This window comes from Megalops cyprinoides, chromosome 1 (assembly GCF_013368585.1).
Source record: "Megalops cyprinoides isolate fMegCyp1 chromosome 1, fMegCyp1.pri, whole genome shotgun sequence".
In the NCBI taxonomy this organism is placed as follows: Eukaryota; Metazoa; Chordata; class Actinopteri; order Elopiformes; family Megalopidae; genus Megalops; species Megalops cyprinoides.
In genome coordinates, this window is record NC_050583.1 from 29,825,936 (window position 1) to 29,898,024 (window position 72,089).

The 72,089-nt window shown below is 41.7% G+C and overlaps 2 protein-coding genes across 3 annotated transcripts; one reads left to right on the top strand and one right to left on the bottom strand.

Moving 5' to 3' along the window:
- Positions 1 to 280: 280 nt before the first annotated feature.
- fscn1b (fascin actin-bundling protein 1b) lies at positions 281 to 12,203 on the top strand. Its single transcript, XM_036550519.1, has 5 exons — positions 281 to 1,228; positions 6,254 to 6,410; positions 8,453 to 8,574; positions 8,925 to 9,092; positions 9,597 to 12,203. The coding sequence occupies exons 1-5, from the start codon at positions 406 to 408 to the stop codon at positions 9,800 to 9,802; spliced, it is 1,476 nt and encodes a 491-aa protein (XP_036406412.1). The 5' UTR covers positions 281 to 405; the 3' UTR covers positions 9,803 to 12,203.
- Positions 12,204 to 22,127: 9,924 nt separating this feature from the next.
- rnf216 (ring finger protein 216) lies at positions 22,128 to 51,964 on the bottom strand. Of its 2 annotated transcripts, none has more exons than XM_036550750.1 (17): positions 51,888 to 51,964; positions 50,550 to 50,680; positions 50,325 to 50,464; positions 49,623 to 50,171; positions 46,206 to 46,282; positions 45,032 to 45,140; positions 44,765 to 44,926; positions 42,598 to 42,706; positions 42,113 to 42,252; positions 41,599 to 41,649; positions 40,364 to 40,501; positions 39,925 to 40,073; positions 39,601 to 39,679; positions 27,706 to 27,803; positions 26,438 to 26,660; positions 23,956 to 24,025; positions 22,128 to 23,836 (listed from the first exon to the last, which is right to left on the bottom strand). In XM_036550750.1, the coding sequence occupies exons 2-17, from the start codon at positions 50,614 to 50,616 to the stop codon at positions 23,484 to 23,486; spliced, it is 2,514 nt and encodes an 837-aa protein (XP_036406643.1). In that variant the 5' UTR covers positions 50,617 to 50,680; positions 51,888 to 51,964; the 3' UTR covers positions 22,128 to 23,483. The 2 variants fall into 2 exon arrangements, with proteins under 2 accessions (XP_036406643.1, XP_036406648.1); XM_036550755.1 differs by having other exon boundaries at positions 50,550 to 50,718; positions 51,888 to 51,945.
- Positions 51,965 to 72,089: the final 20,125 nt, after the last annotated feature.

Sequence of the window (72,089 nt, forward strand, 5' to 3'; positions counted from 1 at the left end):
TCGTGTTTTAGACTCATTAGCTTTTATACCTTGGCAGCACCACCTTTTCAAAATCACAGCTCATTAGCTGAAAAGTAGTATGGTATATTTACTCGTATACTACTCTTGATCTGCGTTTACCTGCCGTGGATATTGCCCGATTTGATAACGTTTCGGCTGCCGGCTTTTTTGCTGCAGTTTGCTCAAAACTCCTGTTTCAGTCGGAGGCGGGGCAGCCAGACTGACATCACTCATCTGTATAAAAGCCGCAGCTGTGCCCAAGGATTCAGGCTGTCTGAGGCTGCAGTTAGGGACGAGTCCTGCTCCACACAAAGAAACAACTGAAGCATCACACCCATATTGTAAAAAGACTATAAATCTCCAGCAAAACTAGCAGCATCTCCTGTGTCTGAATCTGCAGCAACCATGACGGCTAACGGGACCAGCGAAATGCTCCAGATCCAATTTGGACTCATCAATTGTGGGAATAAATACCTTACCGCTGAAACATTTGGGTTTAAGATCAATGCCTCTGCCACCAGCATGAAGAAAAAACAGATCTGGACCCTGGAGCAGGACGGGGATGACTCCAATGTAGTTTTCCTGAAAAGTCACCTGGGCAGGTATATTGCAACTGATAAGGATGGAAACATCACAGGTGACAGCGAGACCCCCGGCGTGGATTGCAGGTTCATTATCATAGCTCATGACGATGGGCGCTGGTCCCTTCAGTCTGAGCCTCACAAGCGCTATCTTGGCGGTACTGAAGACAGAATCACGTGTTTTGCCCAAACCATCTCGGTGGCAGAAAAATGGAGCGTCCACATTGCTATGCACCCGCAAGTCAACATCTTCAGCCTCACCAGGAAAAGATATGCCCACCTAAGCTCGAAGCAAGACGAGATTGCCATTGACAGGGATGTCCCTTGGGGTGTCGACTCCTTAATCACTTTGGTTTTTCAAGATCAGAGGTACCACCTTCAGACATCAGACAACCGGTTCCTCAAAAATGATGGCGCACTGGCCGCAAAGCCCGACAAAACCACCGGCTACACCTTGGAATTCAGGTCAGGAAAGGTGGCGTTCAGGGACTGTGCAGGAAAATACCTGGCTCCATCTGGTCCGAGTGGAACCATGAAGTCTGGCAAGAGTTCCAAGGTTGGAAAAGACGAGCTTTTTGTTTTGGAGCAGAGCCATCCTCAAGTGGTGCTTACGGCTGGAAACGACAGAAACGTGTCCACTAGACAAGGTAGGACAATCGTATATATCACAAGACAGGTGGAGGGGCCATTATATAGAAGGCTACAATAGAGCATAAAAGGGGTAAGAAAGAGAAGTAAACATTTTAGATGTGAACGGTCAAAGTGGCCCAGCACAGACCGTGTTTTTTTTCCGTAGCATTGTACTCGTGGTAATTAAAACATTAATTTGAAACGCAAACCAAAGAAGTTATGAATGAGAGTCATAACGAATCATTGGCATGCACAAACCCAACAGTCGGTTTAACTCGGTAAATGGATGTAAACTTGGAGGGATTTGATTGCTACCTCCGTTATCCAGATAGGAAACGAACTACGCAGAAATTTTCAGCAGTCTAGGCGGCATTTATATACATCGTGGATATAGCTGAATATATTTTAAAACAGCTGGAAACGAATGGAACTGCTTCACAAAAAATGATTCCTCCCACCCCCTTAGTAATGTGCTTCAAATTAGCATTGCACTGCTCTTTTCTCTACAGCTCAAAACTAGTGTCCTGTAGTTGACTGTACTGCTCTGTTTTCCATGGGATAGCGAAGCATAAATTACCTTAAAACAAATGTTGAAAATTAAAGTCATGTTGTGGTGTTTGGCAGACATTTTACTTGATTGCAGGCTAGAGAAATGTACTTGAACTGGAGCGCACACATGTATAGTTAAAATGGGGGGAATGAGTTAATGTTCAACGTGTAAGAACCAATTCATAGTGTCTGAGTTACAAGCACATTGCTGTAATAGTCATGGTGATGAAGCATGTAGATGATGTGCTAGTGTTTCTGCATGCTTGTCCATAACACATTCTGCTTTTGTCTGGGGCATATACAACAATCGTGTTTCAGCATTATGTAGCTACATGTTTTTGGAGCTTACTTAGCATAATCTCACGTCTTAACGTTAGTAACCGCCACAAGGAAAGACATTGCAGCAGTAAACATTTGACCATAACAGTAATTGTGTTCACCCAGAACTGGAGTGAAGGCGGGGGCCTTACTTAGTGAAGAGATGTACATTGGACCCCATTAGAAAATGCAACAGGAATGTTTTGCAATATTTACATTTGAATACTACCTAGTTTAAGGTTTTTAGATAGGATTGGATTGGATGAATGTTACCCAGTATGACAATAGAAATGTGGCTACTTGATTCATCAGATTTAAAAAATCCATTATCAACACTCATGTATTCACTGTGATACACATTACTGAAGCCTGGTCTCATTATCTCAAAGTATCAATATTGCTGTAAATGTGTGAGTCTGCATTTTGCTCCACTTCATCAGTGTTGCCAGGCCTCACACATTGACCATGACACTTCAGCTTTGTTGGAGCCACAAGGGTTGGCAACCCTAATAATTTGCTCTAGAATCTAATCATATCAATATAGATGAAATTTCGCATAGCCTGTGATTGCACAAACTCCTAATCGGGCCATTGTTGAAAGTAGTTGAAAATGCTTCTGTAAGCATTATTTCTGGGACAATAGGGATATTTTCAGTAGCACGTACTGAAACAGTCTCTAGCAGTTGTAAATAACATTTTGACATGCCACAAAATTTGTTTGAAAATTCGGGAAAGGAATCAATTTGGCCATTCGTAGGCTGCTTAACAGGAATTTTAAAAAATGTATATTCATTCAAATTAATTACCATTTTACCATGTCCCTCTAACACCCCACGAAGTGTTGCAAGAATGGAAACAAATTTAGATATTTAGTGGATAATACTGTATTTCGCTCTGAGTGACTTCATGACACGATGAAAGTCTCTTGTTTGGTTTTGCAAAGGCACATGTTCTTTTCAGTACAAATTGAGAACTGTTTCAGACAAGCTCAGTGTGCAGGATGTGGCTATTCATTCTAGGCTGTTGATTGGGTGCCAAGAGCAAGGTGGTCGCACGTGGTCTCTGTCGACCAGGCCAAGATGGGGACTCGCCCCCTACTTACAGCCTTTGTCGCTCAATGAGCTCTTTATTGGTGCATGTAAAAGGCTGCACTGTGGATGGTTTTGTGGATCTTGCTGGGATATCCTCAAGCAGTCATGTAAATTAGAGATGAGCTGTGTCATCTTCAGAGGAGCATCCATGTTGCATTATACTGTGGGTTTCATAGAATTGCTGGTTGCCTTTCGACCCATGTTTACCCTGGCTGCAAATGGTGTACTGTCACATTCAAGAGATTACATTTCCTGTGTTCATAATAAAAAAAGCAAATATGTCCTTGACTAGAAGAAAAATTGAACGCCAAATATTTCAACTCATTTTGTATGACCTGTGTTCAGTAGCTGCTGGTCTGGTTGGTAACTGTATGTGTCTGCTGGCACTTTAGAGGGTGAAGGGCAAGTCATTGTACCACAGTAGTGTGTGGCACAACCCTGTACAGGCTTTTGTAAAATGATCTGCAAATAATTATCCAATTTTGTGTGGAAAAGGAGCTGGAGTTGTGTGTGAGGGGGGCTTGGCATGATTTGAGGAAAAGAAAGGGGTGATCTCACTAGGGCTGTCCATGAGCTCCACGCCTCAGCTTGCTGAACAATGGAGCCTCTCTGGGGCAGTAACCCCAGCCTGCAGACGGCAGACAAAAACCGCTGCAAACTCCAAGGAGGTGTGCTTGACTGAGTAGCTGAGTATTGAGGATTGCCTTTTACACATGCTCCCAAACATAGATCCGGTGATGCTGTAGAAAATGTTGTAAATTCAAGACTGGTGTTCACTTTTCTGCAAAAGCAGCAAGAAGAATCCACTAATTTTAATCAATGTTTTAAAGGATTAAATGATGAATGAACTTCAAAATAGTTGAGTCATCCCATCTGCCAGCTGTCCCCTCTAAAGATGCATCCCTGATTGTGCTGTGTGGTTTTTAAATGACTCACTGTGTAGCTATGCCTCTTAACCTCTTAAATGCACTCCTCCTACCCTGTTTTGCTGGCTTTGCATTTGAAATTCTTAGCTTGAATTAAAATAACTTTTTTGTCAGACACCAACTCAGTCATACTCACTTTCCAATACCATGCTGTCACAGTGGCTGAAAAAGTAAATCTCCCTGAATCCCACTTTGCATGTGTGTATCCACTCATTTTGTTCAGGTGACATCAATTTGTTAGTGTAACTATACAACTAATCTGCAGCTGTTGAAACTGTACAACAGTCCTTTGTGTGAAGCTGATACACAAAAGTCAAATATCTACAGGGTCAGTCGTAATGATCTGTGCACATGTGCATGTCTGCTTGAAATTAGCCTGAGGTAACGGGTGACAGTGTTGCAAGTGGGGGAGGGGTGTATTTGCTGGTAAAGGGTGATGGTGATGTGAAAGGAGACATAGGGTGTCTTGTTTAGCATTCATGCCGAAACCTGCACCCTGAAATCCATTACATGATGATTCACTTCACATGAATTCATTTGATCAGGCTATTACACATGCACATTAATATTGGTCGCTAATGTGTATTTTGTTTTTTTGTTTTTTTTTGACTTGGCTAGAGGATTTGGATTTTATCAGCGCCACAGTGGTACTTGGTGCAGATGTACTAGTATCAGATTTGGACATGAGGAACTTTGCTCTGGCTCCAGATTGTTTTAAAGTGTGTCTGAACCCTTCTGTCTCATCCTCCCCCGCTGACCTCCTTCTCCACTAAACAACCATTTCAAGCCATGTGTTTCTCATCTCGGCTACCCCCCCCCCCCCCAACCCCCCAATTCATGCTTGCATATTTCTGTAGAAACTTAATCTTCCCGTTGAGGCCTGTCCAAGTTTCAAGTTGGTGTGGATAATTCTTCACTCTTGTATGATGGGGGACAGAATTAAGCATAGAAAGAGAGGGAATGAATAAATCTCAACGCTTTGTTTTTGTGGATAAATGTGAAGTTAATGTGAATAAAAGATCACCGAGTCTGCGTTGCTTCATAATAGTGCTGTTGTGTTTCTTTATGCTCTTTGTGTTTTTTCAGAGGGGCACCTGGCTGCTGTTCACCATAATTTGCAGCAGTGCACTGAGGGCTTGTGCAATGGTAGTTATGGTCACAGGGGAATCATGACTGGTCCAGAAATGTTTCCTACTTATTAATTAAAATGAGGATCTGTTAACTTGTAGGATGGAAGGGAAAACTGTGTGGCTCATTCATTTTAAATAAAGCTTTCCATTGCAATAAAGAAACAGTCCAAGTCATGTTCATGTTGGCAAGTTTAGTGTAGCAACGGAGAAGTACAAAATGTGGCTATTTGGTTTGTGTTTTCATCCCGCTAAACACCCGCTGAGAGACATGAATTCCATGTTAGGGTGGGTGATTCGCTAATCCAGCGTATCGTGTGAAGAATTCCATCACATTGATGGCCTATAAATTTACATGGGCAGTAAGTGGGCACAATCCACAGTACTGTTCTGGGAGCACTGTGTCCTCCCTCATTTAATTGAGGTGTGCCTCAGCCAAAGGGGTTGTCTGTGTGTCATACAGGATGCGCCCTGTGACACCCCCCACCACTCCTCTTATTGATGCTGGAAACAGGATGTTGCGTTGTGAAGTAAATATAGTCTAGGCATCCTGGTGTGTGTGTGTGTGTGTGTGTGTGTGTGTGTGTGTGTGTGTGTGTGTGTGTGTGTGTGAGCTCCCAGAATTCCCGTGGAGATCAGCTCAATGCAATGTTGCTGTTTGTGAAAACTGAATACAGGGGGGCTGGAGGGGTGCTCTAGGGTCACTTCACGGGTCAGCGGCTCCAGTGTGGGGTGCAGCACTGTGCCCTGTGCTCTTCTCGTGTCACACACAAATCTGTGGAAACGAAACGGGATGCGTGATGGAGGCTGAGCGTGAAGGGATCGCGTTTCTCGGACAAAATTACAAGGGCAGCCAAGTAAAACTGAAGGAAATCTCTCTTAAATCTCCTCCCTGCTCACATCTGTGCTTCCGCTGTTTACTTCAGTCAGTGTTGTCTCAATCATGTGTAGGTTGCTGCATGTGCATGAACCAGCTGGATTGTACACATTGACTCTCCCGGTGCTGACAATACATCCTCCCTGTGTTTCAGGCATGGACCTCTCTGCTAACCAGGATGAGGAGGGTGACCAGGAGACCTTTCAGATGGAGATCAGCAAGGACACAAAGAAGTGTGCTTTCAAGACCTGTGCTGGAAAATACTGGACCCTCACTGCCAATGGAGGACTGCAGTGTACTGCCTCCAGCAAGTGAGTTCTGAGCCCGCTGTGTCCCGCATTCTCAGCAGCAGACCTCCCAGCTCTCTAGAGCCCTGAGCCTCAGCTTCCTCCCATAGGCATTTGGGAAAGGTTACATTCCCTCTGACTGTATTGTTGATATATAGAGATCCAATCAATTCAATGCATCTCCTGGCACAGACACACTGGTCTGCCTTCCCACTGTGACAAATTCTGTTCTAATTGCAGTCCCATTTGTCTTTGAATTCTGAAGTCAATAGCAGGGTGTGAAGTCTCACCTCATACTGTTTAAAACAAGTGTGACATGTATGTCTCCTCCTGACACATGGTCATCATGTTAGAGTAAACTGGCCAATAACTATTTATGTGGCGATGCCAAATTGGTGCTAATAATTGCTATTAAGGGAAATTGCAGATTAAGATCTATATAATGTATGTGGAGACTGAGATTGTGCAAATCCCACTCTTAAACTGATGTCTGTTTTCAGAGCTAGGACATGCAATTAAGGGAGGGAGGACCTTAGGGGGTTGTTTGTGCTAGTGAATTAATTGAATAATACAATACAGGTTGTATTCAAAGTAATTAAGATGAGTCTCAGGTACGAATAAAATATTGTGTTCTTGGAAATGCCATCACATTTTCCAGTAAAAAAAAAAAAAAACATTAGAAAAAATGTCAAATATTCAAAAAGATAAATGTTGTGTGTATATATCATTGTATATTTAAACATACTTTCACATGGGAAGTACTGACACACACTGCGTGACAGTTGGGGAATGACAGGGCCTGGAGAATGGCGTGACTCAGATCACCGGAAAGGGTGAGATGGGAGCACACACAGCAAGGATAAACTAAACAAGCCTTCAGCTGTTCATTACAGGCGCACTGAATGAAAACAACAAGCTAAATAAGAAAGCCAACAGGGCTCACTGTCATTTTTCATTGATCCATACTTTATTCAATTAACAGTCAATCAGTTCACATCAGCTGACAATAAAACCAGGACACATAGTTGGTTGGTTATCTGAAATAATTGCTGTAGATAGTGCTGTGTTGCAGTAAGTGTCCAAGTGAGCACTGAATAAGCAGGATTTCCATTCACTCAGTACAGCTCTCAGTTGACAATTCCGTATTAGTTTTTAGTACTACCAGGTGTGTAATAGGGGTGTTATTGGGGTAAAACCAGATGAAATACCATACCATACCAAACCAACCATGAAATACCATAGACACATTTTCAAATGTCGTTTGTGAAACAAAATCTGTGCAAATTTTGGATTTATTTAAATAATCTGAAATGCAATTCTGAATTCTTTATATTCAGTAATTCAGTAGTAAGTGCACACCAATCATTTAGTACTTACATGTCAGAACTTGGGGAACGGTGATTTTGGTAAAATCAATCTCACATGTAAGTAGTGAGTCAAATCACTTGTGAGACTTAAACCCATCATAGAGATTAGGCTCTATGTTTAGATTTACGCAAATTGTCCTTCACCTCCTACACACCTCTCACTCCTACACGTGAACAGGTGGCAGTTGCCAGTGTGCATAGAGGCATGTCTAAAGAATGGCTGTGCAGGGCCAGGCATGGATCAGTGATGCTGTAAGTTCAAGCGAGGACTGTAGTGCATAAGCTCCTTTCCCTCACTGAGGAACTGAAACTGAGACGCCCCAGCACATTAAGCCAAATTCTGCTTCTCATTAACCTACTGAAGTGGAAAAAGGCTTGACTTCAAAGAGCAGGTTATCTGGCCTTGCATTGAACTTTCTCCAACTGAGCTAAGTTTCCAGCACCAGAGAGGAAATATAACCCTGCCACGTAGAATTAGAGTTATACCCTAAAGTTAATAAATCTGGATGAAATGACTTTCCTCCAGGTAGTGGGGATCAAGGGGCTGTGATCCCTCAATCATGTCTTTAGGTTGGAAACTTTACATTGCAGCAGAATCCTCCAAATTTCTTAATTGGCATTCAGCTGAAGTGTATCGAATGGATCATTCTGTTAAGATTTATTATGTTAAGATTTATTCCATCTTCCTTGTGTATCCAGGTCTGCCAACTGTTACTTTGACATTGAGTGGCGTGAGAAGAAAATCACCCTGAAAGCTGCCAATGGGAAGTATGTGGCAGCCAAAAAGAATGGGCAGCTGGCAGCCACTATTGAAACAGCGGGTGAGTATTGGGGCCCAGATGAGCCGCTGATCCTGCCATACAATAGAGTCCTGTACAAGGGGTTGTTGGTGATTTTTTTTTTTTTTTTTCATCTTAAGGTCAATGATTGAGATCATGTGGAAACGCCACTGTGTAATGACACTTAAAACCCTATGTTGTATTATGTATTCCCTTTGGAAATGTGACATGAAGATTGCACTCCACAATGAGAGTTATTGTTCCCTCTGGGGCTCTGAAATCCACTTATCAGTGCTAGGTGGCTGAAAACTAAAAAATGTGTCAATTTATAGGGCCTTCAGCTTTCTTGCAAACGTGTTGAAGGTCTGACGGTGCCTGGATTTCCCCTGTAGGTGAGAGCGAGGAGTTCCTGATGAAGCTCATCAACAGGCCCATCATCGTCCTACGCGGGGAGCACGGCTTCATCGGCTGCAGGAAGATGACGGGAACACTGGACTCCAACCGCTCATCCTATGACGTCTTTCAGCTGGACTTCCACGACGGAGCCTACAGCCTCAGAGGTCAGTTTCAGCAGGTGTGGGTCAGAGACAAGGAGCTTCTGAGCCAATTGTTTTTGCTTAATTATGATTTTGGCAATAAACAACTCAACAATGTTCATCAGTATCCATTGTGTTTATTCAAAATGGTCTCCTCCCTTCAACAAAACAATTGTTTGACTGAATATCCAAAATGTGTAACCCACCCTTGTAATGTCTTAATATTGATATGTCACAGACAAAAGCAAGCCATATTTATTAACAGGTAAACTAAATACTGGCTCTAAATACATTCTGTAGTGGATTTTAATTATTAACTTAAAGGGGTCAATATATATTAATTTTATTTCCATTATACACCCTCTATAGTATTACTCACCCAGAGAGGTACTGTAGTTTCAGGTCTAACCATGGCCAAACTGCATCTGCTTGTCTGATGACATGGAGACGTCACCAGTGTATTTACTTGGAGCTCTCAACATTTCTCTGTTTTCTTATGGCTTGTCCCGACTCCTCTTCCACTCTCAGATTCCACTGGGAAGTACTGGATGGTTGGAAGCGAGTCTGCAGTGGTCAGCAGCAGTGACACCCCGGTGGACTTCCTGCTGGAGTTTTGCGACTACAACAAGGTGGCCATCAAGTCCTCCGAGGGCAAGTACCTGAGGGGAGACCACGCCGGCGTCTTGAAGGCCAATGCAGATGCCATCGAAAGCTCCACTATGTGGGAGTACTAGAAGCACTTTAACTACCATTATGGCATTTAATTTTCTCCATTTTGTTTTTGTTTCATTTTTTTTCTCAATTTGCATGCACGTGGGGTTGAAATGGTTGAGAAGGTTGCCATGGATTGCTGACGCTGGCTTGGCTCTCAATACTCCTCTGTACCCAGTTGCTGGTATCAGAAGTATAATAATGAAAGGTATCCACCAAACCCTTGGGGAAAGGGGTCAGTGTTATGCCAGGGTTTTGAGGTTGCAGTCTCCCCTTACATTTTGTATTTGTCTTTGGCATTACATTACTTGCATTTTTTTGCCATTAAACTACTTCCATTCATTTTTCTGCTTTCTTGGCCAAAGGTCAATGCAAACAATTGTGCCATTTGTAATATATTTTTGTTTTTAATTGGCATTGTCCTCTAAAGCACATAATGTGGATCAGACTGTACTCTACACATATCTGTTGTTTGTAAAAACTTTGGCTGATTTGCATTAACTCCTGGTGAAAACAGTACACATATATTCCTAGAAGCGTTTGCAATGGAGAGTGAATATTTATTCCCTTTTCCGATGTACATCAGTCGTTTTGAGCCACTTCATGAAGCCTGACCACTAACGTTCCATTCTTGCTGAGCATTCTGTCTCAGCTCTGGGACATCCAGTCTCAGCCCCCTCCTAAAATCCATGCCCCTCTGTGTCTGTGTGTTCAGTTGGGTTGCCTTTTTGGCCTTAATCTAAAGCTACAGTAAATAGCATCTGATCACTCCAGCATGTCTAGTATAGTATGACTATTTGTTCTAATAAAAGAAATCATTAAAATGACTGTCAGCAGAATATTCTCTTAGACTGTCAGCCTAGCCTGTGCTCTGTATTTAAATTGTAAAAGCAGGTGTGCATTTACACTATTTAACAGCTCCAACGTGCTGTTGGGATGCTGGATTTTACTTTGCCGTGTTCAGAAAAAGTCGACCCTTACACAGCCTCAGTTGTCACTTTGCGCAAAGGTGCAGTGAAGCATTTTTAATGAGGAAGGGCCAACTTGTATAATAATGACTGGATCCTCTTTGTGTGCCATTAAGAGTTTCTTCCATCTTGTCAGATGGAGAAAATCAAAACTGGAAATTCATTTCGGTGTTCTGGGCTTTAAGTGGAATGTGTACAGTCACTCATCTCTATAGAGCTGGTAACAGCCTAAGAGCTAGGTCAAAGGCTTTGATATTACCAATGTGAAATACATTGCGGTCCGTCCCTGCAACTGACCAGTGATTTCAGTGCCCCAATATGTGCCGTGTAGCTGTAGGTTTATATAAATTGCAGATCTGAAGTGATGTTGCAGGTTCAACACGTTTGTGGACTTAAATGAATGACTCCCTCTGACCCTTATAGCTCTCTGGTGGAATTGTCTGTGCTCCACTGCAGCTATGATAAAAGACTTCAGTAATAAAGTAACAGAGATGCACAGGCCTTTAACTGAAATTACTGCAGAGCACTTCATTTTCTAGAGGCACAGGCATTATCATGAAATGGTTTGTGGGAGGGAGAGGGAGAGGGAGCTTGCCCCACCTATTTGCGAGGAGGCCTGGCCGACACTGCCACACACCGTCTTTCAGGAGAAAGCCTGTTATTAGTGAGTTGAATGCTGTCTGTTTTGAGACTGATGCCTCTGCTTCAGTCAGTATGATGTTTACAGGTAAAAAAGGTCAAATGAGTGGGGACAAAGAAGCTTGGGTCTTATTTACAGCTATTTTGTAATCATTAGCAAACAATTCAGTGCATAACTTTGCAGACTGGGAGATGGCTGCCGAATGGAGGGCAATTGTGGCTAAAAACCCTTGGAAAGGTGTTTGCATTTTGCTGCTGTATTCTGTACTTCAGACGGTAAAAATGGCATTAATCCATGGTGCTAAATAAACCACTCTTTGGCATACACAAGGAGCCATTTAAAAACAAACTGGAAACCGGTGCTAAACGTCTCTCCAAATGCACAAAATTGCTTACAACTGGAATTCAATAGTGATTTTTCTGTCCGAAAAGTAAGGAATGCAGAATGCGTAGCGGTGCACATCCGTTTTACAGTGCAATGATTTGAGTTGGAAATGCAGCTCTAGTCTGAAACCGCAGAGCCTACATTCATCAAGGGGAATCGTGCCGTAACAACAAGCTCTCCATGAAAGCAATCACTCCTTTGGAACTTGCACATGCCTTATTTGATGCTTTTCATTAGTGCAACTGCTCTGTAGATTGGAAAGTGATTATGGAAACACTTCAGAAAAGGGAATGATAATGGTTGTGCCTTGCTCAAAGTATATAGGCCTAAGTTGCAGTAGTTTTTTGTTTTGCTTTTTTTTTGCCCAAAACATTCCACTTGTGAAAGTGAAGCTTTTTCTTTTTATTTTGATAATCTTGGTTATTGTTTTTCTTATGTGCCATTTGTATAACTTAAACCCAATGTCAAATAAAGTTTGCATATGAAACTCTGTCCTAGTGTCACCTTGTGGATGATGAAAGGGGGGGATGTGTTTTCCAGAATGATCTTCAAGGCTGAGGCTCCGTTTCCAGCACTCTGTATTTAATGTGATATACTGGGTCCTTAAGCTGTAAAACCATCAAAAGCTGCCATGGGTTTATTTTAGGTGAAATCCTTTCTAGCATTTTAATAAAAGGCAGGCATTTGAAAGCTGCCCATACCATCCATTCTGTTTATATGACAGGCTTAAGGGATCAAGAAACACATAGTACTGAGATTTATACCCAGGCTGGTATAGTAAGATCTCTGTTTTTGGTTTAGCCCCAAACCCATCTGTTAATAAGCCTGGTGGAACAAAAGCCGCCAGAGTGACCTAGGTCGTGCTGGTGTGCGGAGTCTGGTAGTGTATGGCTGAGTGCACTAATGCACCTTTGGGCCACTGAAAGTTTATTTTGGAAACTAATCTGCTCACCACAGAGTGCAGGAATGGGTTTTTCTCTGATGAAATTGCTTGCAAGCTCTCATCTTTGGATGTCGAGTGCCCTTTCCATCAAGGACGCCTTTGTGTTACTCTTTTTTTTTTTTTTTTTTTTGGCTGGTGATCCTTTTCCAGGACAGGAAACGACTTTGTTCCTCCAAAGCGAATTTAAACATTTTTTCGTGATCATAGCGATGCACTGGGCACTATGCCTGCACACACTCAGAGCAGTGTTAGGTAGAGTCCCTTCAAAGAGCAGCAAGAAGGGGCATTGGACATGCTTATGAGCCGGATGAATGAAAGTCATACCTCCACATCAGCATAAGCAGGGGAAGTGAGCTCACTCCCCACACCCATTCTAGGCTTCAAGAATCAAAGCAAGGCGCCCATGATTTATGCCTAGGGAGATTTATCCTGACTAATGACTATTACCTTGCCACTAGCAGGATGTCAGAAAAACACAGGTCTGAATTCTTCACACTCAGCAGAGCTGATAGCGGCTGGTCTGTGGTGACACTCACACACTTCCCCTTCCTCTCTGTGTAAATGGATCCTTTGTGCTCCTTGTCGAGAGGTGCTACAATACAAGGCCACCAGACTAGCCCTCGCATCAATCTCACTTTATTTTCCCCTGAACAGACCAAGAATATGAATTGTCCCCGAGATCCACTGGTTAACGATACATTCTTCCATCTCACATCACATGTATCACAAATAAGCTGCAAACAGGTCAGAAAAACAATTGCTCTGGAAGTAGTCAGAAGAAAGCACAGCATGTCATAATGAAGAGCCCCGCTGAACATGCTTCTTGATTAGTGGTGCTAAAAATGTGTCAGTCTCAGTAATATAGATTAAGTGAACCAATTACAGGGAAACTATTTGGAGCTGAGGATTTTTGCCTTTAGAAACACTGTTCTTTAAAAAGCTCTGAAAAAGATGTGAATAATTGCTCCATTATATTGCATGCATTCCTCTCAACATAAGACAATCATGTGATCTGGCAAAAAGAAAAGAGTTTTTTAAAAGAGGTTGCACATTTTGGCCTTGAAAGAAACAAATGTAATTAGACACTTTAGAGTACATTTCTTTCAAAGCGTGTCTGGTTAGAAAAAATACAGCTCATTCAAGTTGTATCCAGACCCTGCTTCCAAAATGTTGACACACAGCCCGATAAATCAAAGCTGCTTCTATTCTGAAACTGTAACTGACATCATTCGATGGAAAAACAGTGGTTCGATTTTTTCAGAACGAAACAAAATGGCCTTTGCAGTGTCAGTGCATCAGTCTACCACTATGGATGCAGATAATGTGTGGCTATTTTTAGGAAACATAAAGGCAGACTTTCCAAACAGACCTCTATTCAGGCACAGTCGTCTTGCCAGGGGTTTCAGTAAATGAATGTGAGGTTGTAATACAACTCCTTGGACAAACTTACTCAGCACTTGAGACATCTGAGAGCACTGCTGCCATAGAAACCACAGCTCAATGATGAGTGGGTTGGGAGCTGGGGATTGGTAGGGGGGAGGGGGATCTGCAGCAGAAATTTTAAAAGTTGGAGGGCCATTGTCTGAGAAATGTAAAATCCCTCACTTTTTTGGCTTATGACAGACATGTCCAAGTTCTTGTGCAGCTCTTTTAAAGCTTTAGAATACTGTATTCATTTAGAATACTGCTCAGTTCACAAGATTAAAGAATGAAAACAAAAAAAGACTGACAAAGAAGTTCTGCAAATCTGGCAGGAAGACGTCGTAAGCTGTTTAATTGCACGCATGATGTGATCATCTGGATATGCAAGCAGGCCTGAGTAAATGAAAGCTTAGGGAAATGTTTTCACTCTTGAAGAAGGGGCAACATCACTGCTCTTTAAATGTATCACCAAAAGTATATCCATATCCATGCTGATTATTAATTTGAAAGATGATATTTCAAACAACCAAGGTTTCATATTATTGTGACATGACAATAGTCAGTGGTTAGGCTGCTATGATATACTGTCTTCAAAATTCAGTCACAAGTTCTTTCTGAGGTTTGACCACTTTAAAATTAAAGATTGATGCAAGAGATTATTTTCTGTCACAAAACAATAATACAATTCCAAGTTTTAAACCTGGAACTTTACAAACATTCTACCACATGTTTAAAAACAAAACAAACAAAAAAATTGCATATACTTATTAAAATACGAGCATGTTAACAAAACAATATGAACCACATTTATCTTCAGGTGCTACATTAATTGTGTTCAAAATGGAAAATGGGTTTATACAATCTTCACCTTTAAATTTAATTTCGATAGTGTTTGCATTAATAAGGGACAGCATATGTCTCAAGCCCTTATTGCCACCGAAGCAGTTCTGTGATGGTATGGGGTGCACTGCTGAGGTGTGGAATGAAGGAAAGTCGTGGAGTTAAAATAAAAAACCATTGCTTATTCATCTCAGAGGCCTCATCTTCCCTGCATTGCACGTAGCTGCTCCTCAGGCCAGCAAACATGTTTTGAATCTCTAACTACTTCTTGATGGAAAAGAGAGTGAGAAGTGTCAAGTGAGATATTGCCAAGACCTGCAAGGCTTTGGGGAAAAAGCCCCCATAGACAATGTACTCTTTGCAGCACCAGTGTACTCTTTAAACAATGAAAAAATGGATAAGGAGCAAAGAAATACAATAAACCAGTTGATAATCTACAATACTAAAACAACAACCTTTTATATGTTACACTTGTGACACAAGCAAGTGTGACTGCTTGTAATTTAGCAGATTAAAAGGTAAAAACTATAAGAGTTTTCAGTATTTATAGTGCTGCTCCTATACATGAGAAATGCAGATTAGCTTACTGTTTGATATGAATACATGGAGGTAAATTTGGGCCAGAAGTCTTTTAAAATCTAAACTGAAAGGTTGATTATCAGGTAACTCCCAATGTTTCCTGTAAGTTTCCAGACAGAAGTCATAACATAGCAGGTCCCCACTGCAAAAACAAAAGAACGTTGTTGCCACCTTGCAGAATCACAGGAAGCTTGACGTACATACGATAACATTGACATCTGTCCCTGAAAGTTTATTCATTTCCCTATCATACAATGGAGTGAGTATACTGCAGTGTATATGGTGACATGGATATGAGAGGAAAAACAAAGTTACAGAGAAGCATTTTTTAAAAAAGCAGAACAGAAACACAAAACCATAAACTGACTGGGGAATTAAATAAAATTTGTGTATGTGGATTTATTCTGAACACACATACATACACATACAGAGCCAGTAATAAGTCTGGATACACTTTTCTTTGTTTTCCACATCTTAGAATAATAGTAAAGACATCAAAAGTATGAAACAACACAAATGGAATTATGCAGTGACAAAAAAGTATTATAAACAAATCAGAACTATTGTATTTCAGATTTTTCAAAATAGAAAGAAATTCATACATAGACAAATATTAATAGTGAAGTAGATGCCTAAGAAACAAATTTCAACCACTTAAGTAAAAATCTGTTGATCAAAATGTCTTTAAATGCTTGTTTACCATTATCTTAACCTGGTGTGTCCAAAGTTTTGACTAGTACTGTACATATTTAATATTAATTACTCAAGAAACTGAATGTGCTTTAACTTGTAATTGCCTTGAGATAAGCTCCAACCTTCCACATAATCATTTCTGTTGTGCAATACATGCTGCATCTGTCACAAGTTGACCTCTGTGCCATGGGAATTTAAGGTATAGCTGAGGATGTGCGCTACGGTCGAGTGAGCACCGCTCCATTAACGGAGGACCTTGAAAAGGGGAGCCTCGTGATAAAAGGGCCTGACTGGGCCATGCGATCAGGGGCTGCTCATTTTAAAGTTTGCACCAGCACTGTCAACACCGGCGCTCACCAGGAACACCGCAATGTGAGGAGGTGGATTCCGGGATATTAAAAAGTAAGATAAACAAAAAGCTGATTGAAGAGGGAGCGCCGTGGAACTCACACAGTCCGCTGTGTAACTTGTGACTGGATATCCCACTGTGTAAAGTCAATCATGGGGCAACAGATGTGCTGGCAGAGCATTAAGTCCTCTACTCTGGCACACAAACAGAATCAGGAGGGAACAGAAAAATTAGATTCTCATTTTAGCCACTTTGCAACTAAATGGCCCAGAAGCTGCCTCTGTCCGGACATAGCAACTGAACTTAGGGAAACATTCAATATTGAGAGAAACAATCTAGCCTTAAAACAAAGTCAGAAAAGCAAACCAAGCAAACAATACAAGCCCAGTTCCCTAGTCTCACTCCCCCAGTAAGGAATTTTATTATTTTAGCCAGCAACCAATTTAGCAACCCAACAATAGCCTTTTAAAACCAGATACGGAAGCTCTTACAACATACCATCATCAGCCACCAGACTGAATTTATAACAGGACACCTCCTTCCTGTTTAGCGGCCAACTGCAGGAGTTTCCTGCCTCTTCCTGCTGTTGTGGATGTCTTTTGTTTGACAGAGGTGGTCATTGATATAATGAAGGCTTTAAACTCCTCTCTAATTGATGCTGACACTTGCTCCTTGGCTGTGGAGTTGTGACAAACGATGCATGCCCCCCTGACAAGACACACCTGGTCACACATTCCTGGAGACTGAGCTAGCAAGTAAATGAACCCCACAAGCCTTTACATCTATGGTTAGTGATCAAAGAGGACATTAGGCTGAGACAATAACGTACAATATTACTTTAGATGGGCCAGACTGGCCCACAATCATGCGTGTCCCATTTCAGTCCAAATTCCACATAAAAAGAAACAATACTTTACTTCAGTAGACAGAAACACTGATGTTTTGTCAAGGGGGTTTCCATGTACAGTGCTGACAGCCATCTCAAGGGGATTAGGCCAAAACTGGATTCAGACAAAACATGAATACAGACATTTACCCAAAACTGAACTAATGCATTAACAGCACATCTAGCCACATTCCTCTGGAAACTACCCATACCCATTGAAAGTTAGCTAAGAAGACAGATGGAACTTTTAGAAAATTCTCAAGCACATTTATGAGAAGACAATAGCAACTGGAAAATCCCTTTCTCAGGGTGTTTGCCATCAACCGAACCTCACTGCTCTTGGTCACGGTTGAGCCGAGGCCAGTCACATGGTCTCGTGCTTGGTTACAGGAAGGCCTCCAGTGAGAGCCAGACTGTGGGCATGCCACTGGGGTCAATGAACCAAATCAACAGGACAGACTCCTTCCATCTTGTGTTCATGGGTGGGCCATTCACCAACAGTAACCACTTCATTGCAGGATTTTTTTTTTATCTCAAAATGGCCCAAGTACCAAGCCTTGGTAGCACCACATGGAGGTGTGAGAGACAATCACAGCATATTTAATCATCTGTTTTTGGTCTGATTGTCATTTAACCCAAATTAATTATATTGTCAATCATCCAAACTAAATTTGGCATCACTCTATTAGTATTACTACTCGTAATAAAAAGAATGCTATGTTAGAATACTGTTCATTGACTACAGTTCAGCTTTTATCACTATAGTCCCCCTTTACTGGTCAGTAAGCTTCTGGACCTTGGACTGCATAGCTGTCTGTGCAAATGGATCCTAAACTTCCTGACTGGTAGACCACAGTTGTTTAGGGTGGGCAGCCTCACTTCCACCTTCTCACCCTCCACACCGGTGATCCTCAGGGTTGTCTCCTCAGTCCCCTGCTGTATTCTTTGTACACACATGACTGTGTGGCAAAGAGTAGCTCCAACACCATCATAAAGTTTGCGGACAATACTCTGGTGGTGGGCCTGATCACCAACAGCAACGAGAAGACCTACCTGGAGGAGATGGAGGACCTGACAAAATGGTGCCAGGTCAACTGCCTCTCCGTTAATGTCAGCAAAACAAAGGAGCTGGTAGTTGACTTCTGCAAGACGTGACAGAGGAGCTACACCCCACTCTCCATCAATGGTGCCCCGGTGGAGAGGGTGAGCAGCTTCCAATACCTTGGCGAACTCATCACCGAGGACCTGACATGGACTACTCACACTACCACCCTGGTGAAAAAGGCACAGCAGTGCCTCTATCACGTCAGACTGTTAAAAAAAAATTCCGACGGCAAAAACAGATTTTAAAAACCTTCTACTCTGGTGCCATCGAGAGCATTCTGGCAGGTGCATCTGGTGTGGGAACTGCTCTTCACAGAATCATAAGGCCCTGCAGAAGGTGGTGTGACTAGCTGAGCGCACCACAGGGACTGTTCTAACTCCCCTCCAGGACTTGTATACCAGGCGGTACAGCACCAGAGCCGGTAAGATAATGAAGGACCCCCTCTTTCAGTGGCTGTGGTCAGGCAGACGCCTCCGCAACCTCAAGGCTAATACTGAGAGGCTCTGTAGGAGCTTCATCCCGCAGGTCATCAGAACGCTAAATGCAGCCCATACTGGAGTCTAGCTTCAGTACTACTACTGCACCCCCATATATAGTATATACCCAAAGTTTTTTATATACATATATACATATATATAACTGGTGTCTCAGTCATTTATCCTGCGGTCTGGTATGATTCTGACCTAGCTGTCTATGTAGCTTTTACTCCTAGCTTCTTTCTACTCTTTATAGTATACCTTCCTGAGATATATTCTTTAATATATATTTTTTCTATTGTGAGTTATGCATTTTCCTATTGTGAGTTTTATATCTTCCTTAAGTTGTTTCTCTAAATTATATATTTTTTTCTATTGTGAGTTTTACAGTCTACCCTGCTGCCAACCATCATTTCACTGCTTACTGTACATGGTGCCTTGGTGTGTGACAAATAAAACTTTGGTAGTACTGCTAGCACTGAAAGTAATACTTAGCTTCTTGTTGCTGTTAAGCAAAGGGCATAATTTGCATGAATGACTAGTATTCAAATTCCTAGTAGTATTACTGCACATGACTAAGACTTCTTTTCCAAAGATCAAGGAATAGAAAGTCCTTTGCTAGTGAAGTCAAGCCAATGAGCCAAAGGTTGAAAAATTATTTTTCCCCCACAAATTATATAAACATATGAATATATAGAAAGTGGAAGAATACACATATTTTGTGTATATTCCTGAGCCTTTGATTTCAACCCAAATTGTTGGATATATTACTTCACAATGAGAAGGGATTTCAAGGTCAGAACAAACAATTTACTTTTAATAAGCTTTTTTTTTTTTTTCAGATAAAATCATTTCAGACTAATAAAGCACCAGTGGACTCCTTCCATCTTCATATGGATACAAACAGACAGGAGAAAGGAAGAGAGTGAGGAGAGAAAGACACCACCAAGGACAGTCTGCTTGGGACTCAATAACTGCAAATGACCTTTTACTAGTCTGTGCAAAAGCAGTCTTAGGGCACTGTGTAGGACAAGTCAGTGTCACACAATGGCCTAGACCATTACAATATGAAACTAAACACTACAGTCCTTTGCTGTGTCCTTTCCGCATGACTAGAAGTCATCCAACCCCCTATGCCAGGTATCCTCACACATCTAGGTGATTGCGTTGCTTCAGTGTTTCGCCTAACTAATTTTTGTGGCATTGTGCATGCACAGATCCAATGACAGGGTGCCACCTTTGGCTGAACCACAGCATTGAAGTGATTTACAGGGCACCAGGCATTTGTCTTAACAGCAGAATCAGTGAGACAACGGCCTGTGTGGTTTCCCCTGGTGCCATATACTCCCAATGGAAATTACAGAAACCTGGATCTGTGCCATGGCACCTCTGACAGGGGACCAGTGACAACACAGCCTGAAAGCAGCCTTGGTTGGTCCTGTGGAACTATTCACCTTTAAAAAGAAAACACACAGAGATTTGCAGGGTCACTGGGCAGCAGCGCTTCAGTCCAATTATCTCGGATGCCGTGGCCCCCGGTCTTGGTGCAGGCGGCGGTCCGGACTGCCTGGCCCAAAAAACAAAGGCTTGACTCAAGAGCGTGCTGATAGCAGGGAGGCTTGCCAGGGCTTGGGCTGCTGGTGCTGGCATGCGCTGCCCCTGTCAACAGGCAGCAGCCCTGGGCTTTTGTTCTGGGAGGCTGGACAGCTGAGTCTGCTCTCTGTGGGAACATGGGCACAGGCCGCACAGGGACACACAGAGGTGGGGAAAACGTGAGCGGCGCGCAACCCCCTTACAGAGCCGCGGGAGAGCACCAAGCACACGCAACGGCCGCACAAAAAAAGGACCTTCTGTTCACGTAGCGAGACGCTCCACAGACCGGCTCAGCAGCTACCACAGGGAGCCAAAACAGCAGCCATTAATGTCTGGCCCCAGACTAAACGTGGGAGCAGTGATTAAAGATCGCGCTGCTCGTGTTACTGCAGAGCATCCATTATTGAGCACACCCGCCGATCCTGCTTCTTAATGAATATTCAAGCATTCAGAAAGCTGAAGGCAGTGGCGCTAATCTGGTATCCTGTGTTCCAGGTGCTGCAGTGAGCGCTCAAACACCACCAGGGAGGACTGCAAAAGGTCCCCCTCGCCCCCTGTGTGTCAGCAGTGGCCTGACACACAGCACCTCCCCCCCACAGCCATCACAGCACAGCCTCAACTGTGACGTCATAAACAGAGACAGAGGGGGCCAGGAGAAGGCTGGATGAGTCAGCCGTTCCTCTCTGCAGCACCTTACACTGCAGACAGCGAGGCGCTCTTTAAACCAAGCACCAGGCAGCCTTTTACACACCAACAGACCTCACAGCCAAAGCTTTCCTGTGAAGCAGTTTGGTGTATTTATGGTCACAACACGCATGCTTTCAGTCTGATATTGTGTCAAACTAAAATGGACTTTTGGAGCAACAGGAAACGATAGTTTCACTCGATTCACCTGACGAGCCACCACACTTTCACCTTCCTGTGCTGGAAAGTGAAATTTAGAGCTTGTGGCTTCTCAGGATCAGTACATCCTCCATGTGCATTTGATTTATTACTTTTGTTTTTCAGGACTGAATGGATTACACAAGAACAGTTGAACAAAGGTGAGCTATACCAGCTTGATCTCTGCACAAGATGTCAATTTCCCACCCTTTGAGACCCACAAAATGGCCTACAGTCACTGGGTCTAGTTATATTATCTGGGCTGCTTATATAGGCCATGAACCCAGCATAGTCTTAAGACTAATTCAATTTGTATTCCAACAGAATACATCAGTTAAAATAAAAACAAACCTCTGCAAACTACATAACTCCCTAATTTCAGACATGTAGGTGCTGGACGTGGAACTAGGTGTAAATTTATTTCTCAAGAATACCAAAATTGAAAGTGGAAAATGCAGTACAACAATAAAATAAAGAATTCTCTGATAAAAAGAAGTGAATAAACTGAAACCGCTGGTTTTGTAGAGACATTTCTTTATTAGAACAACTATTAAACAATCATTCACTCCTTTTCAATCATGGGTTCTTTTTTCCCTCAAGTAAGATCCATCCCCCTACTGAACATATACGCTTGAATGGTTTGTGCTTTTTATCTCTTAGAGCAAAGAATGAGTAAGAGACCGCAGGCACTCAACTTGGACTTAGGTTTTCAAGGGTGAGTCTCTTGTTTTCAGTTCAAACTTGGAGGAAAAGGAGTATAAAAGAGGGGTGTAAAATGTAAGAAAGGTATAACATTTGAATGTCCATACACTTTCCAGTTCTGTGACATTTCCCTGTACTCAACAGTACTTACAACTCTACATAGGATTAAACAGAAAAAAACACCCTAAACCACTAAGGTGCTGACAATAACTGGAGTGGCCCTTAGACAAGAGGCAGTTGTACTCCTTGTGGCATTTAGTCACTGACAGTACAGGGCTGGAGAGGTACCTCACACACAGAAAGACTTGTGTGTAAAGTGTTACTATTCCCCTCCAATGTCAAAATATCCCATGGCACTACCCTCACCTCTACACACATTCCAGACATATCAGAGGACATGAGACACATCCTACAACAAGCAGTGGTCTGGACTCATCTAGGTCAGAGCTACTCAACGCCAGTCCTGGACAGACATGATCTAGCCGCATGTTCTAGCTTTCTTTAAACTGCTAATGCACTCTGGACTGGAGAAGAGATGCTAAACTGGCTCAATCGAGACTCCCACCTGATGAACCTAATCATTAGGGGCCAAACCTGAACACAAAAAAACCTGCAGACACGGAGGCCCTCCAGGGCCGGGACCAGGCTTGGGTAGCACGGGTTTAACGTGTCATTTGCTTTAACACAACATTAAGCAGCACAGTGCACTGAATACCTGAAACTAAATGAGGGATTTAAAACTGCACATTGTTGTTCTGCAAACTAAATAGCACTGCTGGCCTCTGCACCGGTTCTGGCATTACTTGTATGATGTCACCAAAATACACGTGAAGCACCCTTGATGCAGCAGAATTTTGCAAACCACCTGTAAGAATGTGGCTAATAAAAAATAAAAAATAATCAAATGGACCGTATTATACCGATCCCCACAGGTCAAGCTGAAGAGGTGAGTGGAGAACTCTCACAGTTCACTCTTCAGTCTTATAATGGTAGGCATACCCACAGTGGGCTGAAACAATGCGCTAAACAACAGAAGGTTTTGGCATATCACCATCTGTGGTGCAAGAGTAGGCACGCATCAGGAAGAGAGAGCATTCCTCCAGGGGCCAAGGGCCTCATCCTGAGCTTCCTACTAAGACAGCAAAGGGAGTACCTCCATACACGTGTTTATGCCCAATATAAAAGGTGCAACTTTATTTAGAAAAGGGGATCGTTCAGGGGAGTTCGGGGGTAGGGGTGTGTTCAGCGGGGCCTGTAGAAGTTGAGGGCTGGTCCAAAATGCATAGGTATGTTGAAGTCCTCGTTCATGTTGGGCGGGTTTAAGTTCATGAGAGGGTTCATGTTTAAGGGGGGGTTTAAGTTCATGGGGGCGTCCCGTGGCGGGGGGACGTAGGGGGCGGGGATGGGTCGAATGTGGAGCGGGTGGTGGTGGAGTTGGGGCAGCATCATCTGCGGGGGCACCAGCAGGAGCGGGTGTAGGCCGTGGGGCGGCACAGCCTGGTCTCCCTGCCCCCTGTCGACCAGTGGAGGGGCCTGGCAGGGCACCTTGGCGGCCACAGGCTCCGGGGGAGGGCCAACCTGCTTCCTCTTTTTCCCTGGGGGAGAGAGCAAGAGGAAGAGGAGGGTGAGAGTAGAGACAGAGCAGCAAAGTCTGCTGTGAGCACAGCCATTACCAATCTCCTCAAACATCCCAGCATTACACAAGCTGCCTCACCTGAGTTCTTCTTTAGCAGTTCTGCCTCTGCCTCTTTCTGGAGCTCACTGATGATTCGCTCGTCATCTTGCTGCACAACAAAGGGGCACAACGAACCCTCAGTAAGAGCTACCACATCAGGACTAACAAACATTTACAATACAACAAGTCTGAGGCCATCAGGACATGGAGTTCACACATTCAGCTCACTCTTCAAAAGTACTTCTTAAAAATCAGCAACTACTTCCAAAAATGTTTATGTTCACATCAGTGGCAAAAGACAAAATATGGCAAGAGGAAATGATGGCAGTGCAGTAAAAGGACGGTGCCAAAGTCAGCCATGTGCCTCCTCCAGTCAAACTCAACCGAGAAAGTTGCATTCAGAACCCATTATTCTGCCTTTATTGTTCAGTCTCAGACCGAAACACTAAAGCCTGCAAACACATTCTAATGGCTGCCAGATGACTTATGCGCGCTCTGGCTGCATTCAGTTGCTAATTGCCGCCTCGCCAAAAAGCTGGCTCGGCCCTCCTGGAGCAGATTACAGAACATATGGGAAGAGGGAACCAATGGGACCCCGGCCAGGACAAACATGGAATAAATCTGGGGGGGCTGGTGTGTCGCAGGAGGCTCAGTCGCGGAAGAAAACGGAGGCGCAGAGAGGGCGGGTGCCGGCCCACCTCTGGTCAAACAAACACTGAGCAGGGGCTCCAGTCCACTCTGCGGAGACTGACGCCATGAAAACTACATCAGCAAACTGCTTTTATGACTTAATCCTGGACTTCATGTATGTATTTGTTCATATGTATTCAAATAATGGTATTACTGACATTTTCTTCTGTATATTACACACATGCACACATTTTATAAATGAAAATTCCTTGAATGTGAAAAATTCCTTGATGTGGCCTTGTTTTCCCACATCAAGCCAATAAAAATCAAACCTCTCACTGAGATCAACACACAACTAAGACAGTTCCAGGGTAATTCATTTCTCTAAACGGGTCACTCTTTCATCAGAGCTGTAATAAAAAAAATGTTCAACAGAGCTTTATTTCAAGATCACACAGGAATATGGCAAATATATAATAATTCCAAACAATTCAATTTCAATTATTGTGTTCTAAACATTTCAAATTCGCACACAGAGTATTCACAGCTTTGTGCTACCAATTCAAAATTTGGACGAACTCAATCTAAATGTGAGATCGTCTAAGTGTATTCGAAACCAGAGAACAGAACAATTTGTAAGAAGAAAGAAGAGATCGCAGGTCCCCCCAATAGGGTCAAATATAATCACTTAATTACTGGACTTGAGTTTCACCCAACCACCACACAAAGGCATTACATTACCACAGTTACACAATCAATCAATCTAAAATCACTGTGAAAGTACTGAACGATATTGGCATTACAGTCACCACCCAGTAAAGCTGTGGTATTAAATGCCTTCTCCTGTGTGGCATGAAGACCCCCTCAGTAATTCGAGAGCAAGTTCTAAAGGTGATGGCACATCTGAGAAGTGGTGTCTGCGCTGTGTGGCCTTTGACTTCTCAGCTCAACAGAGCACAGACACTATATTAGTGGAAGCAGCTTTGAGGAGACAGGAATGTGACAGCGTGTCTGAAGGGGTCCAACACTACTGCCACTTCCATTATTCATGTCGTCATGCTAATCCCACACGCACTACATCATTGGAACAGAGGAAATACATGCGTATGAGAGGCAAGTGGAGAAGCAAGGTTCAATCCGACAATTGCGGTTAATCAGAATAGGAAACGAGGGAGCCTATGCCATCACAGCTGCAATGATTGGGCAGTAAGAGCGTATGTAGTTTCACGTCTTTATGCTTCCCGTCTTTTACACAAGAGGGGAAAGAAGGGAGATCTCCCAGGCTCATGAGGGGAGACAGCCCATGTGAGGGGTGATGTCATTTTTACATGAAAGCTTCCAACATGTGGGAACGGTAAAAGCAATTTCCTGGAGAAAAATTTGTATAAAAAATTCACACATTAATATACAGATCTGTCTCCACTGAATTAAATTAATATTCCAACAGGATGACACATTCCAGTAATAACACTGTTGTAACAAATTAAAACTGTCTGCTCACAAGTCCAATATGGCTGGTCTACCTGCTACTTCTTCCCTCATGCCCACACCCTTCAATTAGAGCATGACGCTTCTGGACATATTTGAACAGTTATCACAATGACCAAGGAAACTTTGTAAAATGCATGTCTTCTTTAGAATTATGGGAACTTCTAAGGCTGTGCCAAAAAAATATGCTACTGATATATTCTTAAACTACATATTTGCACAATAAAAGTTTATTTTCTTAAGAGGCAAAGGAAAAAAGAAAGCTGGTTCAAAACCAAAAAATGCAAATAGTGCTATGGGTGTACACACACACACACAACACACATTTTCATGAACATAGTAAACATGGATATGCAGGTATATGCTACTGGTGGTGACGAGGCTTTGGCGGGGTGCACCTTACCGTGGGGTCGGACCACAGGGAGCACTTCTTGCAGTGCCGGCACTCTGCCCCGGGTGTGCGGGCGTGCTGGCAGAAGTGGTCATACCCATTAATGGGCTGCCTGCAAAGGTAGCACATGAAGGCCCCGCAGCGGCACGACATTCTGTTGCAGCCCTCCGACTTCACCAGGCCCATGCCGCACCTGTGACACTTTCTCACCCGTGCCGCGGTCATCTTCTCCTCGCTGGGCCAAACACACGCACAGAGAGAGGGAGAGAGAGAGAGAGAGAGAGAGAGAGAGAGAGAGAGAGAGAGAGAGAGAGAGAGAGAGAGAGAGACTCAATTCAACGTTCCAGTGGAAGCACTGTGCCATCAGAGCTAGGTCACTCCTTAGTTGGTGCATTCTTCAGCTCAGATTAAGCCTTCAACAGGATGCATGTGTATAATACAGCACACATGCTCCTCGATGGGCTTCACAGGCCTGCATTATTTCTGCTCCACGGGCCTACGGAGGGCCCTTCCTGTCTGTGTATCACAGGAAGCAGAAAAGGTGCAGAGTGCCCAGAGAAAACAGGAAGCGTGGCCTCTGCCACAGCTGCGTCCTCCAGCAGGCTGTCCCAGATGCAGGAAGACGGGCCAGCTTCCCGTTCAGACTGGAAACTCACACCAACGCATGTCTGAAGTTCATTCACCACCATACATATAATCCAACAACAGCAACTCCCAAAGTTGTAAGATAACTGGTGGAAGAATGAGGACAATAACCCCTAAGGACTGTTGACCCTTTACCTCCCTCTGCTCTTACAACATGTCATGCTGGACATACCGTATAGAGCCTTGTCCAAAATTTGTCTCGGCATAGTGGGTCAGAATCAATCACGTTATAGTAGTAGCAGTACAGTGGTAAGGAGCAGGGCTCATCACCGAGAGGTTGCTGGTCTGACTCCTTACTGGGGCACTGCTGTTGTGCCCTTGGACAAGATAAACTGCATCAGTAAATATCCAGCGGGATAAATGGATAACATGAAAAAATTATAACCTATGTAATCTGCATCTGCTAAATGACAATAATGTAATGTAAAAGATTAAATGCTAGACTAAAACAGTCTGCTTGATCTCACAGTCCTGTAAATTTCAAGCTGATACAATATTGGAAAGTAAGCAAAATCATCCACAACTTAAATGTCTATGACCTCCAAGACTGAGAAAAATCTAAATAATGCATAGGTGTGGAACTGAAATGGCTCCCTAGACCAAGGCAAGCTCTTAAAAAGGTGGTGTGCACTTACAAGGCAACCCTGATGCGGATCTCGTCCTGCTCCATCACCTGCTCGCAGGTCTTGCCCACGTGGTCCTTCCACACAACATGGCACTTCCTGCAGGTCTCCTAGAGAGGAGGCAGAGAGGGCTGTCAAAAACACACATTCTCTCTCACACACATGCGCACAGCAATCCACTGTTTATCTCAGCTATGACCACGCCACTCGTCGTAACATGTTCCCTCACATCACCCAAATGATACTCTGGGCCTGAGTGTGCTTCTTGTACTTCAGCTGCCCTTGACTGGTGCTCTCAGAATGGCTAAAATGTGCTTTGATTCCCTGTACTATGTGCATTATGTCTGGCATTTGACAGCAGTCTGCAGAACCTCCCTCCCCACCTCTGTGAGACAAGCAGGCAGCGCTGGCTGGCTGGCTGGCTGGCTGGCTGAAGCCCTCGGGTGGGGGCAAAGCCATTAGCCCAGGCTCAGACTGCAGGGCCTTTACACACTAATCTGGGCTAATCCGCACAGACCCCGAAACTGAAAAGAAAAAGGGACGTGACCGGATGAGCACAGATAATTACCACAACACACACACACACACACACACACACACACACACACACACACACACACACACACACACACACACACACACACACACACACACACACACACACACACAGAGGCCTGAGGAAACCTGTCAGCTAAGGCCTGGAGAAACCCTTGGGAGGCCTATGGCCGAACTGCTGATGGGATTCATCTGCGGCCACAGGCCAGGAGAGCAGAGGTGTGCTGCAGTGCCGACCACATCGATTCTGATTTATGAGGGATTTTAGATAAAGCTGCCCCTAAACACTGAGGAGCACAGACACAGGCCCTTAAAGGCCCTTAAAGTGCTTCAGCAAGGACCTGGCGTCATTCTATTAGAGGCCAACTGCTTAGACCTTCAATTCCCAACACAAATTCAGTACGGCTTTTCAGGGGCGTGACAATTTGCGCTCCCGCGAAACAAAAGACTACACAAGAGATGCAGCATTTTGTGTCAGCTCGCCGCTGCTGTGAAAGCCTTTGAAATCCTCCAGCGAGAAACACAATTCAGCTCTCCTTCGGCAAGTCGGCAGCTGCCCGGTTGCCTAGAAACGCCGTTTTTCATTTGTGTTCCATTTCAGTCGTGTCAGCCTACGATTCTCTGTGTGCCTTTCATCTCGCTGTTGAGGACATCTGCGCCCATTACACCCTTGGAGAGCTCAGCCAGTGACAGGAGATCTGGGAGGGCAGCTGCCATTCCAAGCCACCCCGCACCCTACAGGACAAGCCCACCCCTCCCCTCCCTCCCTTCTCTCTAGCAGAGGACCTTGCTGCTGGGAGGGGCCAACCCATTCAGAGCTACATACAAATAACTGCTCCCTATGAAGACTGCCCGCTCTTTAAACCCAAAAACTGGAAGTCACCTTGCATAAAGTTTTTTTAAAAATTGAGTATGAATGTGAATGAAATGGATATATGAGTAGCAGCATGTTAAAGTATACAGATCAAAGCCACCTACTTATTGCTTCCCTGCAGTAAACAATAACATTCCAATAGATTTCTGCACAAAATAAACATACGTGTGACTGAATGTTTACATGTACAGACAACGGAGAAGTCTGTATGTATGAATTTTGTGTGTGTGCATGTGTGTGTGTGTGTGTGTGTGTGTGTGCGTGTCTGATGAAGTGTTTTATTCAAAAGGAAAGAAATTTGAATCCAACGACTAATTTTAAATACACAACTTTAAACGGGTCAATAGCACAACTGAGGTGCAATGAAACTGATTAGGCAAGATGTCAAGATTTGGGCCCAAAGGAAAGGAACCAAGGCAGAGAACTCAGAATTGCATATTCACTGAAAGTACTTCATGCGGAGGATTCAGGCCCAAAACAACAGCTCTGCATTCTAAAAAGAGGGTGCAGGAGTGTCTAGCGAAGCAGGAACAGAGAACAGCTGGGAAGGTTGTGAAAGAGCGCACCCTAGTGGTGACACAGGAACCCACCGGAGGGTAGACTTGAGCTACACGTCTCTGCACTAATGAACACTCTAAATCAAAAATGACACAGCATGAGAGACTCAGCGCTTTGGCAATTCAAATCTATAGCAATGAAAGCGGCCTTCTTCAGCTAAGCAACGGCGAGGGGCTCATTACGAATTCGGAGAAGCTGTCTGCTCTCCCAGAGCCAGGATGAGCACAGCAGCCACTCCTCGCTGCGGGTGACTCACATCCCCCTCCGCCTGCAGACGTCGCCAGCCACATCCCTAACGGCTCTGTGTGACATTCGCCGCACAAAGACAGCAACTGGATCCGGGCAGCATCTACACTTGCAGGGAAATCAGACCATTTTCTATGCAGGCTTATCCACGAGTCGACCTTGAGAGCATGTTTCCCTGAGGGCGAGGAATCAATATTTTACCATGTGAAGGGCCTCCCCCGCCCATGCGCAAGGGCTCAGCCCGGCTTGAGTATTCCGAACAGCAGCGACACACTACATTAAGTTCCAGCTGCCACTTCCTTCTCCATCTCCAACTGAACCGTTATTGTTCCAAAGGAAAAAAAACAAACCCTTCACACACACACACACACACACGCGGCAAACACTATGTCCCGCTACGTCTTCCTTCCCATTCTGAAGAAAAAGGAAGCCCCCTCTGTAACACAGGAAAGAGTCGTGTGGATGCAGGACAGAAAGGCACGTCGGAAAAGCTAACATTTCCCAGTCTGGTTCAGATTTGAAGAGCCGGCCGAGTCTCCCCTTTAGCGGCTGAAACGAAACATGGGCTGTCCATACCGAAGGCCACAGGGGAGCTTCTCCAAAAGTGGGTCAAGTTCACACTCAGACAGCGCAGCTCTGTGCACGCGTAGGGGAGGCCGTGATCCCTCTCCGCAGAGACACATATGAAGCCAATGCAGAAACAGTACCTATGAGGACTGCAGACAGTGACAGTTTTGTGCCGGAGCAGAAACTGCTGGCTCAGCTCAGGCACTGACTTTTTTTTTAAACTCACAAAGGTCTACAAAAGGGCAATGGTTTGCCTTGTGGGAAACAAAAAAACTCCATACTTTGCCCACACTTTACACACTGCTGAGTACATGTCACTACCTACTATGAACAAAAAATGAAACCTACAACAATTCAGCCCAACTTCTTCACATTCTAAAACCAAAATATAAACCACACAAAGAGGAAAAGTACAGAGGCGAAATGCTTGCCAAAACTTGGTGAGAAGAATCCTTAAAACAGGCCAACATGTTAAGCCGTGTGTGAAAGAGTTAATCTCACTGTGGAGTGGAAAAACACTGCTCTATTGTCGGAGAGGAAATTACCCTTTAACAGTGGCTTACTTCACAGGTGATGGCACTGACACTTCCAAAGGCAGAGACTGACCTGACCACAAAGGGAGCAACCTTAAGTAAATTTGCCCATCTAATAGCTGCCAGGTAAAGCCAGCCTTGTACAGAGCTGGAATAGGAGGGAACCTGAAAAAGCAGCTGAGTGTTGGTGGTCTGCTAAACCCGAAAGAGAGTAAAAGCACAATGCAGATTCAGCTGCACCTTTAAGAACAATGAACTTCTACACATGTGCCACTTCTAAAACTACATTTCTGTGCATTCACTAAAAAAAAAAAAACCCATCCACCCCCCCTCAAAAAACCCAATTTCCTGTTTAACTGACTGAAGGCAATTCAGAGCACTTTAGTCAGAATTAAAGAATGTGGTTTATTTGAAAGACCATATTCATAGCAGTTGGGCCACAGTTATATTAAAACACTTCATACAACTTATCAGAGGTGAGGCATGAGTGGAACGTCTTACCTGTGGCTTTGCTGCCTCTATAAATAACTGCAGAGCTGACAGTGGGTGCAGGGGGAGTGACAGTGAGTATTGATCGGTGTTTTTAAGTGGCCGTGCAAAGACTGTGAAACCAGCCGGCTGGAAAAAAGGCTGCATCCTGCAGATGGCTACAATTAAAGGAGCAGTCGCAGCATAGGTGCTTTTGATCACATTTCCTTCCCGAAAGCAGGGACACCATTGTTTAACGACATTTCTGTGAGCCATTTATAAATTGCTAAACATAAGAATTCACGCAATCTTTTTTGCGGACCTGCTCTGAAAAAGTCATTTGAACGGTCGTAAAACTGCTTCCCCGGCTCACCGAAGTGCTGCTGTTGTCTGTGGTGCAGAGAGAGAGCCCCTCTCCTCTCCTCCCGCCCCGGCGCCGGAGCTGCAGCTGGCCTTATAAGGCAGAAGAAGCCATATGCGGAGCGTCTGAGGGGCGGCGGCCAACGCCGGCAGAACGAGCTCCCTCTGCCGGTGGCTCCTCATGAGCTGTCTGCTCCCCCCAGGCTGGCAAAATGCACAAGGAGGGGGGGGGCGGTCCCACCTCCACACAAACCACAGGCTAAGCAAGCAACAGCGGGCTGCTGCTATAGTTTACGTTCGAAAACATCCATGCTCCAAATCTACCCTATGTCTACCTAACGGCAGGTGCAGTGTTGAGTCCAGTGGCAGGTTTATTCAGTAGAATAAATGGGCAGGAGAATACAAGGAACAGGGCACGAAATTACACACCGATACAAATGAAGAGGCTTCCTGAGGTATATAAGCTGGAGGACCCTTCCAGAAGGGGAAAATGAAGGGGAGAGCTAAACACAGAGGGTAGAAAATGCATTTTCCATTGGCATGTTGTGGCCTTTTTAAACAATTTTTGGTGCTATTTCTTACATAACACTATGTGCCTTTTCTCATGCATATGGGCATATTATGCCACAGAAATTTACAGAACACAATATACCAACAGTGGCTTTAGACAGCCCCCTGCGTGTGGACATGGGGGAGAGTAATCTGCAATATTTGATTACTGAATCTAATGGATGTGAACCTAATGAAGCACAGCGAGCCAGTTCACAAAAACAGATCCCAAAAAGTATGTCAATTACAGATCATTCTTTAACCTCCACAACACAGGAGAATGAGAGCCAGGGAAATCAGGTTCAACTGTAAAGCCTTACAGAAAGCAGGTCATTTCCTCGTGTTTGTTTTCAGGCTGAAGGCACTCTGGAGGACACCCCTCTAATGACAGGCCCTGTCAGAGAGAGAGCGAGACAGGAGGCCCCCGTCTGGAGAGGCACAGCTAAAGCGAAGGGGCAGATAGAGAGAGCAGGTCCCTGAGGAGAGAGCGACCACGTGGCCGCATCTCTCCGCCGCGCCGCGAATGGGAGGAGAACGCCCTCTCGCAGCGTGACCCATCCATTAGGCTGCACTCAGGACAGTGATTTCACCAAATTACTATTCCCTCCCCGGCCAGATGTTGGCTGTCTGAGCTAGCGCTGGGAGCAGTAAATCTGCTTAGCATCAGCGGCCGAGGCCCTGGGGAGGGGGTGGAACAGACATGAACAAGCGGATTCTGTAGTGCCGTTGTTTGTTCTGATCAGACGAGAATACGTGGATTTAAGCGCGAAGTGCTTCTTGCAGTAGCACAGATTGTTGGTCGCCAACACAGGGCAAGTACAGGAAGGCTCCATTTATTAACACGACTTCCCCAAGATCTGTGTCACTTCCACCTCCCCGCAACAACATACTTCACACTTCTGCCCTCGACTGACCACATCTCAGCCCAAGCCATTTAAAAGCAAACGGAGGTAAACCGGTCTGTGCAGTGGTACCGGAGAGTTTCCTCTGTAAATATCCACAGGCCATTTTCAGACTGTGAGGCACCATCTGAGGCAGCACTGTGCTGGAGGGGGGAAGCAACGGGCCTTGCTGAGCTTCCAAAGCTAAAACAGCCTTCCCTTCATTCCCAGGGCCAGGAGAGAGAGCTTTGTCAAAGCGAGGCCTGGTGCTCCGTCCCCAGATGTTAACCAGCCTGCAGACATGCACTGTGCAGGAGTGTGAGGAGCAGAGCCAAAGAAAAAGGGGGAAGAGGATGTGAAAGTAGGTCAGATTATGAAATCATGCCACACTGCTCTGGATTTCTCCTCCATCTGGGCTGGCCACACGAAACAGAAAAAAGGGGGGGGGGGATCCATTAGACGACACAACGAGAGCGCTGCTTTTTCTCATCCGCGCGATTTATTCAAATAAAAGCCAAAGAAAGGGCTCTTTGAGATTACTTCTCTCTCAAGATGCTAATTCTTCAGTCTTTCAGTGCCTGATGTGTAGTGGGAGGGGGAGTGTATAATCAATGGCAGCTGTGGAAAAGGCGATCTCGCACAACAGCAGGAGACATGGTAGATCACTACTGCCACCTTGAGGACATTCACTGGCATTGGCACAAAGGCAAGATGAGGCACAATTTTCAAATTGTATGACACATATGGTATGTTATGGTACTGACATTCTTCTCAACTATTCACCCATCAGAAAAACAAGTCACATGACAGTTGTAGGCTCCATATCTGTATTGTCCATGTTCAATTCTGAATGTCAGTCACTAACACTAAACCACACTCATACCTGCCTGAGCAAAGACGTCACATGCACGCTAATCCTGCATCAGCAAAGCCATGTTGAACATTCCGGCAATCTGCATGCCTAAGGCCTGTTCCCTGTGCTTTTCAGAGATTTTGGTTTGTTTGTGCATAAAGAATGTTATTTTCTCTGATTTTCGCAGACATCATCATTCAACAATGCACAAGCAACAGCAAAAACATCGCTTGCCACATTGTTAGGAAGTGTCATTAGTGATCACCTTCATTTTGTTCATCAGACATAGTAGACCAATGAGCAGAATGTTCAGCACTGGCTGCTTGTTTTTCCAGACCATAGGTAGTAATTTATTTTCACACATATGTCAGGATGTCCTTCTGGTTCAGCTAACTTGGTTATGGCTGCCACTGGAAGGACATGATTTCTGGAAAATCAAAACTTTCATTATGGATGACGACCGCAGTGCTTCACAAATGTACAATTTTGTTTCAACAGGGGACGCTCAACGCTCATACTTGCGGCAAGCAGACTTTCCATTTTCATATGCAGCCTACGCTTATATTAGTTTTCAAATTACACAGTGGTTCTTATATTATTGGTGCAGGGACCTCTTTATTTACAGTGTGTTGTGCTGAAATTGTTATTTCTTGAAGTAACAGTGAAGTCAAGCGCACTCAGCCACACCACTGGGTGGCGCTCAGCCACTGCTCCACTTCCACATGAGAGCTTTCTGTAACTGTTTTGTGTACCGAATGCACCCTTGGTGTTGCAGTGTGTGGGGGAGGTGTGGAATGGGGTGGTGGGAAAGGGCACACAGTCCGAGGGAATGAGATGACAAGGCCAAGGAGGGGACCACCAGACAGCTGCAAATGCCAACAGTAATGTCTGTGTGAAACACTGCAACCCTATCCTACTCCTCAAGAGGGAAACACTCTCTGTGGGCTGTTACAGAGATAAGACATGACAAACAGGAGGGACCACATGTAGATGTTTCTGCCCTGGTCTAAACACATTCTGGTGTTCCATCAAGCCTGTGCGGACACAAAACTAAATTCAACAAACACAATCATTCATCTAAATGCCAGTGCTGGCCACAAGTTATAACCTATATTGGATTTTACTTCACAAGTGACCAAACATAACGACACCCAGAAAAATGTTTATTCAAACAGCTAAAGTCCATTTGTGATATGTGTACCACATTTATATAAAAAACAAAACTGCTTCTTGACATAAGAACCATTGTATTTTTATCAAGGCGGAAGGCCGCCAATCACAAACTCTGTTCTATGCTCTAATCCCAGTCATAGTGGGTGGAGCTGTGAAGGTGGGGTCTAAAAGGACCCTTTGACCAGACCTTTAGCTGTTATGGTTTAAAGCCCATACATGCAATTCCTCCAGTTCCTATCCATTCAAACCGTGTTTCTGCCTGGGCCGAAAATGACCAGAACATCTGGTGCCAACTTCTGGAAAGCTGTCTCCTACCGACAGCAAGATACTGTACCATTGCAGGAGAGAAGGGGTGTGAGGGTGCACTCACTGCTTTTCAGATGTCTGTCAGGGCTGCTTTGTGCATCTCCCCTTTCAAAGCAAGGCTGCACAGTGACTCCCCAGCTGTCCTAGAACTCTGGGCAGCCAATGAGCCGAATGAAGGTCCTTTTAATGGGACAGGCATGCCAGAGGCAGGAAATACAAAACGCCCCAGTGTAAATCGTTCAGCTGTGCGTTAGTTGCTCACACGAGTCTGCGTCAGTTGTGTGTGAAGGGTGTGGAAAATTGGGTTGAGCATTGGGCCTCAAATCCCTGGTCAGATTCCATCATATTCTTTGGTAGCTGACTTCCACTGCTGCAGCAAAACACCAGCTGTTAACACAGGTTGAGCCTGGCATAAATACTATCCAATGGAAAATCCACACAGCAATGTCAACATTCTTCATACCCAGGACCAGCTTGCTACAGTCTTAATTCTTTGAGGACCACCCCAGCATACAATTTAAAAAGAGAGGAAAAAAATAACCCCACCTCTTACAAATGTAGTAATTTTCATCAGTTGTTCTGTAACTGTCTCTCTAGTCCAGTTTCTCTGTCTTCTCCTTCCTGGGGCTCTATCTGCCTAGTTTTGTGTTTCTGAGTCCTTAGTTCGCTGATTCTCTGTTCTTGTGTCTCTGATTCCCGGACTCTTGGTTCCTGGTGCTGTGGCTCTTTCTCCCTGGTCCAGCATGACTGAAGCTACCCCTGTGGATCCAGTCTGTTTCTTTGCACCAAATGGTAGGCACTCCATAGTACTCTTAACTCTTAATGTAAATGTAGGCATCTATTTTACCACACTTGCAAACCTAAAACCATGTATTTGTTCTACATCCATAAGCTGACAGTGTACATAAGCAAACATATAAGCAGTACTGATCAAGTTCAAGTTCCATATGGAAATGCTCTTCCAAGAAACAGTACCATTGTCACACAGTAATTCAAATGCTAAATTATTTTATTTCTCCAAACCCCATATGCCCCAATGGCAACTTCTAAATGTACCAAAAAACACACAAGAATTCTCTGCGGTCTACAAAAACGTGGATTTTCCCTCAAGTGTTCACTGATATAAAAAGAGTTTGCCTACTCACTGAAATCTCAATGCCTCCACTGCATCTGCTTCACAGACATAAGGGTTTTCATGCCAGAGTTGCCTGGACTGGAAATTCCTTCATTTCCAACCATTATGTACATCCCTAGAATAAGGTCTTCTGAGCTGCACCAGAGTTGTACATGCTAATCCTTAAAAAGATTTTGTATAGAGTAAACACTAGTTATCTTTACATTCACATATATTTTTGTGGTTGGCCTTTGTGAAATAAATTATCCATGTCTGGAGACACAGGAATGTGCATGCTCAGCTCCAAGAACTTCTTTGAAGGGCTTTGGGTCAGGGGACAACCCTGTACCCTTTAGTTATAAATTTCCACCTCATGAGATGGCCTGATTTTCCACAGTATAAAGACTTTTTGTCCTGTATCAATTCAATTAGGACAGAATTTTCAAGTTAGGCACTAGCTCAAGGGCCTTATTAAAATGGCTAAATACAATTCCCCTTTCCCTGGCACCCATCAATACCACTGAATTACCCTTCCACCGATACAGAGGCAGGCAGTGAAGTCCGCACGAATGAAACATTCACACTGATTCAAAATGACAATGCTGTATGCACCAATGAATTACTGTCAGAATTAACAGTGTTTCAAAGAATCGACCGCTCCCAAAAACCATGGCAATACCCACGTCAGTAGTTTTCAAATCTATTCAAGTCTGTGCTTCCAAATGTTTTCCAACCACCTGCAGCGAGCTCCAACTGTACTGTACCATTTGTGCCAAAGCCTAAATAAAACATAAAAAACAATGAACAAGTAATTAATTACCAAGAAAATATGCCATGCACAAATATGTGGGCATTCTTAGCTGTAGTGTACAGAGCAAAAGAGCCTCACATTGTGCATCCTTGGACTGAATTAAAGAGCATTCTCCAGCGTACTACTCTTGCTGATACAGGTATCGTCACTAACTCCTAAGGCTGCATGCATTTGGCTAAAGCTCACAACCTACACATCATAAAACACAGTTCTCTTGGAGGGCCGTGGGAAGAGGAGACAGCCTGCCATGAACGGAAGCATTTTACTTTAACGGGAGCATACATGCTCAATTGTATGAACTGCCACATCATGGAATGCAGTAGAAACATGTCATAACAGAGCACAAGGTTTCTGTCCAAACCAGATCAGCCATTTGAATAAGGCTGTGAATCACTGTGTAAGAAAGGCCTTCAAAGCCCTTGTACATACCTTACTTATTAAACATTCTTGGAAACATAGAGGTGAAACCTTGAATGATCTCAGACCACAGCATACCTGAACTGCATAACATGAATGAGTAAAACCATAAGAGATTTATCTTACTCACTTATATTTTATTTAAGTTTTAATCAATTCACCAAAACTAATAAACGCAAAGTCAAATTGAGAGGGAGAAAGTGATAAGAGCCTTCAGTTGCACACATAATCTACTCGTAGTAATTAAAGCAAATTATTTAGTTATTCATTACCAGCATAATCAATATTTAAAATGTGTATTTAGGGCATGGGAGGGAAAAAAATGAGCTTGCACTTCTCCTGATTAAGAAGTGCGAACGCATATTCATTAGCATTTCCCTTTCTGCTTCCCTCTCTCTGAGGCACAGACTAATTAAGGAGATCTCAGCATTCCGCAGTCTATTTCTGGATACTCCCATTCATTTAAACAAACAAACCAGAAATCTCCAATCCTAAAAAACACAGAACATTAAACAGAGCGGAAGCGCACTGCAAGGCATTTAGGGACGCCTCGGTAAAAACCGGCGAGGTTCAACCGGCGCTCGGAAACGAGCACTTCTCCATGCGAAGGCCACACACCAAGCTGAACTTGAAAGTCATATTTCATGTACAGGACACGGCGCTGAAACGGCAGCAACACCCAGATTTCAAGAGCTTGTCTCCTACTGTTACTATGGCAACAAGTCACGATCATTTCATGTGGACTGCAGGTTCCACAGAGGCCATCAAACGGGACAGTGGAGGCCATTTTGGAGTACACACAACACAAAATGTGCCTCATCTCAAGCAGTACAATCTACACAGTAAAAGAACAGTTCAGATTTCTTCCCATCCTCCCCAACTACAGAGCTAATTATAAAGTCAGAACTGACAGCACACTATACAATACTCTTTAAAAAGATGGCAGATGTGGGATCTCTTTTACACAAACTGCTGTAAGAAATGTCTATTCAATCCAGACTGATTTCTGATTATCAAACTGGACAGAAGCCCTGTACTCCACACATTTCAGTATACAAAACTATTTCATCCTGACATCTTACACTTTAATGGGGAATGTGTAAATATGAGACTGTGAGACAGTGACTGCGTTATTGGATTCAGGGCTATGCGGATAAATAGCTGGGCTGTTGTTCATTTTCCAAGGTCTCACAGCAGTGAGAGCATATGACTGCTTCCACAGTGCCACAGCTCCATCCTGTGGAAACTGGTTGCCTGGTTGCCCCCATTTCATTTTTCATTTTACGTAGTGTCATATGGTCTAAAATTTGGCCATTTGAAAATACATCCAGTGTAATAACTCTAGGAAAAACCAGAAACACAGAAAAGAAATGCACATGCACATAAATGGTCCTTTAAACTTATACTGACAGACCCACTCAAGTTCATCTTGTTGTTTTCGTCATGAGTTCAATTCAGGTCTCTTCCACTATTTCTTACTTCTGAGATATCTGTAAATGCACATCGCAAACTTCCTCTTTAAGTCTGACCATCATTAGCTACCATCAAAAAGGTTGGACAAACCACAGTATCCCCCCCCCCCCCATTATCAGATGACACTGGAGAATTGAAGATTCCGCTTTGAGCTGTTAAAACTGCTGACCTTTCTGCAGCGAGGGTTGGGGCAGCTGAACAGAGAAACATCTTTATCCAGCAGTGCAGGGAAGTTACACGAAGGACACCTAGGAGACACAGAGATACAGCCAAGAGATGAGGAATCATATGCCAAGTGGCAAGGCCAAGTAATGTTATGACAAGGGCTTCCAATGTACCATTATTGCACGTCCCATCTCCAAATTAATGTGGATGTTTCAATTTCTAAGAGAATTTTAATATGCTGGAAAACATACTTATATGCTGGAAAAGGTACAACCTCATCCTACACCCACTGCTGAAACACAAAGCCTCAATGGCAGTTGAAGCTGACCTGACGAGCTCGTCGGCACAGGTAGCTGCCACAGCCTCCTCGGCCTGCCTCTCGTAATACTTGCGCAGGATGTTCTCTGGAAGCACCTTCTCCAGCTCGCTGGTGGGGAACGCACACATGCAATTCCCATCCATGCAGCTCAGCTCCGACTGCAAGGCAGAAACACCGGTTTTTTCCCCACACACACCATGCAGAGAGGTCACCATACTGCTCTAAAATGAGCTCACAAGGATAAAAGAAGACATATTCTACGCGTGGCCTCCAAAGGGGGGTAACAGCAGGCAGAAAAGAGCATAAGAGGAGGCGTGCATACCAGCAGCATTTCAGCAGACAGTGGCTTCAGGGCACCAGGGAGGAGGGCACATGAATGGTGTCTCAAATGAATGAATTTCAAGACTATTTCAAGTCATTTCTTCAGAAAGCCTCTCCGGACACTTACCCTCCCCGCGCCGAACACAGCCTCCTGAGCGTACTTCACCAGGCACTCCTTGCAGAACAGATGGCCATCGGTGCACTGTGTCATTTCCTCAAAGGCGAACTCGCCATAGCAGCAGCAGCACTCGATCAGCTGGCCATCCTGCGATCAGACAGGCCGACATCAGTGACTCCCACAACACACTGGGGTGAAAAAAGGCACCATCTTTTTTTTTTTTTAGTTCACCAAAAATTATCCGTCATAAGATTGGATGGGAAAACGTATGCCATCTGTCATTTGGACAGATGAGAAAATGTGTTGCAGATTTAATTTATTTTGAAGAGAATGCTCTGAGCAGAAACCTCATTCGTACCACAGCCAGGTACCCTTCAGCCTCCAATGACCCCTTCAGCACTTCCCTTTCCCCATTCCACCTCCCTTTTCAGCCAGCCCTCTACCCACTCACTTTGACCCGCAGGTTAAAGACAGACAGTGAGCAAATTCACAACTTGTACAGACATACTCTGTTACAGTAGGAGATGTTGCATGAGCTACACTGAAACAAGCTGCTAATGCTATGCTAATTCAATGCTATTTTGTCTTGACAATTAAATACTGCCTTAATTAAAATAAATACTTGGTAACAAGAACAGCTATGCAAACTGGACAAATTTGACTTTGCATATGAACATATAATAAAACTGCAGCCAGGAGATTGTGGAGACAGTATTACCTATCAAGTTAAGAAAAGGTTGTAGCATTGATAAACATACATTTTCCCATATTCATTCTCATACATATTCATCTCACATTTCTTGTTTTGTATAAAGTTTATTTATTAAAGTGTCATACATTATTAGACTTTATTATTGTATATTAATGAGTAACAACGATCAAAATACTGTTTGCATTTGAAAAATGTTTTGAAAGCAAAATTGTCTTCTTAAGTGCAGAATGTTTTCTACATTATTTCATGATTCTTTATTGCTGTTTTTAGCCTACTTCAAAAGAGAAGAAGCGGCTTTTCTGGACTGAGATTAACTGCGCTGTCACTGTTTTGCAGAGCTCAATGCTCCTTTTTACTGAGAATTTCTAAGAACATTCAAAAACAAACTCAGCATTAATTTTCTTTATACAATGCAATAAGACTATACATGTCAGCTGCAAAAGTAATGCACCAAGTTTTTTTATAGGCTGAGCACAATTTTTATATATTTAGCAATCCATAAAGATGGGAAAAATGGAACTTCCAACTATACCTTCTGATATTGTTCCTCATTCATCTGTAGAGCTAATAAGAAATCTTCATGCTAAAGTGGGAAAAAAGGATACAATAAAGAAATTAATGACAAAATAACTGTCAAAGTTCTGCATCATCTTCGTTTACATAGAACAACTGTAAGCATAATTTCAAAGAGAAATGAGAGAGGAACGCACCAGACGAAAAAGTTAAGATGTAGGGTTCATTTCAACATCAAACCTTACAAAGCCGGTTCATGCCTTGGACACATTAATCATTATTGATTATTGAAATTAATTCTGAACACAGATGCAAAATCTATCAAATACACTGTCTTTACTATTGTGAAAGTCTACATTGTAAATTAAGGAAACATGAAAAAAAAACAAGAACAACAACACATCTACAATCAGTATCTTAGGTAAGCATTTGTTCTTTGGTTAAAACAATTACACTTAAAACAACACATTTAAAAAAATAATACATTTACTTTGTGTCCACAGGCTGAAGAGCACCAGCACTGGACGTCTTACCTCAGCCATCTCCTTCATTTTCTGTTCATAAAACCGAACCTCACGCTGCAAAGCTGGTGGAAGTGACTTCCAGTTGTAAGACCTCCAGTATCTTCTCTTGTTCTCCAGGAAGAACATGCGCTTCTCAAGCTTAGTTGAACCTGAGGACATTAAGAGTGACTTGTACATTCATGGATGCATCCTACCTGCATTCTGCAGTTTACTCATCACACTGATGGGATACAATCTTTAAGCATCCATCGGCTGTCTTGGGTCAAAGCATATGTTGAAACACACCGTTTATGCAACTTTAGTGCATCGGGGACATGAAATGTGAGGAAGTTCTTCCATCAACGTGAAGCTCACAGTACTGTTGGTATATCTTTCCAGTTTTGACTTCCGCTTTAAATGAACAGAAGCCAGTTACTGGTTCCTCTATAGACAACACTGGTAAGAAGTAAAGAAAGCCGTCAAACTGCATGGTGGGGAGAGACGCACATAGTCACCTTGTTCAAACTTGAAATCCATGTAGGAGAACTGGTTCATTGCTTTCCGCTTCTTCCCCGTTGATTCAGTAGAATGTTCTCCCCATGTCTTCAGGGCATCGGATAAGGCCTGAAAATAAGCAAAGTCCATTACAGTTTGTTGAAAATAACAGATTGTCACCACTCAAGGTCACAAACCTATTTTAAAGGGCACAATGTACCATTCTATGAAGCATGGCAGAGTATTTGACCTCACAACAACTAAATGACTAAATGGAAAATAAAAGTTTTCTGAAAAAGGATCCAGAAAAATCCTGGGATTTTTTTCCAGAATCCTGGGGAACCCAGGAACAGAGGAACCCTGTGCATAAAGGAAGATTTTTAAATGCCTGATATGACTGATCAAACATTGACCCCGAGTTCACCTGTGAGTGGTCATAATGTTTTGGTGTATTATATATATATATATTATATGTATTTATTTATATATATGTACACACACAAACACACACATACACTCACTGAGCACTTTATTAGGAACACTATATTAATACTGAGTAGGGCCTCCCTTTGCTCTCAAAACAGCCTCAATTCTTCGTGGCATGGATTCCACAAGGTGTTGGAAACATTCCTTTGAGATTTTGGTCCATGTTGACATGATTGCATCACGCAATTTCTGCAAATTTGTCAGCTGCACATTCAGGTTGTGAATCTCCTGTTCTTCCACATCCCAAAGGTGTTCTATTGGATTCAGATCTGGTGACTGGGAAGGCCACTGAAGAACACTGAACTCATTGTCATGTTCATGAAACCAGTTTGAAACGACTTTTGCTTTGTGACATGGTGCATTATCACTCTGGAAGTAGTCATTAGAACATGGGTAAATTGTGGCCTACTCAAATAGGCTGTGGCATTCAAGCGATGATTGATTGGTATTAATGGGCCAAAAGTGTGCCAAGAAAACATTACCCACACCATTACACCACTGCCACCAGCCTGGACTGTTGACACAAGGCAGGTTGGGTCCATGGATTCATGCTGCTGGAGCCAAATTCTGACCCTACCATCTGTGTGCCTCAGCAGACATCAAGATTCATCAGACCAGGCCATGTTTTTCCAGTCTTCAACTGTCCAGTTTTGGTGAGCCTGTGCCCACTGCAGCCTCAGCTTTCTGTTCTTGGCTGACAGAAGTGGAACTTGACTTGGTCTTCTGCTGTTGTAGCCCATCCGCCTCAAGGTTCGACGTGTTGTGCATTCTGAGATGCTTTTCTGCTCACCACAACAGTGCAGAGTGGTTATCTGAGTTACTGTAGCCTTTCTGTCAGCTCGAACCAGTCTGGCCATTCTCCGTTGACCTCTCTCATCAACAAGGCGTTTCCATCTGCAGAACTGCTGCTCACTGGATGTTTTTTGTTTTTGGCACCATTCTGAGTAAACTCTAAAGACTGTTTTGCGTAAAAATCCCAGGAGATCAGCAGTAACAGAAACACTCAAACCAACCCGTCTGGCACCAACAATCATGCCATAACAGAAACACTCAAACCAACCCGTCTGGCACCAACAATCATGCCATGGTCAAAATCAAATTTTTTCCCCATTCTGATGCTTGATGTGAACGTTAACTGAAGCTCCTGACCCGTATCTGCATGATTTTATGCATTGCACTGCTGCCACACGATTGGGTGATTAGATAATTGCACGAATATGTCGGTGTACAGGTGTTCCTAATAAAGTGCTCAGTGAGTGTATGCATACACACACACACACACACACATATTATATATATAAATGTATATATATATATATATATATATATATATATATACATATATATACATATACATACATATACACACACACACACACATACACAGTATACTTATATATATATATATATATAAAAGTATACTGTGTGTGTGTGTGTGTGTGTGTGTGTGTGTGTGTGTGTGTGTGTGTGTGTGTGTGTGTGTGTGTGTGTGTGTGTGTGTGTGTGTGTGTGTATATATATATATATATATATATATATATATATATATATATATATATATATATATATATATATATATATATATATATATATATATATATATATATATATACACAGGTATAAGTATAGTCAGCCGTATGTCACACACACACACACACACACACACAGCTGACTAAAGCAGTCCAAAAGAAAGAAACACACCTTGCGAGTGATTGCATAGTGTCCCTTCAGAGATCTAAGCGCCCATTTGATGTCCAGGCTGCTCAACATTTTGAAATCCCCCATGAGCAGGTCTGCAGCCTGAATGAATGTACGAGTATCAGCCATGCCGAGCTTGGAGAAATCAAAATAGTTTTCTTTCTCCTAAAAGACAGCAAAAGGAGAGACAAAACAATGTAAGAATATCAGTATCACCTTCATTCGCTGTACACTTACTATGTTACAAACAAACCATTTGCCATCACTCGCCTGTATTTCATTATTGTTTGCTTCCAGAAGAATACTGGTTTGCTGATTCAACACAAAGCTCTTTTCATTCTTTGGATACTCAGGGTTCTCCAGCAAAAAGTTGCAAATTCTGTGAAGAAAATACAAATAAATGAGCCGTCTGTAAACCTACAACACACGATATGATTGTAGCTACAATTTAGCCCAAAGAGCAGCTGTTCAAAATGATGTAATTATTGCTGAAATTCAATTCAAGCATGCTGAACTCACTGGCTACACAGCACTAACATCTTCAAATATTTAGCATGTCAGGTGCTTATGAGATATTATACTAGCTCTTACCCCAAACTACCAATTTCAGTTTAGTTCCCAGAAAGTTAAAGTACAGATTCAATACAATCACATTCAGTGCCAAGTTTCATTAGGCCAGCTACGAAGAACAGCTATTGACAAATGACCATTCAATCATGTAATCTACTAACAGCTTTCTCTATTGTCGGAATACTACTAGGTTTCCACAATAGAACCAGATCATGTAAGAGAGAGGTATAGAGCCATGGAAGAAGAAAAATGCACATTTGCAAGAAGTCATCACCACAAGGCGAGGAAGCACATTCAACAGAAGCGGAAGAGACCCTAAGACCTAAGACCCTAAGAAAGTAGAAACAGGGTGAATGGAAAATAAATGGTTTGGTAGAAACAGTAGGCGATTTTGTATATCCTGGAGTCACAGTCTGAACATCAAACCCTCTCAGCAAACTAGCAGGAAAACAGAGAGCTTGTGATGTGTGCAATAACAATAACTGTGGCCAAATGCTGAGGTACAACCTTATATCACAACTCCCACATTTCACGTTTTGCATGGTGTCAGCCCTGTCTCCACCAATTCCACAGAAAGGACCTTCTACAGTGATAGGAACACTAGTGGTACAGGTACTGAAATTCGTGCAGTCTGTTCTCTACCTGAGGACATTCTTAATGTGCAGGTCCAGCACATGCCCTTACAGTTATTGTTAAAACCTAACATGCTAGAATAAAAACACAAGGCACAAGAGCAACAGTTGCCTACATGGGACCTGATCCCGCAGTCCCCACTGCTAGTGCCCTCACCACTTCCACACATAGCAGCTGCTGTTGGTCCAGGTAAAGTGGGAATTGCAGGCATCAAACAATACAAGAGCTCACACATACTTACAAATTTAGATCCTTTGCATTGTGCCTCTTTATCCAATTCGTTATAAATTCTTCCTTCACGTCCGGAAAGAGGTCCATCTGCCCAAAATAAGAGTTAAATTACCAACTGAGAATATCTGTGGGAGGTCAATGGTTAGCTGAAGACATGAAACCACAGATACAGACATCAGAACACATTTAGAGGGCTTCCTCATATACCCACAGTATCCATACACACATACACTTAAGATGATAATGAAGCTACTGGGACTAATGCGAAACCTAAAGAAATCACAGACATTGGGCTGCTAGTGAGGAGGTGGATTTGCAATCATTTCTGTGGCAGTCATGTTCCACTACTCATTTTCTGCAAGAATTTGTTTCAATAAATTCCCCACATCAGTGTGTTACTATTATGTTTCTGGAAAAACAAACAATTCCCAGTCAGGAAAAATAGGTAATTTCCATTTTGCTTATATCCTTTGTATTTTTTACAGTATCTTACAACTAACAGAAAAGCTCAAGGACCTTGCGTCCGCGGGTTAAGATTTTGTCGATTGTGTCGTTCAAACACGTCAACTGTATTGTTTGAAAACCGTGTCAACTGTGTATCCCCATCGGTGTCGAGGGTATAAGGCTGGACCTTGGGTGGTTTCTGTAAATCCAAGGATGCTGCTTTTGCGTTGACGCAGGAGGGAGTACCAGGTGAGACCACGGTGACAGTGCCATGGTTCCCACATCATGTTAGTTGCTGGTTGTAGCAACAATTACCTAGCAATTTTGTGTTGGCCCCACAAGAGAATACAAAGAAAGTATTAAAGGAAAATTATGTGAAGAAGAAAGGTTGAAGTCTAAGCGTGGTCTGGATCCAGGCTAATCTACTGCTGTGTCACTAGGTTGGTAAAGGGGGAAGCAAGTGGTAGGTAGTCTTATTTTTGTAATAGCATTATTTGTTAATTGATATGAGAGACAAAATAGAGGCTATTATACATGTTGATCATACTAAATTAACAAATAATGAATGACATGAATAAGACATAAATGATCAAGGTGCACAATAAACTTGGTTTAGCAAAAAGTATAAACTCCAATCAGAGTGTCACACACAGGTGTATACCTGCTAGACTGAAATGTGCTAGTTTATCCCTGATTTGTCCTTACAGCTACTCCAATTACAGCTAACCTTGTGCAATTACAAATAACCATTTGCACATATTAATGTAAGTATTGTATCACATGTAGAACTGGAATGATTTATTGTGAGCATGGGTGATATGTAGTAAAATGTGTTATGTTTTTTTATTTAATTATTCTCCCATAATTTTGCAATTCAATTATTCTCCCATATTTTTGCAATTCAATCTGAACCTCAACAATGGGTCAGGGTAAAGACCCAACAATCAAAGACTCTCCACCCCAGACAGCAGGAACCACAAGCGCTGCTGAAGTCTGATTCTAGTTGCAGGCATTTCACTCTGGATCTACCAGTCTCGCACCAAGCCATGCCCACCAGTTGATGACAGTAACAAAGAGATGCTCTGAAATGGAGCCACAGTTGAGTGGGAAGCTCAGCCAGACAGCCTGACCCTTACAAGTCATCACCTGGTGACATCAAGAGCCCTGAGCTGAATGCAGGGTTGTATGAGTGATGTGCAAGCAAACTCTCCCTGTTTCAGTCATGCCTTGAAGACACTGGCAGCAGGAGAGACCCTCAACTGAAGTCAGGGTTTCCTGGGTGAGCATGTTCTGGGACACCTGGTTCACGCAAGGAGCATTTCTGCCTCTACTAGAAACACAGAGGCAAAACCTCTGCTATTCCACAGAGAGGGAATGTTAGTTCTGCAGAAACATCAGGCCACCGTATCATCACTCCCTTTGCTGTTATACATTTCAGTGTGAATACTGTTGTACTGCACTGTCTCGGTCTTTCAAATCTTCTCAAATCTGTGGGTCCTCTGTGGGTATCTAATCTTAATGACCTCTTCTACTCTATCATCGATAACCTAACAGCTTATTCGCTTTGGCAGAGTCTGAAATGAATGTCTTTGTCCACCATCAAGTCATTTTTTCCAACAGCCAAAATAATTTCTTGTAAACCAAGCTGCATTTAACTGGATCTTCCACTGTACAGAGTATGTGGCATTAAGTATGTATTTAAAATGAACTGCATTGTGTGGAGTGAGCACAACATTCAGTCTGAGCACCCATATCTTGCATTTTTAGCATGATGTTCCTGATGGTTGACCACTGGTAGAGAGGAAACTTCTGCATGATTGCATTCTGCAGAGGAAAGAGGTGTTTAGCTTAACAACGGCACTGCCACTGCTTAGATTAGGTTGCCAGTGCCAGGGAGGATCCCCTTCAACTCCATAACAGAGAACCCAACTGTACTGTCATTTGAACAGATTGTGAACTCCACGTCATGATTATGTTCCCATGGCCGCCTGTGAAATAAACCTCCTTTCCATCTTTATGCACATTGGATCCGTCTCTCACTGAACATGGCAATCATTACATCCTATTATATTTGGTGTTTACCAACAGCTTTGTGTGGTTGCACTGTGACCTAGCCAGCACCATCACACTGAACCAGTCACACAGAGCAATGCATGCATGCATGAAGTATTATTTTGACTGGAATTGTTCTTGTTGGGAAGTTTTGGCGTCCCTTTTTAGTGCCTTATTTGCATTTTATTCAATATGGAAACTATGTCCTATGCCTCTTGGGCAATAAATGAATTGCATTTTTTTCCAATGTGAAACCAAAAAAATATCTCACTTCTCATTCTACACCTAGTAGTAGATCAGAAAGCAATGGACCAGAATTACAATTTCAACTGTGAAAGGGCTCTTTGGCTACATCAGCATCCACAGCACAGTCAGCTTCAGAAACTCACTACCTGCCATTCCCTGAAAAGACATTTCTTTTGACAAAATTACCACCCATGGCCTTTATGAAAGCAACTGTGTGACAAAAATTAAACTGTCAGCTTTACTGAAATACTGGCCTGTTAAGTGGACCTAAAGTAAGTAAGACAGAGGGAGATTTACACTTGTGAGAATACAAATGGAGTAAAATTAAAATAAGCTTAATTTCTCATTTTTGTAATTTTCCCGTATTTTTTTCCATACAACAGATCCTAACAATCAACTCATCCAGAACTGGAAATCAATTCAAACAAGGAAACTGGCTAAATAAGTAACCCAGTCATAAACTAAGCCTCATCAGTGTCTGCCAATGCCCTCAACGGTTTATTTTACAAGTGGGCGGTATGACGTTAATCAATGATTACAAAATGAATAGGAATACAATGAGCATAATAGAAGATGCCTTACTCATATTAACATGTGTTACAATGCACACTGGTTTGAGTGCAGACAATGAATGCAGGACCACCAGTCTCACCATGGTCTGCTGTCATAGGAACGCTGTACTTACCACTCCCTTCACCAGGGTGGTTAGATGTGTGGGGTCACCCCCGCCAGCGCTGGAAGGCCCAGGCCTCTCGTCATCAATCACCTCCCGCGCTGTGGACTGCGCTGCTCTCTGGGGCCTCTCTTCCACGAAAAACACAGCTGGGGCAAGAGGCGGCAGCGCCTGCTGCTGCTGCTGTTCTGCTGGCTGCGTTTGAGAGGAGGTCGAGGGTACCTCCGTTACGATGTCCACCTTTTGCTGGCTGCCAGCTACAATTTCAGGACCAGCCTCCAGGGGGCCCAATGGCTGAGGTGCTGCTGGGATCAAAACTCCTCTGTTAGGGTCAGACCCTTGGTCTGTAGGTGTTGGCAGAGAGTGGGCATTGGAAGTGGACGGCACTGCGCTCTGGTCTCCTGCCTTAGAGACAAAAACATCTTTGCTTCCTGTCTCAGAGTGCGTGGCTGGCTGTGCCTCTGCTGGGGCTCTGTCTTTGCTCTCTGCTGGTCCCTGGGAGAGGCCCCCGCCCCAGGGAGCTGCTGGTCGGATTACACTGGGACGCACCGGGATCAAGGGCTGAAACAGACAGCAACCCGGGATTGTAACCACAGTGCTATGGATGGCGAATTCAGTAAAAGCATTTTCTGCATGTAAGGATAAATACATCACCAAGACTGACGAAAAACATGCAGGAAAACATGCAGAGTATAGCAATTCTGCTCTTCTTACCGCTACAATCACATCGTCCTCCTCAGCGTCGTCCTCTCCCTCAGTATTCACATGGATGGAGTGATTTGGTACGCCCACAAGCACCTCCTCATCCGAGTCGTCAGATATCGTGATGAAAAGGTCATTTCTAACTTCACCATCTGCCAGAAAATTCACAGTTTGTCAAGGTTAATGACAACTCCAGGTGCTCGCAGTGATATGACTGCAGCCCCAGTGCACACCCACCTTGCCCCCGATGTCTGCGGAAACTGGCCAAATGAATGACGTCATCATCATTTGCTTCATTTGCCATCGTCAGTTGCACAGACTCCCTCAGTCTTCACTCTTCCACTCACACTGACCAGCTCAGCATACTCCTGAGGAATATGCACATTTCAGAAAGCTTGGCACTGGCCTGAAAGACATGCCAGTGCAGAGAAACGTTTTATTTCTAGTTTAGATGGTTCCACTTAGACACTTGAGATACCTGAAGGGAACAGACTAAGTACAAAGCATGCAACATTCTTCAAATTTTTATCTTTTTCTGGTTATCACTTACAAAGCTTTGAGATGCATCTTGGAGAGTATATTGCCCATTTATAGAGATTAAGTTCACAGCTAACCAATAAAAAGGTGGTTCTAAAAGGGAAAAAAAAAGGTTCCAGGGAAATTGTGTAATCAGACATACAAAGCTTTTACACATATATCAGTCTAGTGAGGGTCTTAAAATACTTGTTACATTCGAGAAAAAAGTGCATGGGGTTCTTTTTTTTTTTCGAAAAACTTTTTCAAAATTTCTGTATAGTATTTGGACATCCGATCCAAATAGATACATGTCATTTTTAATGAATTTTTTAATTGTTAACAGTGATTTTTCAGAGAAAAGTCCTTGAACCACTTTAAGGTAGCTCCCAAGCTTTACTTAAGGGTTCGGTAAAAGTGTCCCACTTGAGCTACTTTTCCAAAACCTTAACAGCCGAGAGGAGGATTTTGTCCAAGCTAACCACATCACTTTAAAAGCAAGCTAGTTAAATATCTACCTAACGATATATAGCAGCCGGAATTATTTGTCACTCCAACACCAGCGTGTCTACCGCTAGCTATTGGACTACACCAAGGTGATCACACAGGGGGCTTCTCGTCGTTTTAGTGTTTATTTTTTCGAAGTAACTACCTAGATAGTCTGCTGATTGAGTTACAGTATGTGTATTAATACGTTTGTCTAGCGAAAGTGAAACTTAGCTAGCAGGTAGCTAACTACCTAGACAGCTAATGATACATTCATCTCCGAAGACAATGTCTCCTTAAGATACCTACTATGAGTGTGTGAAACGGTTGACAGCTGATATAACTATGAAGGTAAAATCAAAGGTTCTATTTTGCTATGTGGCTAGCTAAGTTAGCAAGCTAGCTAAATAATACGGGCACAAAAAATAAACAATGTTCACGTCACGTGAAGAAATTCATAATTGGCCTTTCGTTTGCGCTACAGTAGCTAGCTAGACAGATACAGTTAACGCACTCCCGGTCTAACAATCCCTTTACAAAATGACATATGTTAATTTTCGTCAGAAATAAACTTACCTGCCGTAACACACAGTTCCAAAAACACGAACATAACCTAGTGGTCGGCGCGTTGCTAGCTTCTTCTACTTTCTAGCCGGAAACGCTGTGAAACAGCACGCAATTATTCCAACGTAATACGCCATGTGGGCTTATAGGAAATGTAGTTCTACACAACTGGCTCTCATTCTTTACTGGGAAGCCTTTGCCACATATTTTCAGTTTAATATAGGATATCTGTTTTCCTGGTTCCGATAAGAAGTTCAGGTTGCACTTAGGACTGGCAGAGTTCGACATACCATGGGAAATCTTTATTTAAACAGCGTGTGTGAGAGCAGCCAAGCCTGAAGATGTCCCTCGTGTTCTACATTTTAATTTTCCAAGGGAAACAGAAATATTTATATATAAAAAAAAAAGTTTACTGTTACCAAATAAAAACTGGGTTCTGTCGTTCATTAATTATTGCAAAAATTCACACACAATTATCTCTTTATGTCTTGTTCGCTAAACAACAAGTGATTGCACAAGGAAACCAGCTAGATCTCTTAACGTTTTAGTTAGTTAACTTCGAAACAGAAAGGCAGGTTCCCTTGTTCCCTTGAACAAGTGTGTTCAATGAAATGAAATATTCCACTACAACCTTTAATAATTCTTACACGATAGGATACACACACTGAAAAAGCAAAGTGTTGCTTTGCTTTGTGTCTAAAAACTTATTTTGCATTCGGTTATACCATAAATGAAATACCAAATTATTTTACGTGTTATCTTACCAAATTCGAAACAAGCATAGAGGTGAACTTAATTGTTTTCTCCTCTTGGTCTTCTTTAATATTTCTTTAATAACAACAGCACAGTTAGGAGTTCTTAAATTTCTGAGTAGTCATTCCCAATATTGAAACAAGAGGCAAAATAATCAGATTAAGTTATGCCCATAACATAGCCCCAGTCCCATCCTGAAAATAAAATTCACAATATATGCACAACAAGAATGCATTTTGCCATATTCAAGGTGTATATTTAATAGAAAATTGTTTACCTTTTGACAATGTTGCATTAAAAACAAAGCTAATTTAATAGTCTTCCTAACAGATACTGTAAACAAATGAATAAGACATAAAATAGAGTATGGTCATGAGATGTGTTGTACTCTGCCTTTCTGTTGTACTCTGCCTCACTTGTAAGTCGCTTTGGATAAAAGCATCTGCCAAATGAATAAATGTAAACGTAGATGTAAATGCGAAACGCTGAAAATACCAGCCTTTCCAATGACGATTCCAGCAAATTGGCTGTAACATCCGTATAGACTTCTAGTTACGAAGAGCGGAGGACCTGAAAGTAAGGCAATTTGAATATAAAATAGAGTTCGCAGAAGCGGAAAAAACCATTTACACACATGCATCTACACATACACCATTACACACAATCATCAAAACATTTATACACATAAATGTTAAAAACTGAGCAAAGTTATTTATTGTAATTTGGTTGTAGGCCTATTTGTTAATTGACACTTTGTGGTTTGAGTGTAGCTCTGCCGCCAATTGCGGAACACTACAAGTGTTTCCCCTTGCCCCAGCAGGTGGCAGTAGAGGCTCTTTCGCCGCACATCAATTCAAGTTGATAGGCTGTTCTCAAAAAATACACACAGTCCCCGCTATTACTTATCTGCCATGGAAGACTTATGTGAAACCATGCTGAGTTAAAGAAGAGTTTCAACTCAGCATCAGCATGAGCTTTTCCATATATGTATATTTGGTTCCTAAAAGTTTAGCTGTGCCTACCAGTTGATGAATGTCTGAAAACTGTCAAATCCCTGTTACTATGACTGTCATACTACAACTGAAATATAAAACATGCCAAACAGGTCTAAGCTATATGGAAGACTAAGATTATACTCTCTGCTCATCATAAACTGAGTGAGCAGCTGAACGTGAGAAAGATTCTAACAGGGTAACCAAGTGAATTCACAATTTTGCATACAAAGTTGCTCAACTCAGAACATCATTACTGTAATATAATAATAAATAAAAAACCTAATACTGTTATACCTAACAACTATTTACTAATCATTCACCATCCTTTGTCAACCTTACAGATCAAGCTTTGGTCAACTATTATACAAAGACAAAATAGACTCCACACTGTAAGAAGCAGAAGAAGTTCTGTGTTGAAAAGTTCCTTCCAGTATCAGAATTATTTACATTCTGTGTTCTGGGGAGGTCACAAAACAATACAGCACATAGCCCAGGGGTGCAGGGAAGATGGCTGGCCCTGACCCTTATGCCATCACAGCCAACTGAATGAAATGGTAGACTAATGAAAGGTATCCTACAGCAGGCCAGGATGCAGATATAGAACAAAGTAGAAGGACAACTTTAATGTTTTAAAAAGCAAGCAGGTTTTTCAGTGTCATATATCAGTGCCATATGACATGGCACAGTGTCATATGACATGGCACAGCTGGGGTAATGCAATCAGTCTGGCTGGTAAAGCTGTACCAGGCAATCCAAGACTACAACAGCCAAGGAGCTTGCTAACAAGTGTACAATTTACCAGATGTTGTGGTGAGTTCAAATGCAAATTTATGTTGATAAAATATTATTTGTTAAGTAGCAGAAATCTTACCACAAAGCCTTACAGACAAATGGATAAGTGGACTAAAGATCTGTTTCAATCATCCCATGTGGTGGTTTGGTTTCAGATTTAAATGACATAACAAAGGTACTGTTTTTGTTACAATTTTTGCAGAGACAATTATGTAAGTTATGATAATAAGTAACACTACCTCACAGTCCTTATTTTAAATGGCAATGCAGGAAATAATCATGTCCTAAACCTCAAGAAAGTCTTAAATCACAGATTATCCTGTAATCGTGTCTTTTGAATAACGGGAATTTTGGAATTAGACCTATGTATCAGCCTGTGGTGTGGCCCATTATTAAGTGAACGCTGCTGACGTTGTGCAACGTGTGAATGTGGGAGTGAATATCATTGCATGTGGACAGGAATGTGATTCAAGAGCACAAGTGTTGCCCTACGTCTGAACTACTGGTTGTCATCACATTTTATCCATGCAGAATACCCTCTCTTGTTGCAGAATTGTAATCACAAAGTCACTCAAATCCCGCAGATCTTTAATAAAACCTGCTCCCCATAGCCATGTTCATTCCAATGCTAATGCTTGCACTTTAGTCACACTGCAGAGCACATTGTCTTCAAAGGTTTCTCATTTCCTTAAGCTTTCAGCCGCTGAATTGTAAAAATTTATAATGGCAGGGAAACAACCATTTCTGCGGATCATTTTTTCCACAGCTAAGCTTGCTATTCTAGATCTACCTCAGGTGAATAAATAGCCTCCTACTATTGCTTTATGTTGGCAGTCAGGTGGTGGAAATTTACTTGAATGACAGGTATGTATTGCATCAGACTTATTAAAAATGTTTATACACCGTTTTAAACATTAGCTCATGAACTGTGCTACAGTTCAAAAGTTAATTAGTCATTTATATTAATATTGTTTGACAGTATGATTTCTGCCTCTTTATATGTGCAATTACTGGATCTCTGCACCGATGATCCTGAACAAATAACACTTATTCTGTTTGTTTCACTGGACAAGCGTTAGTCTTTGTAAAAAGAGAATAGAGAACTCTATACTGTGTTCCACAATGAAGGAGTAAGATGACACAAATACTGGGAGATGAGGAATGCAGCTATTAACCCCTTTCTTTAGTACAGAAGACCTTACACTTATCTGCCTTCCTGTTTATTATGGGCAATGAGGAGACATTCTAAATTTTTTGTAAGACACGAGACTACCTTAAACTTATGGAATGCAATCTTGTAGACATTTCTTTTTATTGCTTTTGACTTTTTAACATTTTACTAGATATTTTTTCATGATGGTGATGATAGGCACAAAGATGCATTTTGAAATCAGAAACCAGAAATCATAGAAAGTAAGAAAAAAATATATCATAGGAGATATATTATGTTTAGTGTAATCATCCATGTATCTGTCTATCTGTCCATCTTTGTGCATGGATAGATCTATAAAAATCTTTTACCTGCAAACGGCAATGTGCATGAATGAATTGGCTTTATTTAGGAAATGTTTTTAAAACTACATTCTTTCCATTATGGCACAGATGTGTTCAGCACACAAAATCATTACTAACAGTTAACAAATTCTTGTGCCCCATTTCTTTGTAATCATGTTTTAATAGGATTGTAAAAGTAGCCTGTGAGACCATATTTCTAAATAGGCTTACTGTTTTCAAAATGTTCTGCCATGGAATTAGACCAGACTGGAAAACTAACAGATAAGACATCTGCAACTCATCGCCACACACATAGCAGATACCAAAGAGATCTTAATTCTTGGACATGGCGCATGCCACAGAAACATCTGAATAAAGACTTGGACTGTAACATATAATCATTCTTCATTTGTGTGATCCTTGGAGAAATGCAGCAATGCTTATTGGAAGCTACTAAGAAAAATCATAACATTACTCCTTGTTATTCTCATGTCCTTCCGCATTACATTGTCATTACAAAAATCTTTGGACCATGTGTGCATTCCTAATTTGAAAGCGTAAACAAATCCTTGTATAGTTGATTTGTTCTGTAGACTATTTTATGCTGATTGAGAATATTTGAGTTTATGTCATACAATATCATTGAACAGGTTAATCATTAATTGTTTAATTGTCTTTGTCTGTGTGAGCCAGCCATTGGTTAAATGGTCTCATCTGCCAATTAAGGGCAAGTTAAATATAGGTGTGTGGCTGGAGGAGGCTAACTTTTGTTTGAATAGATTGGCTGTGTGTGCAAACAAGGCTGGTTCTTTCTTGGATTTTTGTAAGGTGTCTTGCTTTTGTCATTATTTGTGAGACATGTCAACCAGCTTTATCACACATAGCTTGATTCTGCATTAATGTGTCCATGGGATCCAGACTGTACATCCACATGCAATGAACTAGACAAATATTTACAAGTCTATCTATTTATGCCAGTTTTTCTGTTCATTAAAATATGCAGCTGTTTCATCAGTGTCAAAGGTCATGATCAAGGAAAAGCAGATATGATTTAATGGGTGAAGTCAGTAGGCCTATCTTTTTTTTGGAAAATGTAGCTGCCTTCTGTTTTAAAATGTACCATCAAGCAAAAATGAGGTAATGCAGGAAGCATTTGGTGAAATCTTTTTTTTTCCACCAGAGAACGTGCTGGGCTCACTTGCACTGGCCACTGTCACGCTCTACACAAACATGAATTAAAAGACATGATGGTCCGATGCACACTCTGCTACAAAGATCTGCTGATAGAGTGACAGAGTGGGGATGTCCTACAGATTTCAACAGTCTGTGGGGTTTAATTTGAAATTCTCCAACAAAGCCAGCCTACCACTATAACCACAGGTATCTGGTACATCATTCCTGAAAGACCTACATATAAAAAAATCAACATCCAGCACAGAGTGGTCTTTTTAGAGCATATTTTAAAACTGTTGTTTGAATGATGACTGAAGCTGTTAAAAAATAATTTCTATCAGGAGAGTATGTTTGTTTGGGTTATGATTGTTCAATTATTCATATAGTTTATCTTGTATATTTTATGTAAATTTGTGCGTCAACGACTTTGCTGGTTAAACTGCTGGATAAGATATCTAGAAGTTTCCTCAGCTGGTGTTGAATGCTGTCAAAAGGACCATGAAACTAGCACAGTTTTCAAACTTGCAAATTGCCTCCTTATATAAAAAGACACACATTACGCATAAAGGACTTGGCACAGCTTGGAACAACCAAGTGTGCCTTTTACATTATTCATTTGCTTAGCAGACAAACTACAATGCTTACATCATTACATAATCTGTAACCTACTTACGTGGCTGAATGAACAGTGGAGAAAGTCACTTTAAGTGCCTTGCTCAGGTGTACGACATCAATGTCCACACGTGGGATTTGAACAAATGACCACAAAGTCCAGGATCCAGCTTTTGAGTCACTATGTGTTTCAAGAAGCCTTGGTGCTATGACACATGCTCAGGGGTATGCCAAACAGACTGCCCGTGAAACTGTGTAAGACATTGAAATATTGATGATCATTAAAATTGATAGTGTCTTTACATTGGGGGCCTGGAGGCCCACATTTACATAGCAGCTTGCATATTTTTCCACTGAATTAGATGTAATAAGAAATGACAGAAGTGGAAATAGGCAGTGATTGTTCATTTACCAGTTTCACCTCGACTGTGCCGCTTCAGGAAGGAGCAGATCTGTATGAGTCACTGTTTGTCAACCAGCTCTTCAGTACACAAATACATCTCAACCAGAGCAATCACTAAAAAAATAAAAGAATTTGTATCCATGAGTTTAGGAGCTACTGATAAAAATCAGACACTCTCCAAAAATACCTTAACCTAATATTAACCTAATAGCAACAAATATATAATTTAATACTGGATAAAGAGACCAGTTAGAGGAAATATGATTTATATCCATTCATGTGACTACAAATACCAACCCTAACCCTAACCCTAGTCAACAGTCAAGAGTCAAGAGAGTAGTCCCACCCTTGTCCTTGTAATGAAAAGAGACTGGGATCCAAGTGCGGTCAAAGATTTAATGACAGAAGCCAAAACGTAGTCAGGGAGGAAACAGGTCGGCAAAGGGAAGCAGCGCTACAAAAACCAGATCCAGAAAACACAAGCAAGGTCCAAATAACTGGCGAGGGTCAAACATGTTAGTCAAAAGTCAGAACGGCAGAGAGCAGGCTTGGTAGAGTTGCAGGAAACAATACCTCACAACAGAAGGCAACAGAGGCGACAGAAACTAAGTCCTTATGTAGCCAGGACTTCATTGAGGAATGAGTCACAGGTGCGCTTGATGAGTGGGTATGGTTGAGCCGGGCTGAACTGGGCGTGGCTGAGCTGGCTGACTGGGAGCGGGTGTGACAGTCCTGTCCCTATCCCTAACACTGATCGAAAATCCTACAGCATAGACTGGGATCACTCTGAATTTCAGGACTGGAAACAGACCAAACTGGACAGTATTACACAATAATAATTATTCCACCCAGACAGGACCCACCATTCTTCAAGCAAATAACAACACTGAAGAATGAAACTGCTAACGCCATGTACCTGATCAAACAAACACTGACAACAAGCGCCTGCAACTGTTTATATGTTACTGAGTGCACTAACTTTGATGTACAGTGGGCAGGAGACAGAAGTAAGACAATTCAAATAAGACTTGCACAACACATATACAACCAAAAAAACGTCAACAGAAAAATACACAAACATACTCAGTGGTACATATCCAGCCACATGGGCTGGGGTGTCTCAAAATATCAGGACTAGAAAATGACTAAATCTAGTCACCAAGAAGCAGGAGAAGAAAAGTAAAAGAATGTACCTACTGGGTAAACTGAATTTTCCCTGGGGGCCTAAACCCACATAATTGCCCCCCACAGAGCCAACAATAACCAAACAAAAATCCTCTAGGTATGCTGCAACAAACAGGGGGGCTAAGGGTGTCTCTTTTACTTGTGACTTACTGGGAGAACATCTCTGTCCTAACTTAACGCTTACCATCAGACCAGCCCTAACTATAACCCCAGCTTGAGCCACAATCCTCAAGTCAAAGCAAACATGTTCCTATCACAGCTTGAAACCCAGTGACCTGGGATCAAAGCCATGTCATTTGCTGACAATGACTGAGAACCCACAGCAGCACATTTTGTTCGTTCAAACAGGGGTAGAGGTTGATAGGTCAGCCAGAACCCCTTTGATACACCATTCTCAGCATCCTGAGACTCGTAAGGTGGCTACTAGTTGCTGGGATTACATCAATGAAGTAGTGCCAATCCTCTAAGTAGCACCTATTTCACTGTATGGCATTGTGACACTTGTAGTATGTCACACTGGTGTGTGTGTGTGTGTGTGTGTGTGTGTGTGTGTGTGTGTGTTGTGTGTGTGGTGTGTGTGTACTGGAGGATTGTTATCCACCTCACCCGCCGTGAGTGCTGATATTGTTGCAGTGAGATCTGCCCCATATATGTACAGTTGGTGATCACAAAAATTTGGGTAAAAAAGAGATCAAAATTACAAAAAACCTTGATCAGACTTAAATTTTAGTGTTTATTTCAAGTACATACCACATGGTCAAATACTGGCGGCACCCTACTTTTAACTTTACCATATATCTACAGTGTGTACACTCAGGTCATAAGTATATGAAAATACCATGTAAGTCAACCTGGAAATGAGCCTCTGTCCAATCCAAAAAAAGTTCTCTTTCCAGCTTTGCTGTTAATATTTCCTATTAATTTTTCCTCATTTCACCACCATATGTCGGGTACTTGCTACTCATTGTCAACAATGTGATTGGATTGGCTGTTGCCATTCAATTTCGGCTGGTATTTCCAGGGAAAATAGCTCTATTTTGATAAGGAGGGGTTATTAAAATTCTCTGGACTTCATTCTGAAATACCAATCATACTAATTACTCCCTTGAGTTCGGCTGAAATGCAAGGAGAACACCGCATGAGCCTGGCAAACATAAGGAGCCTTTCCACACTCGAAACAGCCACTAGCAGGACTCTTACTGTGTGCTGCACGACATGCTAAGCCAAAGTGCAAAGCGACACATGTCTGATAGGTATTTGAAACAATTAACTTGTAAAGCGCTTTTGAATATTCAAAAAACATTCTGTCCTTGCTGTTGGTCACAGCCTGTATTATCATGAGCTTTCGAAAAGTATGAACCTGGACTGCTTGCAATTTCTGCACAGGTAAAATTTGGAAATGCTAAATTTTACTAGTTTCATTAAAATGCAATCACTCAATAAACATTAGTCACACTAAAATGCATCATAAATGGACACAGACATGACCAGAATAAAGCAAAAAAAAATGGTCAGTGTTGATGAATTAAGATGTCCTGATTAAAAGTAATTACAGGGAGGTCATTCAGCGTCATCATGTTCTCCATGATTAATTCCCACAGGTTACTTAATAGTTCCCACTCTATATCTCTCATTCATTGAACAGGCTGTTTCATAATACATACATCTAATTGATATCAAGACTATCGTCTGCTAATGGAGCACTAGCCCTCACAAAGACACCAGTAAACTGTGAAAACACAGTTCAATTAAAACAAGCTCTGAATTGTGTTCACCCTTCAATCAACAATTTCATGAATGTTTGTGCTTTCAGTTTATTTTCTGTTACCATGACGCTGTTTCATATTTTGAAAGGGTTTTCAGATTTATATTTTAACAGGACCACATCCAGAGGTTTTTACGTTCCTCTTCAAAATCAAATCTATTATTCCTCATCCTACGCAAACACGAGCAAATATTTTAATTGAGTTTAACTGAAACACAATATTAATTCAATTTCTCTCTTCTTAGGCAGTTCAATCTAGTCAGCTAATACCACACCTCTAAACTTCCCTAACAAAATGGAAAGAATGAGGTGTTAAATCTCATCCCAGGGTTGTGGCAGCAGAGATCACGTCTGCTTTATTGAAGAGGAGGGCTGCAGAGGTCTCCTTGCTGATGCCATCTCTCAAGAGAGGAGGATGGATGGTGCTGCATTGTTCCTGTCTTGTCTTCTTGAGGCCAAGCCTAAGGATGTCCCTCATGGCATTTAGAACTCTTCTTCTGGGTCAGTTTGACACCTGGAAGTACAACTCTGCAGGATAGAACAGAAGTAGGAGAAAAAAAACAAACTGATGATTTCTCTGTACATCTGTGACATGCCAGTAAGATGAGGAGCCTTTGGCTTTCTCTGCTGTCTGAACTCCTGTGCACCTGATGGGAAAGTGCCGCAGGCTTCCGATTTCAACAGCAATACACAGGCAGGGAAATGTTCTGCTTGTTACTGGATACTCCTGCCACATAATCCAGGGCCTTTTGGATGGTTAAAGTAGTAAATAAGTAAATTAATAAATAAATTAGTAAATAAATAAATAGTGGCATGATTTGATGGTGATGATTGGTTAACTATTGTTAATAAAATGACTTCCCAAGCTGCAATGACAATCCTGTTTTTGAATTTGAGCCTGGTACTGTTAAGTGCTTGCTGATTTATTTTGATCTACATTTGTAAATTATGTGGAAAATGTAATATGTAGCACTATTGAGTAATACTCACCAATCTCAATCAGGTTTTTTTGGTAATATTTTGGGCTAACTACATTTAGTAGCACCTTCCCTGGTTGAGAGCCCATAGTACTCCTTAACACCATAATTACATACATGTTGTGTAATTACAGTCACTCCTATGTATCCATTGTTAACATATTATTAAATAGGGGTAAATTCCTGTGCAGTTGGTGAGGAAAGTTTTATAAGTAAATGAATCTGAGGCCATTCAGATGCATCTCCAAGTGAAAAACAACCAATTACCCTGGCATAGCTTCCAACTGACATGTAGATGGGCAAACCTTCCTTATTATTAAAATAATTAGCAGGTCTCCACATTGGGAGTATGCTGTCACCACAAACAAAACAATGAGGCTTGCTTGCTGTACATGAGCCACACATTTGGCAATGACGAGAGGAAGCAGGCCTGGCAAGGTAGCAGCCCTCAGCCACTGACTGACGCAGTCACTGAGTGACTCACACTTAGGCTCAAGTGAATGACTCCCTCAGCAAGAAACTGAACAGTGCCTACTCAGTTTTTATGGCACTTTGGGACTGAGAATTAATCATGAGTGTTGAGCTCTTTTGTGCTTATTCTGTGGAATTATTCTGTGGTGTTGTGTGATAGTTGTGCGATACACATTTATCAGTAATTATTAAATACTTTGTTTTTGTTGTACTGTTGTACATGTTGTACTGTATGTACACATAGCAACTTAAACATATCATCAGCACCAATCACACAAAAGAACACTGTGACTCCCAAACATACCCACTTCCATCTCTGTAGAGTCTGCTGACCTGAGTTCCATGCCTGGTTGTACTAATCTTCGGCCATGCATACTTCTAGGAAATATTGCATTATTTTCAGGTAAGGTCATCATTCAAATACTTAACTGACAGATTTTATTAAGGGAATTAAGGGAATTGCCCCACATTCACCTTGTCTCTCCTGCCAAATAAAGACATTTTACACTACCTCAGGGACTATGAGAAAAAAAAAAACAGAAGCTGGCATCACTGCATTTCACTGCTGCCCAAGATTTGTTCTTTTTCAAATATGAATCACTAAATTATTGTTGAGATGATTCCTAAGTGGGTCAGCCTGACCCATGGAAGAGCATACATCTCATGTGGAACCACAGCTCTGTCACTTGACCAGTTTAAGGCTTAAAAACAAAATGAGGACTGATGGCCCTTGCAGTTACTAACATTTAGGGTGTATTCAACGGTGACTTCAAACACAGAGGTAGAACCAAGGTTTAATTTTTACTTTGCATTGAATGATTTCTACACCTAAAACAACAATCACTGCTGAATTTGACTGAAACCAGTATTCATGAAGTATCTTCCTTATTTATCATTTATTTCATAGAGTAGGTCTCCCTGATTTTGGTGAAAATGTCTGACAAGTCGTGGCATTCTCTTTCTTTAAGAATAAGATCAAATTCTGTGATTCATTGTACTTTGTTTTGCAATGGGTTTATGTGATGCATCATTGATCAGAGGGAGGGGGGAGATGATGTGTGTGGTTCCTCAAAGCCTGTGACCCTGATGGTGACATGGACACCCATAAGAAGTATTACAAAAATGGATGGGTGTGTATGTGTCTATCAGCCACTCCAGCTAAGAGGCCATGGCCATTCTGAGAGTCACCCCTAGAGCACTGAACACCCACACAGGGGCGACTGAGGCCTTGCTCAGAAAACAGAGGGGATTTTCTAACGCAGGCTGATGAATTGCATCAATTAAGCTGAATCAGATTGGACTATACCCGGCACCAAAAAACATAACGTGATAAAACATGACTCGATTAAAACCATAACAGGTAAAGGGCCTATAAATGCTCATGTATTGCATTTCATAAGCTGCAACCACAAAATGGGATCACGGAAATTTATAAAGGTAACAATATTCTAGCAGAGTATTACAGTGCAATACAGCAGTGTCAGGGATCCAACTGTAGCCATCCAATGCAAAATTCCAAAAATATGTTTTGGGCCTATTTGGTCAATTAATTTGGATCTGAAATTATATTCCAGAAAGGTTGCTTACATCAAAAAATCTGCCAGTTTTCACTGATCATGCTTATGTGTCATCTGCCTCCTTACAACACTCTTTTGGAAATATTCATCTCATGAGCTTTATACAGTTCTGTCATCAGACACAGAAAAAAGCATTTGAAAGGCTTGAATTGGAATTCCTGTGGATGGTACTGTATAGAGTTGGACTGCGCCACAACATTATTAAATGACTTTCACTCCAAGCCCTTTACCATTCTTTGAGGGAACACGTCAAGGCTGTTCTTTGTTGCCAACGCTGTGTGCACTCTCTCTTGAACTGCTATCTGAAAATTCAATTATGTCTGCCATTCAAGTTATGTCATCCTCACATTTTTGTGTGATATGCTGACAATATCCTCCTTTTCGGAACAGATATGCAACAAAAATCCACACATCTTCATAGCTCTTGAAGAATTCAAAATATTTTCCGAATATAAGAACATTGGGCCAAGTCAGGACTGATGCCGCTTCATCATAATGAAAAAGAAGTTCAATGCCTCCTGTACAATGTCAGTTAAATCACAATTACCATGCGGGGCATTAATACAAAACCTTGTCTAAATGTGTGGGTGTGCAACTATGATAAAATGCTAAAAGATGTCTGACAAGATATTGCTAAATGGATATAGATACTGTATGTCTCTCTACATGAATTTTTCTTTATGAGAAATATGACAATAAAAAAACAAAAAACAAAAAAAACATATTTCCTCCCATAAGCTTTCTTAGCATGACGTAGCCTCTCTAACCACAAATAAAATACCCCAGAGTGATTTGCTTACATAGATTTCATGGAATGAATCACTCTAAGATAAAGCAACACCTTTTCAGCGGTGACCATTCAAAATATGGATATACCAGTCACCCACATGTTTTGTCGGTGACATTTTACTTTCTAAATGCTAAGTCCAACTATTGTCTGGACAATAAAATATAATTCTAGAAATTTGGTGTCAACCATAGTCTCATACCCTCCGCAAATAACACAAGCTACTGACCATGGGAGAAAGACTTGACTGTAGGTACAGAGTCCACTAAACAGGAGTTGGTATGGAATAACATCCACATAATCCAGGAACTCATTAAAAAATCAAAACCATCAACTAATCCATTATAAATTAAGCCACAGGATGTATAAGGTGCCACTGGTGAGATATAATTCCCAAATCCAAATCCCCACAGGACGTTTACGCAATGTGGAAGGAGTGGAAGTAGTACTGAATTTTTATAATTCAAAAAGATGTCTCTTAATGATGCAATTTTATATATATATATATATATATATATATATATATATATATATATATATATATGTGTGTGTGTGTGTGTGTGTGTGTGTGTGTGTGTGTGTTTCATTACAATTAATGACTGTAGTGTAAAAAAATCCTAGCGGAAACCCTGATATAAATATATATATATATATACTATATAGACAAAAGTATTTAGCCACACCTGTTTGGGCTAGGCCCCTTATCTCCAGTGAAGGGCAATCTTAATGCTTCAGCATACCAAGACATTTTGGACAATGCTATGTTTCCAACAGTTTGGGGAAGGTCCTTTTCTATTCCAACATGACTGTGCCCCAGTGCACAAATCAAGGACTGTAAAGACATGGTTTGATGAGGTTGGTGTGGAAGACCTTGACTGGCCCGCACAGAGCCCTGACCTCAACCCCATCGAGCACCTTTGGGATGAACTGCAACGGAGATTGCGAACCAGGCCTTCTCGTCCAACATCAGTGCCTGACCTCACAAATGCTCTACAGAATGAATGGGCACAAATTCCTACAGAAACACTCCAAAATCTTGTGGAAAGCCTTCCAAGAAGAGTGGAAGCTGTTATAGCTGCAAAAGGGGGACCAACTCCATATTAAAGTATATGTATTTGAATACAATATCATTACAGTCCCTCTTGGTGTAATGGTCAGGCGTCTGAATACTTTTGTCCATATAGTATATATATATATATATATATATATATATATATATATATATATATATAAAGAATTTATTTTACCAGACGAATTTGAAACTTACCGGTCATGTTTCAATAGCAGTCTATGTTACAAACGCAAATACAGTATAATGTACACCTAGGTTGACAAAAGAATGACAATGACCTCAAATCAGTTTGACTATTTAATGAACAGTAAAGCAATAAAGCAACATTAAGCAAAACGAACAGTTACAATTGAGCAAAACCTCAACATTAGCTGCTAAAATGTAGGCTATTATGAAACATCTGTAACCTGTAACATCTGTAGCTGTTTTAAAACAAGCTAGGCCTACATGGCATCATTTCTGTGCGTCAAAAAATTGACATACAGAAAAGGATACTTCCACATCAACATTATATTGGAAACTGACTTTAATATCTTCAAGCTATTGTTCTGATGAGATCTCTACAGCTATTATTGAAAAATAATAAAGCTACATAAGAGAACTGGAGAGAGATTCAGACTAAGACATAGCACGGTCACATAAAACAATATGATCAGATATTAATGCATTGATATATAATTCTAAGATGGATATGTCTTGAAGGGGATTTTCATTTATTTGTTTGTGTAACTTCTTTTTATTCTTTATTTATTCATTCATTATTTTCCTGGAGGTAGATATATGACAGTAGGATGAATCATGGGAAGGTAGGCATCACTGCCAAGAGGATTTGGCAAGGGGTGGGTGGCACAGTTTGGGAAGATTATATTATCCTTTTTATTGTACTTCTCTGGTGTTTTATAAATTAGGAGGAACTGATCACAAAGATCAAGTATAGCAGTGACACAGCATTATGCCTAATGATGCCACATGGATTACAGGAGAACTGATTCTTTCACTGAACCTCTCACTACTGCTGACAGAACAGGGAGGTAGCAGCAATGGTAAGGAGCATGGCTTGTTCGATTCCCCGCTGGGGCGGTGCTGTTGTACTCTTGGGGAAGGTATGTAATCCTACATGTATATAAGCAAGCAGCTCTGAATAAGAGAGCCTACTAAATGAAAACAATGTAATATGTAATGTAACAGAAAGACTGTGGAGAGTGGGAGAAAATTAGTTTTATAATGTTCACATCAATTCTTTGGGTAGAGTGCAGGGCAAATAGCCAGCTCTCTCAATTGATCCAATAAAAAAGAAATGAGAGAGATGTGCTTGCATAATAAGGGGCACTCTCCTTCATATAGTGACAGGAGAAAAGGAGGCTGCAACTTTGTTATCAATACAAGAACACCCCTAAAGGGATATCAATCTCCTAAATAGCTTACAAGGACATTAAAAGTGATGCAACAAAAGCTGTCCCAGAGATGAGACACTCTGATGTGTCTAATACTGAAAAAGGTTACACTAAAAGTTAAAGATGAAAAACAGAGTCCCATTACATGTGAAATGAAGGAAACATTTACAATGTAACCTAATGTACAGCTGAAAAACAGAAGTTTGGTAGATGGTTTTCACAGAAACCTGCCTGTGAGAGGTGTCTGTTGTGCCAGTGGCCCATGTTGTAATGGGCAACCAGGCTAAAATTGCCCATTAAGTTGTGACAGCTAATAGACATCTCTTTTGACCTAGGTTAATCTGTTAATCTTTTACATTCCATGAATGAAATGGAATCAAAATGGTTTATACCACATCTTGACAAATTATGGATTCCTATTGATTGTCCAGAGGGCTGAAACATTTTAATGCAGAGCTATAACATAATTCTGTGAGGTATTCAATTCAATTGAGGTACACAACCATAATTTACAAATCTGATCTTAACATATAATAAAACATTGAAACATTAAAATATATTATTGATGAAACACATCAGCAAACAGCCATCAACTACCAACCCCCCCACACACACACATCATTAACAGCTTCATTTAATGGAAACATTAAAATGTGCTGTTTTCAACACTGACTGAAAAAAAAACTAAGCAATGTTGTTTCTTCTCTTTTCTTTCTTTTCTTACACAACATTATAATTTTTGTAGTCACTGAAACAAACAAACAATCATGTGCAAGAATTAGGAAAATGCAACTTTTGCTTACATTCATAACTCAGATTTAGTGACAAAGCATGTACAGTTTACATAGTAAGCCTTAGTCTATGTTGGCTTTATAAGAAAAATTCTCTTCATTCTCTTCATTTTAGCCCATCAACTGGATCATGGAGTGCACCAGCCATTAAACCTAATCATTCCCATGGAGAAACGATGATTAGATGACTGTGAAAATGAGCACAGGCTGCCACAGATCTCATTAGAAATGGTATTAATAAACAAACAGTGGCCCTATGCCACAGACTCGTTTTGAGACACAGTGACTGCGTTCTGTAACAGAGCAAACAAAAGACAAAATACCTTTGCTCAATCTCATTTCCACAACAAATACACTAATGTTCACAAAGGTATTCTTTTCATCTTTTGGAGCTAATTGATTTCTCGGCTATTCTGTCCCTGTAAGCACGGATAACCTCATCTCGACTGTTAGATATAAAATGCTAACTAGGTTTCTGTACAGGAATGTATGCATTCATTCTGCTGTGAGTGAACTGGCACCACATACAGTATCTAAGTCTGCTTGGGCTGTTCCACTCATAGGTATCAACATGAATATGTAACAGCACACCCTTTATCTGGGTTTGTTCACTAAGTATTCAGTTCCATTGTTAAACGCATTTAACAGAAACTAAATATGTATCTTTCTTAATGTGAGACTATTCCTTACCTCTTTACAGGATGTCAGTCTATTTGATGAATGATAAATGTAAGGAGACCACAAAAACATGCAAAGACTCTTGGAGCTGGATTAAAACACATACTTTGCTGATGAGCTGCTTACCCACATTGCAACACAGATGGGGGTCATGCTCTCTCAAAGCACTGATGTTGATCAGCAGCCTAACAATGAACCAGCAAAGGGCTACGAATCTCACGAACAAATTGAAAAGGAAGGAGCTCATTCTTCTGAAAGAGTAAAATGAACGTTAACAAAACCATGTAAAGTAAGAGAAACATTTCCTGTTAGGCTCATTTCTCATTTATGAGACTTCCAATGAAAATGATGACCAGACTGATACCCCCTAATCATGTCATTGATTAATAATATAGTATAACCCAAACAATGGAAAACATTGTATACTGAAAAATTCCGGAAAAGGAGATTTATGCCCATCACTTTGTGCACACAATTTGGGGTAAAGGGTTGTTCTATATAAACCATAACTATGATGATAGGCAGCTTGTTTTGTTTTTGTTTTTTTTGTTTTTTTTGTATTAATAAAATAAATAAAATCGTTCATTCTTAATGATGAGAACACATCTCTTTAATATAAATAGTTAGGAACATGCATATGTTGGGAGATCACAGTGGTGGATGCATATTTCCCTAAGGGCCTGTATGAAAAATCTCAATTTAGATGTTTTTATGGACGTATACTCTCATTTTGGCAAAGCATTTAATATGTGTACTTGCAGGCGTCCAATGTTCCTCCATTATTGATTTTCACTCCCACTACTGAACAGGGAACATAGTAGTTCAGGGGATTATGGAGGGCACACAGAGGGGATTGCAAGATGTATGAAAATCAATAACAGTATTGCCTAATAGAATCTGGCTTACGGAAACAAAAACCTGCCTCATTGTATCTGGATTTCATTCATTTGCATTTGAAACGGAACAGAACCCTTCCATCTTTCCATTCTGGTCCAATAAACTCTACAGGATTACTTTAGAACATCTTTAAAATCTTAATATGATCTAAATGAAGGATAGTGCCTTACCCCTTTCTTTTGTCTTATTCACTTCAACTTTAGCCACTGTTTTGTCATTTCTGTGAGCACCTTTTCAAAGTTTACCATATGCATTTGAATCTTAATAACATAATACAAAATCCAGTCTTTTTTAGTCCTTTTAAGTGATACAATAAATTTGGCTAGAGAATCAAATGTTAGAGGAGATAAAGTGTATAAGATAAGATAAGATAAGATAAGATAAAACTTTATTGATCCCGAAGGAAATTATTGTGCCGGAAATTGCTCACTTACAGAGTATAAATATCAAAAACAATGCAGCAATGAAGATACTAAATAAAATAGAAATAAAAATAGAATAGAATAAGACAGAATAGGCAAGCAATGCAATAAATAGAGGGAAAAAAATCACACTTCACACTTCCCTTAGGGGTCTGCGTTACCACACCTTTATGGTGCCCATGATGCAAATTCCTTTCTTTTTTGCCATTGTCTGCAATACATTGCGGTCATAGCATACTGTATGTGTCAAAAGGGTATGTGGTCCAAAATATACCTAACTTCATCTTACACTGCTTTTGAAGTCAGCTATCCACATTTTTAAATAGGGTGTGGGAGTCATGATGTGACAGAGTTAGGTTTCACAAAATAAAGTTATAATAGTCAAAATAATGTTTGCCTGCCTAACTTTGCACCCAGCAAACATACCAACCTGCAACTCTCTCCTGCCTGCCAGCTACAGCTAATATGGGTCAGGCTTTATTAGCACTTGGATGGGAGACTTCCTGGGAAAACCAGTTAGCTGCTGGAAGTGGTATTGGTGGGCTAGTATGGGACAATCTCCCCTCTGTCACATACAGGAAATCAATGTCCCAGTGCAGTAAGAGGGATACTGTAATCATCAGCTCATGATTGCATAAGGGAACTGGTTCTCAATTGACTCTACCCTACAGGTAAACTAATGAAATGCCGCTGAGCCCCCGAAGACACCAATATTATTGAAAAAAAAGTCAGGGGGAGATAACTGACAACAACAAACCTATTACAAGCTGATATAAGAGGCAACAATGAAAAGCCAAGCTATCTACACAAGAGATTGTGACACCCTTAATTATACCAATATTGTGTTAGAATGTTGTTATGTATTGCTTGGTAATTAGCTATTTCTCATTACATTACATTATATTCATTTAGCAGACGCTCTTATCCAGAGCAACATCCAGCAAAATAGAACATAAGTATATCCATTCAAGTTGAATGTTGTTGACACTCTCAGATCAGTAAGTTTGAGCATAACACTATTCAAGCCCTACCCAGAGTTAACTTGTGCAACGTGACTAGACAAGGGAAGCCAAGTACAGTACTACACTACACATCAGTCACTAGAACACAGAATCCAAAGCGCATTGCAATACTACACATAAAATAAACAACAAGTATTGCAAGTAGCAGGTGTTAGGGGGTAGGAGGTGGGGATTGGGGTGGTATCTCTTACTGTACATGAAAAATTACTCATATGAGAGAAATGTTGAGAGACTATTGTGTGGATTCAGTGAAGGATCTGTGATAATACCTGTGTGTTCATGAAGGAATTGTAGATGTACAGATGTATATCTCATTTGTGATGCTGGTGCTATTAATTTGTGTAGTTGAACTGATTTTTGGGGTACAGAGAATTATTTCCCAGGTCAAGGCTTTCTTATAGATACTTTGGAGTCCTTACTTACGTTTTTCATATAATCAAGCAGGACGAGATTAATAATTCCAAAGCAAACTATCTGTGTAATAAGTATACTTATAAACACAAGGAAACTATGTGTATCTAGCAAGGCAGGAATTTTCAGTTGGCCATTTCTCACTGCAAACAGGCCTGACCCACAAATCTCTCCTCTCAGCAGGAAATTGATGAAACAACATACCAGCCTGTTTTCACACCCAATGACACAACACTGAATTAGCATTGTTTTTCCAAACTCATTTCAGATTAAAATGTCACTTAAAGAAAAGAGAGTATCAGCTGTTACAATAGATATTTCAAAGTCGACATCATCGTCAGATGGGCATGGGCCGAGCCCTAACAAACAGCACTGAGATCTGAGATCTGACTGCACATTCTTTTTCAGTGGTCTTTTTCTACCATCTAAAACAAATCATGTGTTATGACATTTTCAAGAGGGTTCAGTTTCTTGTATCATATGCAACGGTTTTGTCACATTTAAATTTCAAATAATTTCAGCAAAGGATATGCTTTACAATAC

Excerpts from the sequence above, each read along its gene's own strand:
- fscn1b (XM_036550519.1), top strand. The coding sequence starts at position 406 with ATGACGGCTAACGGGACCAGCGAAATGCTCCAGATCCAATTTGGACTC. Across the intron at positions 6,411-8,452 it reads CAGTGTACTGCCTCCAGCAA|GTCTGCCAACTGTTACTTTG; the intron begins GTGAGTTCTGAG and ends TTGTGTATCCAG. Across the intron at positions 8,575-8,924 it reads AGCCACTATTGAAACAGCGG|GTGAGAGCGAGGAGTTCCTG; the intron begins GTGAGTATTGGG and ends TTTCCCCTGTAG.
- rnf216 (XM_036550750.1), bottom strand. The coding sequence starts at position 50,616 with ATGGCAAATGAAGCAAATGATGATGACGTCATTCATTTGGCCAGTTTC. Across the intron at positions 42,707-44,764 it reads ACTATGCAATCACTCGCAAG|GCCTTATCCGATGCCCTGAA; the intron begins GTGTGTTTCTTT and ends GCTTATTTTCAG. Across the intron at positions 42,253-42,597 it reads GGATTTCAAGTTTGAACAAG|GTTCAACTAAGCTTGAGAAG; the intron begins GTGACTATGTGC and ends TAATGTCCTCAG.